This window comes from Macaca fascicularis, chromosome 11 (genome assembly GCF_037993035.2).
Source record: "Macaca fascicularis isolate 582-1 chromosome 11, T2T-MFA8v1.1".
In the NCBI taxonomy this organism is placed as follows: Eukaryota; Metazoa; Chordata; class Mammalia; order Primates; family Cercopithecidae; genus Macaca; species Macaca fascicularis.
In genome coordinates, this window is record NC_088385.1 from 74,300,604 (window position 1) to 74,372,692 (window position 72,089).

General features: G+C 39.5%; 1 long non-coding RNA gene across 4 annotated transcripts; it reads left to right on the plus strand.

Annotated features, from left to right (window-relative positions):
- The first annotated feature begins 4,498 nt into the window (after window positions 1–4,498).
- On the plus strand, window positions 4,499–54,838 carry LOC102125344 (uncharacterized). 4 transcript variants are annotated; one of them, XR_010579491.1, is made up of 6 exons: window positions 4,499–5,732; window positions 48,160–48,271; window positions 50,885–51,053; window positions 51,179–51,334; window positions 52,467–52,584; window positions 54,392–54,838. It is a non-coding gene; the product is annotated as an uncharacterized lncRNA (long non-coding RNA). The 4 variants fall into 4 exon arrangements; XR_010579493.1 differs by lacking the exon at window positions 48,160–48,271 and having other exon boundaries at window positions 5,606–5,732; XR_010579490.1 differs by lacking the exons at window positions 4,499–5,732; window positions 48,160–48,271 and adding an exon at window positions 36,848–37,163.
- Window positions 54,839–72,089: the final 17,251 nt, after the last annotated feature.

Here is a 72,089-nt window from a genome sequence, read left to right on the forward strand (position 1 = left end):
AACTGGAAGCAGCTGAAAGATGTTGGAAAATAGAGGGTGACGGCCACAGTGTCAGCAGGTCTGGAGAATGAGGGTGCATATTGCAGAGTAAGCAAAAGGGTTGGAACTCTATGCTGGAAACTGCCTGGCTCTGTTTCACACATCTGAAGGGGGTGTTCTCAACTTCTTTCTTAGTGGGAATTCCCCAGAATATTACTAGTATGCTGTTGTTTGCCAACACATGCCATCCATTTTGAGTTACACCATTGTTTTTTTCCCCTATTTCTAAGTCTCTGAGATGGGGGCACATCTTCCAGTTGATGCTGGTACAATTCCTGCCCACCTGGACTGAAGGTGAGGTCTTCCAGGGAGGGTTTGCCTTTGCTTTGGCCAGTCATCAAGGACACTATCTTAAGTTCTCTGGGTAGGGGTTTTGGAGTTACACTGGCAGTGTCAATTCCAACAACAAAGCCGCATGAACAGCTTGTAGTTCAAATTCTCCAGGGAGATTTGCTCCTTCCCCCATCAGCAACGTTCAGACATACAAACAAGTTTTCTTGCTGTCTCTTTTTTGTAAGTTGTGTTCATTTCTCATTTAAACTTACACTGAAGAATAGCTGCTTCGTATCCCAGCTTTATATAGGGCTTCCTATTAGACTACCCATTTGGAGCATATTTTTTCTTTCTTATTAGTTACTTTTGTGTCTTAATCAATAGCACCTCGGGTTCAGTGGAAAACAGTACTTAATTTCATGAATGGATGGTCTCCTTAATACCTATTGATTTCCAAAAGGAAAGTCAATGCTGAGGTGATGTTTATTTAGTGTGTGCGAATCTATCCTTTACCCATGCGATACAGGATGTTGTCCTAAACACAGAAGTCACTCTATGTATTCCAGACATAAAGCATTTAGCACAGAATTGAGAGTTTTCATGGAAGAGCTGGGGATGCAGAGGTAAGGGCAGCTGCTTGCTGGAGACCAGGGTTGATGATGGTGGTGATCTCAGCCAGGACACCGGAGCAGGATGCTCTCAAATGCTCGTGGAAATGGCTGCAATTCTCAAGAATCTTAGAGACACTTCATAAACTACCTCAATCTGCTGAGGCAAAGCAGGTGGTTCTTAGAGTTCTTTGGGAACCACTGGGAATCTCCCTTCTGCTTCCACATCTGTCTGCAACCACCTCTGGAAAATAATAACGGTTTCTGCCTCATTTCTGCATTCCAAATCTCCAGTGAGTTTCTTTCAGTGGCAAATTCTAACCTGGATCCATGCTGGGAAGAAAATTCACAAAACCTGGTTGCCAGACTTAGAGTGGCAGCAGTGCTGAGTTGATAACGGATCAACCAACACACAGGGGAACCAATGCCTTTTTGCAAGAGCAGTTTATTACTATATATATATATATATATATATTTTTTTTTAAGACCACTGGTGAAGAGGAACAGTGGGCATGTGACATTTAAAGACTCCACCAACCACATTTCTCCCATTTCAATTTTTGGCTCTTCTACCATCAATGATAGTTAATAGGGACCCACTGGTTCTGAATTAATGCTAATGAATTATAAAATCATCTGCATATGTCCAAAAAGCAAAATTCTGAGATTCTCCAAGATATATTAAAGTCTGTGATCTTTGGGCTTAGTCCCCGGCTGGCATGTGAGGGGTTGCGTGAGGAGGTGGGAGAGGGGACAGAGAAGGGTGCTGATACTGGGACCTCACATGGCCCCTGAGTGACCAACAGGCAAATGCCAGCAGTGTCTCAGCATCTCTCTTCAATCAGCATTCATAAAGCAACCTCTATGTCGACAGGTTCGTGTTAGTCTCTTAAAAGATAGAGGAAAGACATGACCACATGACCTTGATTTTCTGGGAATTCATAATTGACTTGGGCAGATATATGAAGCAGCCCTGTCTCCATCTCCTGTCTCTCTTTCGAGGAGGATGCTCCTGGAAATCTGGGCCAGCCACAGAACCCTGTTTGTGCTGCGGATGCTGTGTGGAGAGGTTTTGCAATGCCCGAGGGAGGCTGGCACACCAGGGATGGAGAGACAGTCAGCCGGAGCCCAGTGAGAGCTGGCAAGTTTCTCCTGCCCCAGGCAGGAAACTCTGCACTATTTAGAAGTGTCACAGCAACTCCTGAAAATGTTAATCAGATTGCACACACAACAAAGAAGGAGGGAAGGGGAATATGACTGATCAGAAACACCTTGTTTTTTTTTTTTTTTTTGGACATGTATAATAGTTTACTGTTGTAATTCCTTTATACCATGTGTTAGACAACTTAGCTAATATGTTAATTGATTTATACAATTCCTTTCCATTTTCAAATGGAATCTTATGTAAGAAACACCTCTTAATAAGACAGCTGTAAATGTCCTATTCGAAAAGCAGCTGGTCCCTGCCATGTTCAGGCATCAATATATTTCACATCATATTAAGACCATACAGGTAATCTGTACTAAGCCACTCTTATTATTTCTATTTGGTATTTATTTTAGTCAGCTGGGGGTTTTTTGACAATTACATTTAATTTGGATATTTATGAATAGGAGTTCAAAGAAACAAACTCTGCTGCTTTTCTGCCTCCCTACCTGTTTTCTTAAGCACTTGTAGAAATAAATAACCAAATTACTCCTATAGGAGGAGTTCGGCAAGCTACATCGTTTGGGTCAAATCTGGTTTGCTACCTGTTCTGTAAATAAAGTTTTATTTACAAATAAGACTTCATTTGTAAATAAAGTCTTATTTACAAGCCATGCTTATTCATAAGCCATGCTTATTCATAAGCCATGCTTGTTCATTTGCATATTGTCGATAACTACTTGTATGCCGAGTTGTGCAGTTAGGAGAGAGACTTGTATGGCCTATGAAGCTTAAATATATTCACTATGTAACTGTTTCAAGGAAAAAAAAAAGCTCTCCAGACACTGCTGTTTAAGAATATAATTTTTAGCATAATAACTCAACTCCAGTTCAAAACAAATTTCCCTTTTAAAGGTTACCTTCCTAATCCCTCACTCTTTCTTGGCAAAAAGCATGTTTCGACATTGATTTTGACCAGACTTGGATTCTAATCCCAAACTTTCACAGACATCTAACAACAGCTAAACAGAATTAAAAGTAAATTTTATGCATAGATTCCACAATGCTGCTTCCTCCAATGCATGCAAGGTATTGAGAATTAAGCATGTTGAATTTTAGCAGAAATTCACAAGGAGGGGAATCAGAGCAGTTCTAAACCAAAATCATGGCAACAACACCACATGTGAATCTCATGCACATCATCTAGCCAGGGCAGTGAGAATGCATTTCACGATAGGGAACAAAGCTCCAAGTTATAATTAAGCTAATTGATCATTTCAAATGTTTAGTCTTCTCTGCTTGATAAAAGCAATAATGGGAGAGCTTATCAAGCAGATGTGTAAGTTAATCATAAACTTCTTCCGGCTTCCCATTTCCCAAGGACCAAGTGTATCTTTGTCTTTGAGTACAGCAGGCCTGTGTGATTCCAGTCTGCAGTCCTATTGTGCAGCTCTGTACTGAGAACACAAGAGCATATAATGCCCTTCTGTTCAAAGGTCTGCTCAGTGCTGTCTCGTAGACAATGGCACCAAAATGTATTTTGTTCACGCGTGGTAGATGGATGATTTCCCCACATGTACTGGGCTCTCCTGTTTCTCTGACCCCATTTTCCACCTCTCTGACTCTGGCCCCCTGCTTGCTACTTTCTTCCTAAATATCAACTTGGCTCCCTAACCTGCCTCAGGTATCTACTTAAATGTCCCCTTAACACAGAAGCCTTCCTTGATTGCAGTTTCTAACAGAGAACCCTGGCCCTTTACAGGCAAAAGGCTTTTCCAACCCCTGCTGTTTAGGAACATAACCTCTCCAACACTCTCTATTCTCTTTAAAGGCCTTTTTATATTTTTCAGAGCATGTATTGCCATCTGACATGTCATATGCTTATTCATTGGTTTTGTGCTGCTTGTTTCCTCCATTGAAGGCAGACACTTTGACACTTAGATTTATTGACTGATGAATAACCGGCTTCCAGATCATCTACCTGGCAAGTAGTAGGTATTTGGTAAAAGTTTTTGAATGGATAAATGTGCGTTTCTGTAGGTAGCGAAGTTTGCTTTTCATTTAGAAAGGGGGGGAAAAAAGAGGTATCTTGTCTTATGCTTATTAAGCCTTCCATTTTATTAATGGCAGTGCAATGAGGTCATTGAGAAAACATATTTTATTCACAAACAAACCCAAGTTCAAGTCTTTACTCTGCCATTTAACAACTACGTCTGTAACTTAACCTCTCCAACCCTCAATTTCTTAAACTGTAAAATAAGTACACTAGTAGTTATTTCACAGATTTGTTGGGATTCCATGAGATGATAAAGTATTTACTGTGACATATAATTTGTATTTTAAAACATCTGCTGGGTGTGGTGGCTCACGCCTGTAATCCCAGCACTTTGGGAGGCCAAGGTGGGAGGATTGCTTGACTTCAGGAGTTTGAGACCAGCCTGGGCAACATGGTGAGACCCCATCTCTACAAAAAATTTTAAAAATTAGCCAGGCATGGGCAGGGCGCAGTGGCGCACGTCTGTAATCCCAGCACTTTAGGAGGCCGAGGTGGGAGGATTACAAGGTCAGGAGTTTGAGACCAGCCAGCCCAATATGGTGAAACCCCATCTCTACTAATAATACAAAAAATTAGCCGAGTGTGGTGGCAGGTGCCTGTAGTCCCAGCTACTCGGGAGGCTGAGGCAGGAGGATGGCATGTACCCAGGAGGTGGAGCTTGCAGTGAGCCGAGATGGTGCCACTGCACTCCAGCCTGGGCGACAGAGCCAGACTCTGTATCAAACAAAACAAAACAAAAAAACGCAAAAAAATAAAACAGAAAAAAGTAAAATAAAATAAAATAAATTAGCCAGGCATGGTGGTCTGTGCCTGTAGTGTCAGCTACTCAGGTGGCTGAGGTGGGAGGATCACTTGAGCTTGGCAGATAGAGGATGCGGTGAGCTGTGTTTGCACCACTGCACTCCATCCTGGGCATCAGAGTGAGACCCTGTCTCAAAGAACAAACAAAAACAGAACAAAAACACATTGTGACTAATGCCTGTAATCCCAGCACTTTGGTAGTCTGAGGAAGGTGGATTGCTTGAACTCTGGAGTTCTGTAGCGGGGCAGCATGGTAAAACCCCGTCTCTACAAAAAATACAAAAATTATCCAGGTGTGGTGGTGCTTGCCTGTGGTTCCAGGTACTTGGGGGACTGAGGTGGGAGAATTACCTGAGCCTGGGAGACGGAGGTTGCAGTGAGCTGAGATCATGCCGCTGCATTCCAGCCTGGGTGACTGAGGGAGACCCCCCTCTCAAAAAACAAAAACAAAAACAAAACCAAACCCATTATCTTTGTTATTTCACAGAATTCAATAATGCACACATTTCAGTTTAAGCTGACTGTCACCTGATTCCTGAATCTGGACTGATATTGGATAACGAACTGCTAAAACAGAACCCTTACTGTGATTTCAGGAAAAATGTTTAACATGATTATATGACAGATTGAAAGTGAAGTTATTAAAGCATAGAAGAAAACTGAAAATGAATTCAGTTGAGGGGTCATGTGTTTGGTATTTTTGCTTTATATAAACCTTTTAAAATGTATTTAGTCAAATTGATCTGTCTTTTCCTTTATGATTTTTGGTTTTGTACCATAGAAAAAAGGCTTTCCCTACTCAAAGGTCGTAAGTACATTAATACAATATTCTCTTCTAAAATTGTTCTGGCTATTTTTTTACATTTAAATTTTAGATATGTCTAGAATTTATTTTCATATATGATTTTTTTGAAATAGCTCTCCATGTATCCATAATGAACTAAATCACTGTCCCAGTACTGCAGTATTGATAATTTATACTATCATTAATACTCTTAAATAGCTAGTAGAGTTCATCTTTTTCATTTAGGGTTTTTCAGAAATTTCATGATTTTTCTCAGATGTTAATTTCAGTTGTAAACTAGCCTTTTGATAGTTTATTCACTATCATACAAAGTTTATTAAAAATTTTCTTATCATTACAATATTGAATCTTTCTACAAGATAACTGCTACTTTTTATTTGGCTACTTTTATGCCCTTTGGTCAAATTTTAAAGTTCTAAAAATATATATGTTAAGTTTGTTCTTAGATATTTTATAATGTTTTCAGATATTATTATAAATGAGCTGTTGTCTTCCATTACATTTTTATAACTCACTATTATTTGACACAGAAAAACTTTAAAAAAATTTTTTTAATGTTTTTCTTTTCTATTATTATACTTTGAGTTCTGGGGTACATGTGCAGAACGTACAGGTTTGTTACACAGGTATACATGTGCCATGGTGGTTTGCTGCACCCATCAACCTGTCATCTACATTAGGTATTTCTCCTAATGCTATCTCTCGCCTAGCCCCCCACCCCTAGTAGGCCCCGGTGTGTGGTGTTCCCCTCCCTCTGTCCATGTGTTCTCATTGTTCACCTTCCACCTATGAGTGAGAACATACAGTGTTTGGTTTTCTGTTCTTGTTTTAGTTTGCTGAGAATGATGGTTTCCAACTTCATCCATGTCCCTGCAAAGGACATGAACTCATCGTTTTTATGGCTGCATAGTATTCCATGGTGTATATGTGCCACATTTTCTTTATCCAGTCTATCATTGATGGACATTTGGGTTGGTTCCAAGTCTTTGCTATGGTGAACAGTGCTACAATAAACATACGTGTGCATGTGTCTTTATAGTAGAATGATTTATAATCCTTTGGGTATATACTCAGTAATGGGATTGCTGGGTCAAATGGTATTTCTGGTTCTAGATACTTGAGGAATCACCACACTGTCTTCCACAATGGTTGAACTAATTTACACTCCCACCAACAGTGTAATAGCATTCCTATTTCTCCACATCCTCTCCAGCATCTGTTGTTTCCTGACTTTTTAATGATAGCCATTCTAACTGGCATGAGATGGTATCTCATTGCGGTTTTGATTTGCATTTCTCTAATGACCAGTGATGATGAGCTTTTTTTCATATGGTTGTTAGCTGCATAAATATCTTCTTTTGAGAAGTGTCTGTTCATATCCTTTGCCCACTTTTTGATGAGGTTTTTTTTTTTTTTTTTTTTTGTAAATTTAAGTTCTTTGTAGATTCTGGATATTAGCCTTTTGTCAGATGGATAGATTGCAAAAATTTTCTCCCATTCTGTAGGTTGCCTGTTCACTCTGATGATAGTTTCTTTTGCTGTGCAGAAGCTCTTTAGTTTAATTAGATCCCATTTGCCAATTTTGGCTTTTGTTGCCATTGCTTTTGGTGTTTTAGTCATGAAGTCTTTGACCATGCCTATGTCCTGAATGGTATTGCCTAGGTTTTCTTCTAGGATTTTTATAGTTATAGTTCTTACATTTAAGTCTTTAATCCATCTTGAGTTATTTTTTGTATAAGGTGTAAGGAAGGGGTCCAGTTTCAGTTTTCTGCATATGGCTAGTCAGTTTTCCCAGCACCGTTCATTCAATAGAGAATCCTTTCCCCGTTGCTTGTTTTTGTCAGGTTTGTCAAAGATCAGATGGTTGTAGATGTGTGGTGTTATTTCCGAGGCCTCTGTTCTGTCCCATTGGTCTATATATTTGTTTTGGTAACAGTACCGTGCTGTTTTGGTTACTGTAGCCTTGTAGTATAGTTTGAAGTCAGGTAGCATGATGCCTCCAGCTTTGTTCTTTTTGTTTAGGATTGTCTTGGCTATGTGGGCTCTTTTTTGGTTCCATATGAAATTTAAAGTAGTTTTTTCCAATTCAGTGAAGAAAGTCAATGGTAGCTTGATGGGGAGAGCATTGAATCTGTAAATTACTTTGGGCAGTATGGCCATTTTCATGATATTGATTATTGCTATCCATGAACATGGAATGTTTTTCCATTTATTTGTGTCCTCTCTTATTTCCTTGAGCAGTGGTTTTGTAGTTCTCCTTGAAGAGGTCCTTCACATCCCTTGTAAGTTGTATTCCTAGGTATTTTATTCTTTTTGTGGCAATTGTGAATGGGAGTTCTCTCATGATTTGGCTCTCTGTTTGTCTGTTATTAGTGTATAGGAATGCTTGTGATTTTTCACATTGATTTTGTATCCTGAGACTTTGCTGAAGTTGCTAATCAGCTTGAGGAGATTTGGGGCTGAGACAATAGGGTTTTCTAAGTATACAATCATGTCATCTACAAACGAAGAAAACTTGACTTCCTCTTTTCCTATTTGAATACCTTTATTTCTTTCTCTTGCCTGATTGCCCTGGCCACAACTTCCAACACTGTGTTGAATAGGAGTGGTGAGAGAGGGTATCGTTGTCTTGTGCTGGTTTTCAAAGGAAATGCTTCCAGTTTTTGCCCATTCAGAATGATATTAGCTGTGGGTTTGTCATAAATAGCTCTTATTATTTTGAGATACATTTCATCAATACCTAGTTTATTGAGAGTTTTTAGCATGAAGGGCTGTTGAGTTTTGTCAAAGGCTTTTTCTGCATCTATTGAGATAATCATGTGGTTTTTGTCAGTGGTTCTGTTTATGTGATGGATTACATTTATTGATTCGCATATGTTGAACCAGCCTTGCATCCCAGGGATGAAGCTGACTTGATCATGGTGGATAAGCTTTTTGATGTGCTGCTGGATTCAGTTTGCCAGTATTTTATTGAGGATTTTCACATCGATGTCCATCAGGGATACTGGCCTGAAATTTTCTTTTTTGTTGTTGTCGTGTCTCTGCCAGGTTTTGGTATCAGGATGATGCTGGCCTCATAAAATAAGTTAGGAAGGATTCCCCTTTTTTCTATTGTTTGAAATAGTTTCAGAAGGAATGGTACCAGTTCCTCTTTGTACCTCTGGTAGAATTTGGCTGTGAATCTGTCTGGTCCTGGACTTTTTTCTGTTGGTAAGCTATTAATTACTGCCTCAATTTCACAACTTGTTATTGGTCCATTCAGAGATTTGACTTCTCCCTGGTTTAGATTTGGGAGGCTGTATATGTCCATTAATTTATCCATTTCTTCTAGATTTTCTAGTTTATTTGCATAGAGGTGTTTCTCTGATGATAGTTTGTATTTCTGTGGGATCAATACTGATGTCCCCTTTATCATTTTTTACTCTATTTGATTCTTCTCTCTTTTGTTCTTTATTAGTCTGGCTAGTGGTCTATCTATTTTGTTGATCTTTTCAAAAAACAAGCTCCTGGATTCACTGATTTTTTGAAGGGTTTTTCATATCTCTGTCTCCTTCAGTTCTGCTCTGATCTTAATTATTTCTTGTCTTCTGCTAGCTTTTGAATTTGTTTGCTTTTGCTTCTCTAGTTCTTTTCATTGTGATGTTAGGGTGTCGATTTTAGATCTTTCCTGATTTCTCTTGTGGGCATTTAGTGTTATAAATTTCTCTCTAAACACTGCTTTAAATGTGTCTCAGAGATTCTGGTACATTGTGTCTTTGTTCTCATTGGTTTCAAAGAACATCTTTATTTCTGTCTTCATTTTATTTACCCAGTAAGTCATTCAGGAGCAGATTGTTCAGTTTCCATGTAGTTGTGTGATTTTGAGTGAGTTTCTTAATCCTGAGGTCTAACTTGATTGCACTATGTTCTGAGAGGCTGTTTGTTATGATTTGCGTTCTTTTGAATTTGCTCAGGAGTGTTTTACTTCCAATTATGTGGTCAATTTTAGAGTAGGTGCGATGTGGTGCTGAGAAGAAGGTATATTCTATTGATTTGGGGTGGGGAGCTCTGTAGATGTCTGTTAGGTCCACTTGATCCAGAGCTGAGTTCAAGTCCTGGATATCCTTGTTAATGTTCTGTCTCATTGATCTGTCTAATATTGACACTGGAGTGTTAAAGTCTCCCACTACTATCGTGTGGGAATCTAAGTTTCTTTGTAGGTCTCTAAGAACTTGTTTTATGAATCTGGGTGCTCCTGTATTGGGTGCATATGTATTCAGGATAGTTAGCTCTTCTTGTTGCATTGATCCCTTTACCATTAAGTAATGCCCTTCTTTGTCTCTTTTGATCTTTGTTGGTATAAAGTCTGTTTTATCAGAGGCTAGGATTGCAATCCCTGCTTTTTTTGTTTTGTTTTGTTTCCCATTTGCTTGGTAAATATTCCTCTATCCCTTTATTTTGAGCCTATGTGTGTCTTTGCGAGTGAGATGGGTCTCCTGAATACAGTACACTGATGGGTCTTGATTCTTTATCCAATTTGCCAGTCTGTGTCTTTTAACTGGGGCATTTAGCCTGTTTACATTTAAGGTTAATATTGTTATGTGTGAATTTGATCCTGTCATTATGATGCTAGCTGGTTGTTTTGCCCATTAGTTGATGTAGTTTCTTCATAGTGTCGACGGTCTTTACAATTTGGTATGTTTTTGCAGCGGCTGGTACCAGTTGTTCCCTTCCATGTTTAGTGCTTCCTTCAGGAGCTCTTGTAAGGCAGGGCAGGTGGTGACAAAATCTCTCAGCATTTGCTTGTCTCTAAAGGATTTTATTTTTCCTTTGCTTATGTAGCTTAGTTTAGCTGAATATGAAATTCTGGGTTGAAAATTCTTTTCTTTATGAATGTTGAATATTGGCCCCCACTCTCTTCTGGCTTGTAGGGTTTCTGCCGAGAGATCTGCTGTTGGTCTGATGGGCTTCCTTTTGTGGGTAACCTGTCCTTTCTTTCTGGTTGCCCTTAACCTTTTTTCCTTCATTACAACCTAGGTGAATCTGATGATTATGTGTCTTGGGGTTGTTCTTCTCGAGGAATATCTTTGTGGTGTTCTCTGTATTTCCTGAATTTGAATGTTGGCCTGCCTTGCTAGGTTGGGGAAGTTCTCCTGGATAATATCCTGAAGAGTGTTTTCCAACTCGGTTCCATTCTTCCCATCACTTTCCAGGTATACCAATCAAATGTAGATTTGGTCTTTTCACATAGTCCTATATTTCTTGGAGGCTTTGTTTGTTTCTTTTAATTTTTTTTCTCTAATCTTATCTTCTCACTTTATTTCATTAAGTTCATCTTCAATCTCTGTTATCCTTTCTTCTGCTTAATCAATTCGGCTATTGATACTTGTGGATGCTTCACGAAGTTCTTGTGCTGTGTTTTTCAGCTCCATCAGGTCATTTATGTTCTTCTCTGAACTGGTCATTCTAGTCAGCAATTCCTCTAACCTTTTTTCAAGGTTCTTAGCTTCCTTTGGGTTAGAAAATGCTCCTTTAGCTCAGAGGAGTTTGTTATTACCCACCTTCTGAAGCCTACTTCTGTCAGTTCATCAAACTCATTTTCTATCCAGTTTTGTTCCCTTGCTCGCAAGGAGTTGTGATCCTTTGGAGGAGAAGAGGCATTCTGGTTTTTGGAATTTTCAGCCATTTTGCGCTGGTTTCTCCCCATCTTCATGGATTTATTTACCTTTGGTCTTTGATGCTGGTGACCTTTGGATGGGGTCTCTGAATGGATGTCCCTTTTGTTGATGTTGATGCTATTCCTTCCTGTTTGTTAGTTTTCCTTCTAACAGTCAGGCCCCTCTGCTGCAGGTCTGCTGGAGTTTGCTGGAGGTCCACTCCAGACCCTGTTTGCCTGGGTATCACCAGCAGAGACTGCAGAACAGCAAAGATTGCTGCCAGTTCCTTCCTCTGGAAGCTTCGTCCCAGAGGGGTGCCTACCAGATGCTAGCGAGAGCTCTCCTGTATGAGGTGTCTGTTGGCCCCTACTGCGAGGTGTCCCCCAGTTATGATACACAGGGGCCAGGGACCCACTTGAGGAGGCAGTCTCACCCTTAGCAGAGCTTGAATGCTGTGCTGGGAGATCTGCTCTCTTCTTAGCCATCAGGCAGGGAAGTTTAAGTCTGCTGAAGCTGCACCAACAGCCACCCCTTCCCCCAGGTACTCTGTCGCAGGGAGATGGGGGTTTTATCTATAAGTCCCTGACTGGGGCTGCTGCCTTTTTTTCAGAGATGCCCTGCCCACAGAGGAGGAATCTAGAGAGGTAGTCTGGCCACAGCGGCCTTGCTGAGCTGTGGTGGGCTCCACCCAGTTTGAACTTCCGGGCGGCTTTGTTTACACTGTGAGGGTAAAACCACCTACTCAAGCCTCAGCAATGGCAGACTCCCCTCCCCTCAGCAAGCTCTAGCATCCTAGGTTGACCTCAGACTGCTGTGCTGGCAGCCAGAATTTCAAGCCAGTGGATCTTAGCTTCTGGTCTCCATGGGGGTGGGACCCAGTGAGCCAGACTACTTGGCTCCACAGCTTCAGCCCCCTTTCCAGGGAAGTGAACAGTTCTGTCTTGCTGGCATTCCAGGTGGCACTGGGGTATGAAAAAAACCTCCTGCAGCTAGCTCAGTGTCTGCCCATATGGCTGCCCAGTTTTGTGCTTGAAACCCAGGGCCCTGGTGGCATAGGCACCAGAGGGAATATCCTGTTCTGCGGGTTGCGAAGACCATGGGAAAAGTGCAGTATCTGGGCCAGAGTGCACAGTTCCTCATGGCATAGTCCCTCGGGGCTTCCCTTGGCTGGGGGTGGGGGGAATCCCCTGACCCCTTGTGCTTCCCAGGTGAGGCGACACCCCATCCTGCTTTGGCTCGCTCTCCATGGGCTGCACCCACTGTCCAAACAGTCCCAGTGAGATGAACCAGGTACCTCAGTTGGAAATGCAGAAATCACCTGCCTTCTGTATCGATCTCGCTGGGAGCTGGAGACCCGAGCTGTTCCTATTCAGCCATGTTGCCAGCAAATATAGAAAAACTTTTGATAAACTTACTAAGTTCTCTTTTTGCCAATAATATACTTCTTTTCATTTATTTTTATTTTTTTTAATTTGTTTGTTTTTAGAGATTGGGACCCCCTGTGTTACTCAGGCTGGTCTCAAATTCCTGGCCTTAAACGATCCTCCCACCTTGGCCTCCCAAAGTGCTGGAATTGCAGGTGTGAGCCAATCATTTATTCTTTTGAGTTCTCTAGGTATGGGAAAAATAATTTTTCTACTTCTTTCCCATTTCTATACTGGATAGTATTGTCTGAAAAGCTGAATAATACTGGAATTACTGGATATCCTTATCACATTCCCAATGGTAATGAGAATTTTTCTACCATCTCATCATTAGGCTCTTTATGTACTTTACTAAGAATTTTTCTACCATCTCATCATTAGGTTCTTTATGTCTACTTTACTAGGATTTTGTATCGTAAAAGTCAGGTATGGCCGGGTGTGGTGGCTCACGCCTGTAATCCTAGCACTTTGGGAGGCCGTGGCAGGTGGATCATGAGGTCAGGAGTTCAAGACCAGCGTGGCCATGATGGTGAAACCCTGTCTCTACTAAAAATACAAAAATTAGCTAGGCATGGTGGTGGGTGCCTGTAATCCCAGTGAATAGTTTCTACTCAGGAGGCTGAGGCAGAGAATTGCCCGAACCTGGGAGGTAGAGGTTGCAGTGAGCTGAGATTGCGCCACTGTACTCCAGCCTGGGCGACAGAGTGAGACTCCATCTCAAAAAACAAAAAAGTCAAATATATATGTATTTTTTGTATACAATTAATTTATTTATTTTTAAGAGACAAGGCCTTGCTCTGTCATCCAGGCTGGAGTGCAGTGGTGTAATCACAGCTTATTACAATCTGGAGCTCCCAGGCTCAAGGGATTCTCCCACCTCAGCTTCCTGAGTAACTAGAACTACAGGCATGGGTCATCAGGCCTGGCTAATTTTTTCCATTTTTTGTGAAGACAGGGTCTCACTATGTTGCTCAGGCTGGTCTCAAACTCCTGACCTCAAGTGATCCTCGTGCCTTGGCCCCCGCAAAGTGCTGGGATTATAGGTGTGAGCCACCACACTCAGCCAGGGGTAGATTTTTTATCTTGTCAAAAAATAAGAGATACATATTTACATAATTTATCATTTATATTTATTTAATATAAATATAATAAATTTTATATTTTTATAGCATGTAGGGCCTTGAACTTTTTATTATTTTCTTACTTGACTCATAAATATGGTAAATTATATAAACATATTTGTTAACTTTGAACCATTTTTGCATTCTAGAATCTCTTGACTTGGTTATGGTGTAATACTCTTTAATACACTATCCAATTATAGTTGCTAAAATCACACTTAAGATTTTAATGTCAACATTCATAAGTGAGCTTGGTCTTTTCTTTTTAGACTCTATTTAGGTCAGATTTTTGTATAAGTGTTATGCTGACTTTGCAGAACAAGCCTTTCTTTTCACAGCCCTTTTTTCCCCATGCACTCTTGGAAAGTTTAAATAGTATTGAAATTAATTTTTCCTCAAAAGTTTTGAGGATTTCCCTTATGAAACATGGTACTTTTAGACAATTTAGGATTTTGGTAAGTTTCTCAATTTATTCCATAGTTATCAGTCTGTGTTTTCTGTCTCTTCAGGGTTCAGCTTTGATGATTTTTTTTCCGAAAAAATTATTTGTTTTCAGATTTATTTGCTTTCAATGTTGCAAAGACTTTGTTAGGAGCCTTCCTATTTCCCATTCCTCAGATTTCTATTGATGGAAGAGAATGTATGAGTATGATATTTCTGACTGCTTTGTCACCCTTGCTGCCTCTCCCCAAGCGAGGGGGAGTGACTTCTCTGGCTGTGAAACTGGGAGCTTAGCTGAACATGAGTGGCTTGGCTTTATCTCTTCCAAAGGAGCTGCTCCTCAGAATTCACATGCTCACTTTGGTTCCAGGAGAGTGGCCTGGCCCTGCGGGACCTGACAGTGGGTTGGATGGTTTTTTATCTCTGGAGTGTTGGGTTGCGATTCTAAGCCTTGTATTCTAATCAGCTTAACAACAACAGGTCTGACTTTTGATCTTTATTGATTTAATGCCTCTCTGTTAGTTCTCCATATTTTCTCACTTGGAAGGAGGAAAGAGTGGTTTTATTTGTTAGGACCTTCAAACCCTTAATATTGACTTTAATAGATGACTACGGACTAGAATTTAGGGGATAAAATAAAACATAGAAATGGAGACTTCTTAAAGGCCAGCTTGGGTAGTTTGGGACTATGTCAAGACACCTAGGTATTTGAGAAGTAGTTTATAACCATTATTGTCCTGTACCTGGTCTTCACCTGGCATGGGCCTTAGTGTGGAGAGAAAGAGAGGGCAGCTCTATAGCTCATTGACACCAAATGCTGCACCTTTGCTTTCACCAAAGCAAACAGCTAGGACAAGGATTAAATGATCAGAAAAGAATCTTTTAGTTTCAGTTAAAGCAGATTAAGATTCAGTGTGCAGATTTTGTAAGTATTGTGGGTGCAATGAATTTCTCTCTGTAACTTTTTATTCTCAGCAAGGACTGCCGAGAGCTAAGTTATATAAGAGCTCTCAAACTTAAATGTGCAAACAAATCTCTCAGGGGGTCTTGTTAAAATGCAGATTTGGATTCTGTAATTCTGGGGGAGAACCCAAGATTTTGCATTTCTAGCAAGTTTCAGGTGATGCTGCTGCTGCTGATCTGAGAGATGCACATTAGTGAGGTGTTAGACTTTGCTTAGCAGACATTAGATTAGCAGACCCCAGTTTGATTTCTTGTTACCTTGTTTTGAACAGCATTCAGGGTGAAAGAGGCCATTTTGGACTCATGCAGCTTGTCATAGGCTTTGGTTTCAGATTAAGCTCCGCCATGTGGCCTCCAGTTGGCGCTGCATGTGCTAATCACGTAAATTCTGATCTGGCTCCAAATGTCAGTGACCCAGACTATCTCTTTACTATGCAGAAGTGGTAGATTTCATTAACAATAAAAAAAATTAAAAGTAAACAACTTTTCTTGTATAGCAAATATGTCATCTTCTTGGTGTGAAATGGAGAAACAATTCAGTGAACTTATTTCAAATTTGCAGTCTAAAGCAGGCAATTTTAGAAGACTTGTGCCTGGAATACTCGGAGAATCATGTTTCCTGGGGAAATCAAGGAGGAACTAGCTTGGTATTTAAAAATATGCTTTCCACTACCGTTGCTATTTAAAAATATGCATGCCCACTACCATTAAAACAGGGATTATGAGCAAATGAAAGAAAAATTAAGGAAGACAGACTGATAAAGACTGCAAGAAGAGAGAGAGTTTCCCTCTGAGAGAAAGCTAGACCTTACAGGATAGACTAGCTACATATATGGAAAAAATATATACTCATATCCAACTGCTTTTAAATATAGGCTTGCAAAAGGAAAGATATTTTGGTATTTATCTGAATAGAGAGGGGTTGCTAGAGAATAGAGAAATCTAGACAAGTTAGAAGAAGCAATGTTCAGACAGTAAGAGCAAAGAAGGCCCAAGAGTGCTAGCATTATACAAGATTGAGAAAGGAAGCCCCTTAAGAAGGGGGTTAAGCAGTTAAAAACCTTAGCTAGGCCATCCTGAAAGGAGAGAACCCCAGCAGGGAAGAACACAGTCCACTGCAGGAAAAGCTGCAGCAGAATGATCATGACTGTAAGCCCAGAATATTCAGAAGCCGAGGAAAGAAAGGGCCTTCAGGAGATCAGGACAGTTATTAGCCCTTATGAAAGCCCTCAGGGCACAGGCTTCAGAAAGCCTCATAGGCACTCCTGCTCGGAAATTGGCTGAGAGATCCCTTAGCAGAGACACATATGAAGACAAGAAGAAAACGGTCCCTTGGAGCCAGGTGTCATGGGCTTCAGCAGTCACATTGCAAGAGACAGCAGTAGCTGCCACAGTGTTGCTGACAGGTGCTGCTGAGTCTCTGGGATGTGATAGACCCCAGTGGCACGTATCAGGTTCTACTAAGAACTAGTTCTGACTATGTTATTTTGTTACATTAACTGCTCTAGGGGCTGTGGATTTACTTGAATTATTTTAAACTCTGGCACATGTGAGGCTGGTGGGTCATATTTGAGATTTTTTAGTCCTTTGAACTTTCCACTTTTAATCAAAGGGAAAACAAAATCCTATAAAAGAAAACTGGCACACAGGGAAAATGTTTTCTAACAAATGTGACAAAGGCTAATTTTCTTAATGCAAAAAAACCTAAAATGCAGTATAAAAAAATGGGCAACAAATATGAACAAGCAATTTACAGAAGAGATAATTGAAAGCTTTTTAAGCAAATGAAAATACTCAACCTCATCTGTAATTTTAAAAATGCAAATTAAAACAAAGTCCTTTCTTACCTACTAGATTGGCAACAAAGTTTTAAATGAGAAAATGTACTATGCTGAAGATGTGAGAACACAGGCATCTCTGCATTTCTGGCAGAGTGTAAATTGAAAAACCTTCTTTGAGGCTGGGCGCAGTGGCTCACGCCTGTAATCCCAGCACTTTAGGAGGCCGAGGAGGGCGAATCACAAGGTCAGGAGTTTGAGACAAGCCTGACCAACACAGTGAAACCCCATCTGTACTAAAACTACAAAAATTAACCAGGTATGGTGGGGTGTGCCTGTAGTCCTAGCTACTCGGGAGGCTGAGGCAGAAGAATTGTTTGAACCTGGGAGGTAGAGGTTGCAGTGAGCTGAGATCGTGCCACTGCACTCCAGCCTGGGTGACACAGCGAGACTCCATCTCAAAAAAAAAAAAAAAAAAGAAAGAAAGGAAAAAGAAAAAAGAAAAACCTTCTTTGGAAAGTAACTTACCAATATTAATAAAAATGTTTTAAGCCCATAGTCTTTGACCTAGCAATCCAACTTGTAGAAAATATTTCTACAGAAAAAAGTTACATGTAGGCACAAAGATATGATGACTATGTGATTATGAGAGTATATATCCCAAAGCATTGTTTGTAGCCTGACAGCAATTTCAATATTCATCAACTGGGAAGTGGTTCAATATATTATGGTGCATTTATATAATGAAATGCTATGTGGTCATTAAATGAGTAAGATTTATGCTGATGTGGCTATAGTCTGCAAGATAAATTACTAATCAGTTAGAACAATGTACAGAATATTGTGAATAGGATGCCATGGTTTATAGGGAAAATGTGAGGTAGTAAATTTATATGCATAAATGCATTGGATATGTTTTATTTTCTATTTCAATGCAATCAGCACTTACCCCTAACTGCAGCCACTGCTGTAATGACCAGTTCTTTGCAGGGTTCAGCAAGCTTCACACTGGTGCACCGTGACAGTGTCTCTTCTCAGGCCTGCACTATGTACTATTTGCTCCTACCTGTCTTAGTCAGCCCAGGCTACCATAACAAGTGCCATAGACTAGGTGGCTTAGAAAATCCAAGATCATAGTGCCAGTCCATTCAGCTCCTGGTAAGGGCTTTCTTCCCGGTTTTCAAAAGGCTGTCTTCTGTCTGTGTCCTCACATGGCAGAGACACTGAACTTCAGTCTCTTCCTTTTCTTATAAGGACACTAACTCCATCATGGGGCCTCCAGCCTCACGACCTCATTAAAACCTAATTACCAACAAAGGCTCCACTTCCAAATAATATCACATTGAGAGGTTAGGGCTTCAACATAGGAATTATGGAGGGACACAAACCTTCAGTCTATGACACTGTCCCAAGGCTTCTCTGAAGCTGCAGAGAGAGAGAGAGACTCTCACACAAACCCATTCAACATTCATGCACTTGCAGTGTAGAAGTGCGAGGAATTAACTGGTTGGATACCCTCCACCAATAAAGGACAGGAACCACTAGATAAGTGCTTCTCATTTCACACTCAGGTGGACAGTTGAGAGTCACAGCTTATGAAGCTTTCCAGAAGCCCCATCAGAATCCAGCTCTTGTTACTTACGGTAGTGGCCAATTCAATGCTCCATTTCCTTATTGCCTTTTTCTCTTAACTCTTTTAACTCCCACTGATTGCTACTCCTTCTCCTTGGGATCATGTTGTCAGACTACCTACAAAAAAGCTTTGTATCAGCTCTAATTTCAGGAGAACCCAAGCTAAGAAAATATATATGCTTGCATATGTATAAAATAGTTCTAAAAATAAAATATGTAACCAATAACCATTGTTGACCTCTTTGATGGAGACAGAGCTATGAGAAGAAAGTCCTTATTTTTAGTATATGTCTTTCTGTACCTTTGAATTTTTAAAAATGTGTACATGAATTATATATTAAAGAGTTTTTTTTAAGTGTGACATTTTGGGTCACGCCTTCATTCAAAACTTTCAGACTTTGCTGCATTATTTTGACATTGATAATTGCTGCAGTAAGATTTGAGGTCAGTCTCAGATACTTTTTTCCTTATCAGTGACTTACTATTTCTGCCTTAATTGATGAAAACTTTATTCTTGAGTTTATATTTGATATTCAGCAACTTTACCAGGATATACTTTGTGTCAATGTTCTGTATCAACATTTTCCTAAACCTATGTACTTTTAGTTTGCACATTTTCCCTTCCATTTTAGAAAATGTTTATTCTATTTTATTTTCAGGTTAGTTTTTTCTCTGTTCCATGAATTGAGTTGTCACCTTCAAAGACTCCAATTATACTTGTGTTGAAATGTCATTGTCTTTCCATTCTGTTGTCTTTTTATTTACTTTATAGATTTCCTTTGCATTTAGTTTGCTTATTTTAAGTAAGTTTTTTCTTTGATCTATGTTATCAATGTTCTTAGCCATATATATATATATATATATATATTTTTTGTTTTTTCAATGCCCTTATGTTTCCAGTGCCGTGTTAAGCATGGAGTAATTGGAACCAGACAACCAGATTTGAATTTTAGCTCCAAAGCTTTCCAGTTGTGTGACTTGAAGCAAATTATATAGCTTCTCTGTGAGGAAGTTTCTATTTTTAAGTCTTCTTCTCTTACATAATTATCTACATCTCTGAGTAAGAGAACCTTTCAAGGTTTGTATTTCATAATAGGCAGTTGTACAAAGTCCACTTGGCCTCTTGAATTGCTGACAAAATGGTTTCTGGTGATTTCCAATTCTTTGAAAGAGGCAACTCTTTCTCTAAGTTTGTTATTTTGGCTCTTCATTCAAGTCCTGCTGAGAGGCGGTATATTATAATGGCTGAAGAGTATGAGCTCTGAAATCAATCTGCCAGGTTCAAATCCTGGCTTTACCCCTTCAGAGCTCTGTGTTCTTTGCAAAGCTACTTAACCATTTGTACTTCAAATTTCTCATCTGTAAAATGAGAAAACAATAACCCTTACCTTACAGTGTTCTTGTGAGGATTGTATGTGTAATGTACTCAAAATATTTTAACAGTGTCTGGCTCAGTGGGCTCTTTATAATTATTCAGTCTTATAACTACTATTACATACTCATCTTTTTTTTATAATAGTGTTTTTGAGCTTTAATTTGTTTATGTAGTCTCCAATTATATTTTTCATCTTATATTGTTTTATCATCTTTTTTTGGCTTTTTCATTGTTTTCCTATTCCTCTTAAGATTAGAGCACTCATAATGGGAAATTTTCTTCTGATCTGTTCAGTTATGTTTTCTCCCAGAACGGATGGTTTATCTACCATATATATCCTTTTTTTGCCTTTTAAAAAATGATAACAGCTTTTGCACAGTTGCCATGCTCTCCCTTTCTCCTTTCCATTTTTCTTGCAGTCAGCTTTATTAAGACCTTGTGTTTCTGTCTTGTAAGTTTAGCTTGCTGGTAGAGTACATTTTGTTTTCTGTATCCTATGGCCCAGAGAATGGATAATTCAGCAGTAATTTTGTTTAGATTCACCGGCTAGAGCCCTTTCTACCACTGTGGGGCTTTATCCTATGTTAGTGGGTACCGTCTTTAGACTTCGGATCATTTCCCCAATTCAAGATGGGGCCTTGGAAGCTCTACTTCTGACAGAAATGATTTGTCTTGGGTGTTCATTATCTGGCATCGCTGTCCTCCCTCCAGCTGCCATTGCCATACTTAACTCAGCAAGTAAAGAAAAAAAGAAATGCGGAACCATGAGTTTGGCAAACACACATATTTTCAAGTTAAGTGGCTTCAGACAGGATGACTGTCAGTTGGTAAGTGATACTCTTCCTCCTGGGTCTCTTATTCCTTGGAAGTTTTCCCCTCACTTACCTGTGGTCTTCTATTCTGCTTCTATTCTATTCTTCTATTCTGTTTATAACTACATGCACTTACCATGTTCCTACTTTGCTTTTGAGTTTCTTTCTTGCCAAAAGAAAAGAAAAAAAAAATTACAGTGTTAAGCTCCTGGAAGTTTTCCTGCTCCGAGGAGGTGTTGTGTGTACGTGGTGGGGCACAGAGGTGTGCTACTCCTTCCACGTGGTTTCCTTCAGGATAATTATACGAGGCTTTCTCTTTAGTTTTCTTCAAATTAGTGGCAGGGGTAGGAAGCGAAGTTTAGGACCTTTGCTGATTCCTAAAATATCGCCTCCCTTCTTTCTTTGATTATTTCTGGTGGTGTTTTTTTGTTTGTTTGTTTTTGCTAAATGCCATACTTTTTGTCTTATTTGAGAGAGGCAGAGAGTAATGATAGAAGCTATCTTGAGAATGTAAGTTTTAAATAACCATGGTGCCCAGTTTTCCACTTCCTATATCTGTAAGGTAGATATCCGATTTCTGCTTGAATATTCTCTATTATGATCATTTATATTTCAGTTACAGTCAGACCATTTTACTGGGGAAGGGGAAGTAATTCTAATTAGTAATATTTTGTTTCTCTAAAATTTTACCTGAATACTGCCTTATTTTATCTTCTATGTATTGCACCTAAGTCTGTCATGTGGAGTTATACAGAGTCAATTGAATAATTAAAGAGTTTATACATCTATATTTTCAGTTTTCTCTCCTCTGGGCCAGTGGTTCCTACCTCCTTCAATCCCCCTCATGTGATATGATTTCACAATTGCTAATTGCTCTCCTAGATATATTGGTAAATATCCAGATATTACATATTGATAAACATCTAAATATCTAGATAATTGGTAAATATATTTTAAGATGTGGTGACTATAATGGAATATACCAATCCAAATGACTAGAAGAGGCAAATGACTCTCCTGGTGCTGAACCATGCATATTAGCAGTCAGTAGCAAGGAGGATAGGACTCTCTGATTGTAGGTGGTGTTGCCTGAAGAAACAGGATGAAGAACATGTTTCATTAGTGTTTTGCAGTTGTATGCCTGAGAATCTAACTCTAGCTAACTGAATCAGAAAGGGAATGTATCAGAAGGGTATTGTGGATTTCACATAGTTGAATGAAAAACCAGAGAATCAGACTGGGAAATAAGACAGAAACCAGGACAAAAATTACCTGTTTGTTAAGGTATTACTGCTGAAAAAAATGAACTTCAGCAGTTCCTTCTATCTTCCCAGCACTGTTTTCAGCAGACAGAGTCCTAAGTGGATGCCTGATTGGCTGATCTTGGGACACATGCCTGCTCCCTGCATGTACTGAGGCCATGAGAAGAAGGATCTGGCAAAACAAACCTCAGGGACCTCATCAAGAAGGCAGAGGACCTGGACTACCCACGGCATCCAAACTGAGCACAGTTTTAGAGATAATTCCCACAGAAGAGACAGGATTTCTAGAAAATGGAAATAGCCCACTATTGGAAAAGAATGGTCATTTACTGAGGTGCAACTATAATTTGGTAAAATATTATTTTGTTTAAAATCATTTAATTTTGTTCCACATCATTTCCCTTTGAAGATATTTGAATTGCCAGGGATGTTAATATTATCAAGGAGATTTGCTGTTTCACCCAAATATGGATGTCCACTTTGGGATTAGATCCCAGGCCTGCCTCGTTCAAATTTCCTTTTCCCTCAGACTTTTCTTGCAGGAAAGGTAACTATCAAAGGCTTTACAGTGGAAATCAATATCTATGACAGGCAGAGCAGGCTCAACAAGGAAGCTTGGCATCCAGTAGTGAGATCATCCATCCAGCTAATAAAAGGAAGTTCAGGGGTTGATCTCTGACAGAGTTTGTGGGTATCAGTTCAATAATGATTCATTTGTCTAATAAATGCCTACTGAATCTTTAATATGTGGCACCATAGGGCTGGACAAACAGGTCTAGTTATAGACATTTGTTCATTTTTTTTCAACTTATTCAAGTATTTATTGAACAACTATTATGTGCCATATACTGTTTTTGGTTTGTTATGGAAAGCCTGTAGGAATCTCTGTTGTAATTTTGGGAATTTGCCCAACCTGCCCTTTAGATGGTGTTAAGCACTGACTTGTGTGCTCCCAAAATTTATCTGTTGAAGCTCTAAGCTCCAATGTGATGATATTTGGAGATGGGAGATAATTAAGGTTAGATGAGGTCATGAGGATGGGGCCCTTATGATGGGATTAGTGCCCTTATAAGAAAACACACCAGAATGCCTGCTTGCTCTCTCTCTCTCTGCCATGTGAAGACACAGTATGAAGGCAGCTTATTGCAAGCCTAAGAGAGAACCCTTGCCACAATTGGACTTCCAGTCTCCAGAACCATGAAAATGTAAACTTCTGTTGTTTAAGCCACCCAGTCTATGGTATTTTGTTCTGGAAGCCCAATCTGACTAATATGGTTGGAGTCCAGTGCTTTGCCTGAAGAAGGTACATCTCTAAAACTAAACATTTTGCTCATTCAAGCGTAGTCTGAAATAATTAAGACTTTAGTCATGAAAATCTTAGACAGAATCCATTCAGTGACTACCTTTATTCTGAATTGGCAGGCAGTTGTTCTGATAGATCTGCAAAGATTCTTTTGACAACAATTTCTCCAACTTCAGATATGTTGAAAAACAAAATAAATATGTTAATAATTAGCATGATGTAATGAACTTCAGTAGTAAATTGAGACTAGAACAGATTGGGGTACCAGGAACCTTGGTTGTAAGTGGCATATACAAACGTAGTTGCATCAAAACTTGCTAAAGTGGCCAAGTGCGGTGGATCATGCCTGTAGTCCCAGCACTTTGGGAAGCCGAGGCAGGTGGATCACCTGAGGTCAGGAGTTCGAGATCAGTCTGGCTAACATGCTGAAACCCTGTCTCTACTAATAATACAAAAATTAGCCAGACATGGTGGCGCATGACTGTAATCCCAGCTACTTAGGAGGCTGAGGCAGGAGAATTGCTTGAACCCGGGAGGCAGAAATTACAGTGAGCTGGGATCACACCATTGCACTCCAGCCTGGGCAATAAGAGCAAAACTCTGTCTCAAAAACAAACAAACAAACACACACACACAAACAAGAAAGCAAAACAACAACAACAAAAAAACTTGCTAAAGCATTGGAAGTATTGAGGCTATTTATTAAAGAAATGCTGTATAAAATAATAGCAGAAGAAATGAGAATGGAAAGAGATTTCTGAAAAAGAATTACAAGTGACTGTAGGGAAGTATTAGTTTTGTTATGGGGTAGTCGGGAGTGCAGAATACATAAAAGACTTGATTTTGCCTATAAAGCAGTAGTTTTTATTAAAGAATATAGCAAGAGGAATAGATTGTTGGAAGGATAGTTTGGTTTATCGTCAGAAACTCACTGCCTTATAGCCTATCCCTCCCTCCTTAAGAGGCATGCCCTACTGGACTTTAAATTTCTTTGGTTCAACGCACAGGAACAGCTTAAGTTGTACATCTTTTCAGCTGGTTTCATACCTTTGCAGAACATCCAAGGGCAACATACATATCACTATTACATTGGGATAGTGGAAGTACTGACTCCACTTTGCTCATTTTAATCAATTCTAGTCTTTTTTTCACATTATAAAATCAATGTAATTTTGATAATATAAACAAAAATATTTACAGTTCCTCTATTAGTATATTTATTGGAGGTACTTCATACATCATTTCTATGAGTAACTTTATTGAATTATGCATGTGGACCCAGATCTTAATGACAACCTCCTCTCTCTAACCTGTAACAAATACGCTGTAATGGGCAGGATAATGCACCCTGCCACACACATACACACACACAAAGGTGCTTACATCCTAATCTCTGGAATCTGGGAATATTTTATGTTACATGACAAAGGGGAATTGAGATTGTAGATAAAGTTAAGGTTGCTAATCAGCTGTTGTTAAAATAGGGAGATCATCCTGGATTATCTGCATGAGTCCGGTGTACTCACAAGGATCCTTGCATGTGAAAGATGGAGGCAAACGAGTTTGTGTCAAAATGTGTGAGAAGGATGTAATCTGTCGTGGCTGGCTTTGAAGATGAAGGGAGCCATGGGCCAAGGAATGCAGGCAACCTCTAGAAGCTTGAAAAGTCAAGGAAACAGATTTGCACCTAGACCTCCAGAAAGGAACACACCCCTCCTGACGCTTTGAAATCGCTCGGTGACACCCATGTTGGACTTCTGATCCCTAGGGCTATAAGATAATAAAAGTTGATTGTTTTAAGCCACTACATTTGTGGTAATTTGTGACAGCAGCCATAGGAAACATATACTTGCTGTACAGTAATCCCTTGGTATCCATGGGGAATTGATTCCAGGACAACCCCCTCTCCCATGGATACCAAAATCTGCGATGCTCCAGTTTCTTATATAAAATGGTGTAGTATTTGCACATAACCTATGCACATCCTCTTGTATACTTTAAATCACCTCTAGATTACTTATAATACCTATAATACAACATAAATGTTATGTAAATACTTGCTATACTGTATTTTTAAAATTTGTATTGTTTTTTATTGTTGTATCATTATTTTTTATTTTTCAAATATTTTTGATGCTTGGTTGAGTAAACGAGTGCAGAATCTGCTGATACAGAGAGCTAGTGTATGTATTTTGTCTTACACCTCAAAGGCAAAGTAGGTATTTAGAGAGATCAGACAATTCAAGAACATGGCTATCTACCTTCTAGAATTCTGGTTAAAGATATTCAGGAATACAATATAAAAAGATGGATCTCTCCAAATACTGATATTTGCATCAGAAGAGATTTTGGTTATTCATATAATGATTGAAATGAAAACCACAAAGACTAGTGAAGAAAATACCTTTTTCTTCAGATGTAGAACAGCTTTATGGAAGGTTTAAAATTAATTCTAAATTTCAGTTTCTTCTGAATAAATGGATCCTTGGAACCCTTTTGTTGTTTATCAGATTGGAGGACATCTAAAATGAAGCATGATGAAAATTCCACCCATGAAAATAGATCTTTGCAAAATGTCATAAGAATTATTCCCAGTCTCAAGTCCATATGCAAAAGTCCAATATAGATTTTTTTTTTTTTTTTGGCAACTGTAAAAATAGTATTTCCCGTGTACCCAAATTGTGAGTCCTGCTTATTGGAAATAATTAAGATAATAATAATGCATTGCTCCTCACTCTGTCTGGTGTCTTTAAATGGACTTGGCTGTCCACACACCAGTGTACCTGGAATATGCAAAAATCTGCTACAGGAATTAATGTCTTATCTCTGACTATTCTGATCCGACCTGTTGCTGTTACTTCTCTATTTCCCCAGTTCCTTCTTAGGCTCTCAGACTCAGGTTTGATAATTTGCCCTTGTTCCCCACACCTTTGTTCCCCAATCTATTTGGGACACACTTTCCTGTTTTCCCTTGGGACTTTAGGGCCCCGTTTTGGTATTTGCCTTTATCTGAGTCTGCTTGAGCTGCCATAACAAAATACCATAGACTTGGTGGTTTAAAAAACAGATTTATTTTCTCACACTTCTGGAAGCTAGAAGTCCATGATCAGGTTGCCAACTATGTACAGTTCTGGTAAGGGTTCTCTTCCTGGCTTACAGATGGCCGCCATCTCCCTGTGTGCTCACATGATTTCTTCTTTGCATGAGCATGCACAGAAAGAGACAGCAAACAAGCAAGCTCTCTGGTGTATCTTCTTATAAAGGCACAAATCCCACCAAGAGGACCCTCATCTTCATGAATTCATCTAAACCAAATTTTCTGCAAAAGACCACGTCTCCAAATACCATCTCATTGGGGGTTAGGTCTTCAACACATGAATGGGAGGTTGGGGACAATTCAGTTCATTGCAGCCTTTTTCGTCTCATGAAGCTTGATTCGAGGTAAAAGACAACCAGAAGATGACTTTCAAATGGTAAAAACTTAATCTCATTGATTCTATCTTTAAGGAATATGCTGCCTTTATTGTTGTCTTCAAATCGATAGCAATGTATATTTTAAAATTCTTATTTAATTGCAATATCCCTTAATATGAGATCTATCCTCTTAACAAATTTTAAGTATATGGTGCATTATTGTTGACTATATGTACAATGTACAATAAACCTCAGAAGCTTATTCATCTTACTAAACTGAAACTCTACGCCTGTTGATTAATAACTCCCATCTCCTCCTACTTCCAGCTCCTGGTAACCACCATTCCAGTCTTTGTTTTCTAAGTTTGACTATTTTAGATATATCATCTAAGTTGGATCCTGCAGTACTTTCCTTTCTGTGTCTGGCTTTATTTCACCCAACATAATGTCCCCAAGGTCAATCCATGGTGTTGCCTATTACAGAATTTCCTTCTTTTTTAAGGCCAAGCAGTTTTCCCCTGTATGTATATACCACATTTTCTTTATCCATTTATCTGTTGATGGACATTTGTTTTCACAACTTAGCAATTGTGAATAGTGTTGCAGTGAACACAGTAGTGCTAATATCCCTTCAAGATGCTGATTTCAATTCTTTTGGATACATACTCAGAAGTGAGGTTGCTGGATCATATAATAGAAATACATTTTTAAGGACCTTTTAAGGTTTACTGTGAGTATTAACTCTACTAATTTTCTTTTTCTGTAAGATATTTTATTTCAAAATCTGAATTCTTCCACCAAGGGGATTTTTAGGAATCAAATTCTCATAGTTGGTGAGAAACTGGTATATTGAACATATAAATTAATTACATTGTATGATATTTGAGATTTTTCATTAGATATCATCTAAAATATCACATTAATATTCATTCATTGGCTTTGTGGTATAAATCTTACTTTTAAATCAAAGTATAGAAGAGATTTTGAGAGAAATGCTCTCAAATAGCATAGCATAGATAAGGCATAATTGATTATTTTATTATGCTTCAGTGCCAATTGTCTTTAAGATCCAGTAGGGAAACAGAGGGTGGCATTAAAAAAGTTGGAGTTGTGATTCAAATACCAGGTGTCCAAATGGAAACCTCTATATTAGAAGCACATTTTTCCTATAAAGTTTTATCTAAGATGGGCTGGAAGGGACCTGGAGACCTGCAAGAATGTGTTTAGGGATGGCAAAGATAAAAGTCTCTGAGTAATGTGGGAGGAAGACTGGGTGTTGATGGTGTTTCCTTGACTGCCTAGTCCCAGTAGCTTCCTCCTCTTGATTCTGGCTGTGTTCGTTGTTAATGCAGGAAATTAGGCAGCATTCTATGGAATGATGAAGAGGATCTCAGATAAGTGAGAATTAATGACATGGGATAGGCATTGCCTAAAAGCTGTCATTCTTCGGTTGAGTGCCTGCAGGGAACAATTGGATCCTCCTGCAGTATAATTACCACCTTACAGTGGAGTGACCTGATTTGTAAAAAGACAGCAGTAATAAAATAACATTTACATAGCAATTTATACTTTACAAAGAGATTTCATGATGATTTCTTTATTTTATCTTTGTAAAAACTCTGCAAAGTAGATAGGGCAGGGAGAGCTACCCTTTTTCTAAAAGATGAAGAAACAGAGAGAGGTTGACTTGCCCCTAGTCATACAACTAGTATGTGGGAGAATCCTGGCCTCCCAGGAGCACTCTTGCCACCACACCTTGCTCCACTGGTGAGTATGAAAACCACGCAAGTTTTCAGATCCACAGCGCAAGAGAATGTGCAGCCTGCTGTAAGAGTGTGTGTGTATGGATACGTGAAAGTTTGTGGTTATGCTACAAACAGGGAGCGTCACAGTAAAAGACACTGTTTTATATAAGAGAGGTGGCACAGGGAGAAAGAGAAAGAAGGAGAGGGAGAGAGAATGAGAGTAAAAGTGAGAATAAGAGGGTGGATCTTGAGGAAAGAAAGAGGAAGATGGAACCTGAAAACTGTACGCTAAAACTAAAAACCAAAATGTCAAAACTTTTTTTTGATTTTGTTTTTCAAGATGGGGTCTTGCTCTGTTGCCCAGGCTGGAGTGCAGTGGCGTGATCATAGCTCACTGCAACTTCCAGCTCCTGAGCTCAAGTGATGCCCCCCAACCTCAATCTCCCAAGTTGCTGGGACTACAGATACGCACAACCGTGCCTGGCTAAGATCTTTAAAATTTATGAATTAAAAAAAAAATCATTTTAAAAATGAGTTCTCACTATGTTGCCCAGGTGTCTCAAACTCCTGGCCTCAAGTGTTCCTCCCACCTCAGCCTCCTGAGTTGCTGGGTTTACAAGTACAAGTCACTGCACCTGGAGTAAACATTTCCTAAGGGAACAAAATAAAAGGGAGAGAACTCACAGAAATGAGACCACTCAAGTCTCAAGCCCTATGTAGCATAAGCAAAACACTATCATTATAAAGAAACGCCTGAAAAAACATACAGTCTAAACTCACAGAGCTCCTTATCTGGAAGGAGCATACTATCTAAAAGGAATGATATCCATAAAGCTCACTGGAGATAGGCTCAGGGTGGTAGGCAGTTGGATTTTCCAGGATCAATAGATTGCTGGAGGCAAGTACCAATAACGGAGCCAGTGGATGGCCACCTCTAAGAGGCTGGGTCATGTTTCAGCTTTTCTTGTAAGGGAAACTCCCTAGCCCCATGGTTTCCCAGCATTCAGGGCAGCACAAGAACCATTAATGGGAAGAGAAGGTAGGTGCTGGACTCAAAATCTGTACTGGATCTCTCTGCCACTCTGACTTGGCCACTCCATTTAGAGGTCTCTTGTTGCAGGGCTTTGGTCAGGAGCTCTTTTATAGGCCTGCCCATGCAGAGGATATAGTTATCATGTGAAGAAGTTTTCTCTAACCCCTAAGGGTACAGAAAAGAAAAGGCTTGCATGAGTACTGAGTGCCAATGAACCTATTAAAAAGATGTTCTGCTTGTTGCACCTCCTGGAACACTTGTTCAGTCAGTACATAGAGCCTGAGCATACTTTGGAACTGGGAGGGAGGACAAGTGCCTGAGGAGTGCACCTGTCAGACATTGCGTGTTAACTACTGTCTCTTTCCACTAAGCCTGGACATAGCTAGCCAAGCCACTGTCATCAATCAACCCGTCTGAATTGACATAATAAATGACATCTCTTTGCCAACTTTCTCCTGGATATCTGGGTAACGTTACACACTTGTTACACTTTTGTGATAGGCAATGTACAGTTTTGGGGGGACATGCAACATGAGAAGGTGAGACAAGCTTAGGTTCCCCAGGTGAATTTTTGCCCCTATTTTACCATGGGCCAGTCATTCAACGCGTTAGTCCTTTGAAAGATGTAGTGGCAAGAATAGAAAAGGTAAGGTGATGAGCCACCCAGGTATGGAGCCCTCCAAATGCTAGGGGCATATAAGCACTCTTGGACACATATCTGGCCACTGTGAATGAAAACAAATGGATCAGAACCAACTACTTTTAGGATAAAATATCACAATAAAAATATGGTAAAAGAAAATAAATAAGAAAAGGAGAAAACATCCACAGATCACTGGCTGCTTGGATTTTTCAAAGAAAAGTATGTAGCTGGTGCTATTTTTACACATCTCTGGTATATTTCCAAGGCCACAAAATGAGTTGACAATGATTTACTGACTTTCGAACATAATTTGCAGCTGCTTTGTATCTCAAACTGAGTCTCAATTTAATCGTGAATTGATCGCAGCTATGGGTAAAATGCAAACTTCAATTTAGCATTGGGTGAGAGAGTAAAGTCAAAACAACCACTTGTTTCTTGATTCAGCCAAGTAATTGGTTGATCTGGGGAAGAAGAAAACAATTGTTTGAGAGAATTGGTCAGAAAGATCTCAGCAGACTCTCAACACAGGCCCAGCCACTGAGCCTGCAGCCACGTCATTATTGCTCTTTCCCCAACATACTGTTCCCTCAACACACCGAGGTTCTGTGATTATCTGATGAGACCACTGGAAACCCTAAATGGCTCAGTTGTCTCTCCTGCCAGTCTCCTTTCATCTTACTAAGGCTTATTATGTGTGAAAGAAATAAATACATTAAGTGGGAAAGTGATAGAATTGAAAAGACAATGAACAGCTGCATTGAAATACATCTTTTCAATTTAGTGCTTTATTTAAGGGTTTCAGCTCAGCATAGAGACATTATGTTTTCTTGAGCCATCCAGGAAATCATATCAGTTACAAGAAGGCTGGCTCACTTGAGCCTCTGATTTGCCTGCCCATTTAATGGAGAAGATAAAAGGCTGCATTAGGGTCTCTACTTTGTCCTTCATGGGACTCCATCTCAATTCTCTTCAGTCATCCACACTCTTTTTTTCCAAAGACCTGTTGACTTCAGGGAGGTTTATTATTGCAAATGCAATTTGGTTAGATGCTCAAAAGAAAAATGCTTGACTATCAGAAACCACTATCTAAGCTAATTGCCCTTTGAGTGCAAAGTAATACAGCTAAGAATCCTTGGCAAAATTAAAAATGCATCCAACCTGACAATTTTCACGTTGGGTTAAGGTCAAATTACTTATACTTATTCATAAATGAACTTTCCTGACCTTGTTTTATGATTAAAAATTGTATAGCACATTGAATAATTACATAAATATCCTTAGTGTATGTTGGATACATTAATAGCATTATGGGGATAGGGAAGCTATGCAAGGCCCCAAACTCTACCTCTAAAAATTGTATCCTTTTATCATGTGCACCCACAGCCCCTTTTATATTTGTTTAGTACTTCCCTCATTATCTTAAAGTTCTATTTTATTTATTTACCTGTTTATTTTACTGGTATGACTTTCCATTTGGATGACTGCTCTTTAGACCTGTTGAGAATGCAGACCCCCTGGGGGCAGCTGACCAGCCTTAAAGTGAAAACTAGTGTTCACAAGTTTATCACACTGTCCATGCTGAAGTAGCTTAAAGCAGATTCTAGTTAACATACAAATCTCTTGTGAGAGCAAAGTTAGGAAATATGGTAGAAGTCAAAGGGTGTAATGGTTAATACTGAGTGTCAACTTGATTGAAGGATACAAAATATTGATCCTGGGTGTGTCTGTGAGGGTGTTGCCAAAAGAGATTAACATTTGAGCCAGTGGGCTGGGAAAGGCAGACCTACCCTTAATCTGGGTGGGCACAATCTAATCAGCTGCCAGCGTGGCTAGAATATAAGCAGGCAGAAAAATGTGAAAACAGAGACTGGCCTAGCCTCCCAGCCTACATCTTTTTCCTATCCTGGATGCTTCCTGCCCTTGAACATTGGACTCCAAGTTCAGTCTGGGGACTAGGACTGGCCCTCCTTGCTCCTCAGCCTGCAGATGGCCTATTGTGGGACCTTTTGAGCATGTGAGTTAATACTCAATAAACCCATATACATATATGGGTTTTCCCCAACAGACTGTTCTCTCCCCAACAGATTGTTTCCTGAATGGCATCGACGTTCTGTGATTATCTGATGAGACAACTAGAAACCCTGAATGACTCAGTTGTCTCTCCTGCCAGTCTCCTTTTAAGGCTTATTATGTGTGAAAAAAATAAATACACTAAGTGGGAAAGTGATAGAATTGAAAAGACAATGAACAGCTGCATTGAAATGTATCTTTTCAATTTAGTGCTTTATTTAAGGGTTTCAACTCAGCATAGAGACATTATGTTTTCTTGAGCAATACGGGAAATCGTATCAGTTACAAGAAGGTTGTAATAAACTCATATATATGGGTTTATTAAGAAGGTGGGTATAGATAACTCTGCATTTTTGCTAAAAGGGAAATGGATCAGTGGGTTACCAGAAAGTATTTTGTTTAGATGCAAAGAAATGTAGCATGTTTTTAAAGCAATGATATAGCAGAAGGGTGAATAGGTGATTCAAGAGAAGGAATAATTGCAGAGTCAAGTCATATATACCCATAATAAATCCATATATATATATATGTATGTGTGTGTGTATATATATATATTCCACTAGTTCTGTCCCTCTAGAGAACCCTAACTAATACAAAGGGACTTCAGAAAACTCTGTTAGTCCCATCTTTATCTCTCTCTTTTAAATTTCTTCTTCCTTTTTAGCTTCTTTCAACCTTCCTTCAACATTTCCATTTATAATAAACAATCTTAAACACAACTCATTCCTCTGCAAAGATGTGGAATGTTTTTCCTATTTTCCTTACATTAAGTGAGTCATAACTTACTGAAACTTAGTGGAAAACCTACTGACAAAAGAAGAGTATTGATAATATAAAACCACTGGGGAAACGGTGTGAAGCAAGGAGGAGGTCCCTATGCCTCTTGAACAGGGCTGATAAGAGTGAAATAGGTGCTCTTCAGAGTCAACGGAAACAGTAAGGATGGTGGGATTTATTCTAGGACCACATAATAAGAGGAATGAAAGTGCTATCTATAGTAATTACATTTTTTACATCTACCATATTGGCCAAAAAATTGATAACATGAAGATGTGTGGAAATGCATTCATAAGTTATTGGCAAACATACATTTTTACATGCTTTATAGATGTCCATTTGCGAATATCTATTAGAATTACCATTGCATATAAATTTCAACCCCAAAATTTTACTTCTAGGAATTCATTGTTCAGATCCATGTACATGTGCAAAGACATATGTAGGAAGATATTTCTTGCAGCATTGTTTATAGTAGCAACTAAAATAAACAGTAATAAGGAAATGGTAAAATAAAATATGGCACATACAGCTTAATGCTATATGTAGTCATTTATTAAAAAATGAGGCAGCTCCATATGTACCCATAGACATGGAACATTCCTTGCCTCAGTTATCTATTTCTATCATAATGTCATGTAATACATCACCAAAAATTTAGTGGCTTAACACAGTAAACATGTATTTAACTTAATCATCTCATCTGTAGGTTGATGATTTAGGCTGTGCAGTTCTTCTGGTTTCATCTGGGCTTGCTTGCATATCTGTGGATCAGCTAGATGTTGGCCAGAGTGATCAGAGGAGAATCTTTTCCCCATCCACCATCAAATGTGCCATCATACCTCCATTGGTGCCCATATATTGTGCCTTCCCTTGTGTCATAGCAGGTGTGCTGTCCTGGCTCTTATCTGAGGCTCACCCCTCTATGAGGTTATCTACTCATTGACTTCACTCTGCGATTATTCCTTCTCTTGAATCACCTATTTATCCTTCTGCTATACCATTGCTCTAAAAACATGCTACATTGCTTTGCATCTAAACAAAATACTTTCTGGTAACCCACGGATCCATTTCCTTTTAGTAAAAATGCAGAGTTATCTATACCCACCTTCTTCACTTCCTCACTTTCCATTCTTTCTTGAACCCCCTCTGTCAAGCTGTTGTCCCCACCAATCCACTGATACTGCTTTTGCTAGTGTCTTCAGTGATTTCCATGTTGCCATGTCAAATGATTCTTTCTTCATCCTCATCTTACTCAACCTCTTGGTAGCAGTTGGCATAGTTGATCACTTTATCCTTCTTGAAACTCTCTATTCTTTTGGCTGCAAGGAAACCTCTCTCCTGGTTTTCCACCTATCTCACTGGTCACTATTTCTCATTTTCTTTGGCTGAATCTTTTTTATCTTCCTAACTCTTAAATGTTGGAATACTCCAGGCTCAGTCCGCAAATCTCTTTTCTTTCACAACTCATTTCCTAGATGATTTCATCCAACCCCATAGTTTTAAATACCAACTATATGTTGATAGATCTCAAATATACTCCTCTATTTATCTTATGAGAAATATTATTCCTTTTCTGTGGAAAAATGTGATAAATAACCCTAGACATGTATCTTTCATTAGTATTGATTTTACTTCTTAGAAGCTGATAGTTGGGTGGAATGGTATATTTTTCAATTCTCTTGCTATTATTAAATTGCTCTTAAAAAAACAGCAACATGTCACATTTCTACCAGAAATAGTGGAGAGTATACTTTTTCTTGCAACTCTGGCAATAATAGGTATTCTCATTTCATTTTTATGTCTGATGGGTTCAAGGAGACGTAAACTTTTAGTAAGTGGTGGCAACAGTCTATCTAGTGTAACTGACTAGCTAGAGTAGGAGAGTGAGAAGTGGTAGGAGGGTTATTGTTGAAATAACTAATGTCCTGTGCTGTGTACTGTAAGAGAAGAAAAGAGAATAGAAGAGGATGGAGTTTTCTGTAAAGGTTCTAGTAGAAAAGCTGACCAAGCTTCCTAATGTGATGAAGATTGTGGTCCAGAGACTTTTGGAAATACAGTAAATGTCCACTTTAGGCAATTGTATTGATTAATATCAGGTGCAGCTGAAAGTAACAGAGACAATAACAATACAAAAAACAATATCTCATTTGATAGTCTGGAGGTAGCAATTCAGGAATTCAAGGCTGGCAAGGCCCTGCCCAGTGTCAGCCTTTTCTATCTGTTGAGCTGAAATTCGTGGCCTCAGTTCCCAATGTCACCTCATAATCAAGTATGGCTGCTGGAGCTCCAGCAATTACATCTACATCAAGTGTAAAAAGGAAGAAATTGAAGAAGAAGAACACATTCCATCCATTTAAGGACATTCCTAGAAACTGCACACACCAATTCTGCTTATAGCTCATTGGCAAGACCAGGAAATATCTATTCCGGATGGTCAGCTGAAAATTGAGAGTTCTTTTTCCAGGTTGACTGAGAGAAGTAGAATGTATAATGGAGGAAATTAGACATTTCTGAAACAGCTATCATTGGGTCTCAAGTAGAAATTGTCTAAGAAAAGGCTTAACTACAATGATGATGACAAGTTCCTGGGTTTGGGTTATTACACAGAGCCTTAGATAGGAACTGATTATCTTGAACTAAATAGACATGATTGTGTTCATTTCTACAAACTTCCTAACTTGTGGTTCTTAACTAGTGTTGATTTTACCCCTCAAGAGACAGTTAGCAATTTGAGACATTTTAGTTTATCCCAATTAGGGAGATGGTGGATGCCACTGGCATTAATGGGTAAAGGCTAAACATCCACAATACACAGGACATTGATACAATAAAAATTATCTAGTCCAACAGTGTCATCAGTGCTGAGGCTGATAAACCTTTCCGTAAACAAGTCATAAAGGCTTTAGTCAAATTTCAGGGTCTAAGCAGAGAGCTGTGTGCATTACCAATTTTGAGCGATTAAAATAATTAAATTTCATATTGCTCTGGCTTAATCTGGGCCATGGAATTCCTCATTTGATCCACTGGGCGAGAAATTAAGTAATTATTTCCCCAAAACACAGTGACCTCTTTTTATGTAAAATTTTTATGTTGCTATGTGGCGATGTGACCTATCGTTATAACATCAGTACGATCATTTCAGAATTATTTTCAACCCTCCAGACTTTTCTATCCTTCCTGAGATGGTTATGTTTTCCTTTCTCTTATTTCCTGTTTCTCACTGCACTTACCACATAGCACAGTAATCACATGTTGACATGTCCACATGTCCGAATCCCCCACTGGATCACAAGCTCCTTTAAATCAGGGACAATACTTTATTTATTTTTGTATTTCTAGTGCCCAGTGCAGAGTATGCAACTTAGCAGGTATCCATAAGTACACATTGAACTGAACTGAGCTCCTGTTATCCTTGGGCCTCTCTTCATTCCAGTCCTGCATGGATATCTTCTGGTTTGGCACTCACAGCAAAGATCCTATCACTACTTATGTTAGGCAAAATGCTTCCCATTCTGGCACTTCATCTAAAATCCAGAGGGTGGGAAAATTCAGAGAACAGGAACTAAGGGGTTAATAGTTTAGCTTCTCCTGTGCCCCCTCTGAGTCAGCTGCCTCTCGGTGGTTACATTTTCTCCCAACCACAGCCAGCTTTCAAATATAAATATCAACTAAAAACTCATTGAGGTGGTTTTTGATGTAGGCAACAGAAATTGAGTGTGTTCCATTTTAAATTTTTCTTAAGTGAAGGATGATACCACCTGGCCTGAAGTTGGCAGGTTGGTTCCAAGGAGGCTGAGGAACAAAGGTGGAGGAGGCAGGAAACCACAGGAGTGAAAATGTTGGCAGGCCCAGGAGTAGGATGAGAATTTACTGCAAACTGGCAGGTGGTGTCAGTTTTCTGTTTTGGTTCGTGGAAGAGGTTAGCTATCATGAGAGTCCACAGGCCTATCCACGCATCCTTCAGCAGGCTTCTATTGAAGGATTCTTCTGCCTGGCGACTAGGTAAGGTGGTTTCTCTTTCACTAAGAACATATCATATCCAACAGAATCCAGCACATTCCATTTAGAGATTTTCTTGAGACCAATTTATATAACCTAACACCTATTAGGTAGAAAAGGATCTTCTCACAGCACCATGAATAGAGACAGCTTCTTCTGACCATTCATCCATCCTCATGTTTTTTTAGGGGGGGCGGAACGGGGGTGATTTGGGGGTTATGATCTATTTAATGAGATGAATGGCCAATAATCTTTTAAAAATGTCAAAAATACAATATCTTCTATGCTGCTATGATGCCTCTATTGGGACTTACTGAATGGCCATGCATGGAACTTGAATTGACCAAGACCATTTGTTCATTCATACATTCAGTCATGCAAACATGCATTTAATTTATATTTATTGAGCTTTTACTAGGAGCTAGACGTTCATGAAGATTGTAAAACACTTTTACTAGGAGCTAGATGTTCATGAAGATTGCAAGACACAGAGCATGGTTGTGTCCTGGTACAATCCAGGCAAGATAAAGATAAAACATGGTATGGTGATAAGAACAATGGTGACTAAGAGCTTAGGAAAATGGTACAGAGTCAGAGTGTCAGTGAGTTCAGAAGAGTAAGCAGTTCTTCAACACAGACTCCAGAGGTCAGGAAAACTTGATGAGAAGTTGAAAATTGAGCTGAGCTGGCCAGGCATGGTGGCTCAAGCCTGTAATCCCAGCACTTTGGGAGGCTGAGGTGGGCAGATCACAAGGTCAGGAGATCGAGACCATCCTGGCTAACATGGTGAAACCCCATCTCTACTAAAAATACAAAAAATTAACCAGGCGTGGTGATGGGCACCTGTAGTCCCAGCTACTTGGGAGGCTGAGGCAGGAGAATGGTGTGAACCCGGGAGGCAGAGCTTGCAGTGAGCCCTGATGGCGTCACTGCACTCCAGCCTGGGTGACAGAGTGAGACTCCGTCTCGAAAAAATAAATAAATAAATAAATAATAAGAAAATTTAGCTGAGTCTTGCAGGGTGGGTAGGATCTGGACGTGCCTTAGGGCTTTACACCAGTGGTTCTTTCTTCATAGAATGCTCTAATGCTTGGCTAAATCCTCTTAATTTTTTATATCTCAGATTTAAAGTAATTCCCTCAGAGAAGGCTTCCATGACCCACTGGATTAGGTAACATGCTACCTTTGCATGTCATCAGAATGCCTTGTAGTTCTGTGTAGCACTTATCAAAACTAGAGTTTAAAGCTCCTGAAGGAGGGACTATGTTTGTCTTGTTCACCTTTGAATCCCCAGAACCTATTAAAGTTTTTGAAACTGAGTAGAGACACCATAAATATTTGTCCAATAAATAAATGAATACGTAGGCGTATAGAAACAGTGGGTGTTCCTGAGTAGTATGAGCAGGTGTAGACATGAGTCTTTGCATGACAGGCTGTGAGGGTCTGTGTATATTGCATAGTATACCTGTGTATGGAGCAGTGGAACGTGATTGTGAGGGTGGCCTGACTGTCTAATATCAGGGAAGGAGGTTAGTCTTTTTCTATTGGTCATGAGACTGTGGAAACAACATACTGAAATTGATAATTTAGAAAATTAATCTGTTTATATTACAAGAGTGAATTTGATGAGGAAGAGGATTTGTACAGCTTTGTATCCTTAATAATTAACAGAAACAGGACTGCCTTTCAAGAATCTGCAGTAGGAGCTAGTTTATTAAACAGTGACTTCATGTTTTCAAACTAGAGACAATAAGGGTCAAATCTCTACCTCATAGAGACATGGTGATAGCAATATATACATGGAAAATGGAAGCCCCTCATTCCTATGATAGGTTGTGTAACCCCCATCCAGATTTATTCTGAGGATGCTAAATATACCAATCAGACTGCTCCTTCATTTAGGAAATCGCGCAATGAAGCTTTAAGGAATAAAGCGTAGTTCCTTCCATGAGTTCATCTGAATTGAAATGTCTTTTGAAAACTCAGATAGCAATATCCTCTCCCACTACTCCCCTGACCTTTCCCTTCCTTGATTCCCTTCCTCTTTAATTTCCTGAACTCTGGCTCATGTGTGGAGAATGTATTTCATTCTACAACCTCCCAAGCATTTACTCGTAAAGGGATGTCCTAGAGGCAGAATGGATCCATGTGATCCTGAACGCTGATTATGTGGCTTCCACCATCCTGTGGGCTCTTCACTCTTCCCTTCATTAGACCTTCAGTTAGACTATAAACTACTTGAGGACAGGGTCCAATCATAATTCACCCTTGCATCCATTTATCATTACCTGCATTTTGTGCAGAATAGCTCTCTGGTATATTTGTTGAATGACTCAAGAATGGGTCAGAAGTTTAGATGCAGTTTGCCGGCTGTCATCTGGGAATGAGAGAAAGTCTCATACAGACCCTCTAGAACTAGGACTTTTCTGGAATCAGAGTAGAATCAGTCCCACTAATTCTGGTGGGTTCTGGTTTCACTTTAGACAGACTTGGCTACCTGTCGTTTTAGTCATCTGACCAATTTAGCTGTGCTACTAGGTCCAGGCTTCTTACTTGGGAGGGGCCAGGCACATGCTAATGATTCCAAGTCAGAGTTGCAGTACAGTTGAGAGGGATAAGAAATAAAAATGTCTCATTCTGTGACTGGAAAGTATTCTATTAAGATCTATTAAGATTCATGAAAATGACTGTCTAACATTATGGTATGTGCGGAGTTGCTCACACATATGTGCATTACACACATGTAATAAACACGTAAATGAAGTTTGTTGTTCATTTCACCCCATCTTGTAAATACAATTCAGACAAATGGAAGAGTTGGCAGAGCGGTGGAAACGGCATTAGAATCAGATTCTATCTTCCCAATAATTTAATAAGACTCAGTCTTCTCACCTCTAAAATAAGGAGTTGGAATACAACAGCTCTTAAGAGCACTTCTAGCTCTCAAATTCCATTATTCATCAGCCTGCCAGAAAATACATCTTCCCCTGCCAAATATGGACTCAACACCCCACCTGTTCCAGAAGCTCCCCCAGATACCCCTACCCACCTCCCTGGTTTCAGCCTCCTGCTTCTCCAGTCTTCTCCAAGGCATTCTTCTCTCCCACTGCCAGCCCACATCTAAAAACATGACTTCTTTTTATCAGCTCTTTTCTCTTTGCTTCCTCTTTCTGCATTTAAACCAGATTCGTTTTCAATATTGTCTGTTCACTGACTAATGAAGACAGTCTGCAGTATGATTTTCACGAGTCCTAGGCACTTTTGCCTTCATGAGCTTCTTACTCCGTTAAAAAATATTAAAACTGTTATTTTACAACTGTGTTAGTATAAAGTTGATTATTTTAATACTTTATATTAAAACATTTTCTGCAGTCTCAAAACTATTTTGTGTGTGTGTTGTGTGTAGGTTTACCACTATGCCTAATGGATAGGTTGGCTCTGGAGGAAATAAGTAATCAACTAAGTATAGTATGGCAATTAAACACATGTCCTATGAATAAGCAATAGACCTACACCCAAGAAAATTATCATTTTTTCTTCAGTGGAGAGAAGGAAAGGTCAAAAACAATTCAGGAAGTTCGAAATGGTAGATCAGGGTTCAGGAAAATCCTCCTTGACTTGCTGGTCTACTATGACCCTGAAAGTCCTCCATTTGGCAGGCAGCAGTCTACCTAATCTCTGTGCCATCATTTACTCATTGAACATTGTATATGCTGCAGGCACTGTTCAGGTGCTTGGGATACATCTGTAACTATCACAAACAAGGTTTCTTCTTTTCACCTCCCTGTCATGTAAATCTGAATAAGAAGACATAGCTCCTTGAAATGCATTATTTCCCACTTTATGCAGTGGGAGCAAGGGGCGGATGTATTTCCCAGTGGCTTGGGGGTAAGGAGATAGCAGCACTCAGAGCTTCCTGGCGATGCTCATTAGGGAAGGCTCTGCCTGAGGAGTCCCTTAGTGGCAGTTCATATGATTACTAAAGATTATATTTCTGAATCAAGATTGCTCTTCTGAAGCATGTTTGGGGGAAGTTCCTTGCAGGTGCTTTATTTCTCTAAGAGTTGATGTTAAATATATTTGATATTGATGTAACTATTGCAACATAAATATTTTGCCTTAAAATAACAACTGTGGTTCCTTTTAAATTTTTGTGGAAAAAAAAAAGGATGACCCGATTTTATTTTCAAGGTAACAGGTGGAGGCTTCCAAATTTTCTACTGGAAGTAAGAAAAAGAACACCAAATGTTCTGTGTTTGCAGGAAAAACTCAAAGCATAGCTAATTCAAGCAATACCATTTGTTAATTTATCACAAGTGGGAGACGCAAAGAGGACTTTTGAACTGAAATCTAATAATCCAAAATTAGGTGTGGTCCATGGTGCTAGCCATTTTTTACAGGTGAGTTTTATTCTTGTTCTTTGAAACTTCGTGGCTATTGAAAAGACTTTAGTGTTATTTTCCTATTAGTTTAGACTCTAGGCTGGCTAGTCTTATTGTTTCCAAAGTTGTAGAGGAAGTTGTTGGCTGCCACTGGGAAAGAAAGGAAGACATTAGACGCTGTCTTATAAAAGGAGCTGCATCTCTTTTGAGATTCATGCATAGAAATCAATTGGGTAGAGAGCAATTGCATGGGATGCTAACAAGGGTAGAGATGTTACCAGTCATCGTTCTAAGTCTTCACTGTCTCCAAGCTTACCATGGTCTGTACACGTTATTTTTTCTGGCTTTATTCTACATGCTGAGTGGACTGATCAAATTCAAAGAATAAACAGTCATTATTTATAAGGAGCTTTTGGCATGGACTCTTACATCACATAGGGTCATTCTTTGACCCCCCGCCCCCCCCCCCCATACACACAAAAAGCTACTTAAATCTAAGTATCTTTTGTTTATAGGAAGATTCTTATGAACAGCAAGCAGACTTTTAAAAACAGAAAAATTTCACTGTAGTCTGGATGGTTTGGGGCTTATACCATGAAATAATAAAGTCTGTATAATGTACTCTTAATTATGAGCTCATTTCTATGACTTTTTATTTCGCTCTGACTTCTTATTTTATATAAGGTGATTAATTATAGATTGATAATGAATGAAACACAGACTTACATGCCCACGGATTAAATATATCAGTCATTACATTTAATGGTGAGCCTAACAATGAGAGATGTGCTTCCCTTATGGTGTTTTGTTCGGGGTTAGTGTTAACTAGAATCCTGGGGAAATTTGGCAAGGAGAATACTACTGAAATAAAACTTTCCTGAGTCCTCTTAGTTCATTGAGCTTAGGAGCAAGAAAGAAAGCCAAATTTGTCAGTGTGGAGAGGTCTTAATAAAAGCAGCCTTTGCTGTTTATCATTTCCTGGCTGACAGTCCTCCAATTGCAGGCGCCCAGAGCCTTAACCGTGGCCCCCAGCTCACACGAGCACACTGTGAGCCAAGAGACTAGGCCGAGCAGCCTTCATCTGGCAAATGCAGTGGGGCAGAGGCAACAGCGAGCATTAAATGCATTTGCCATTGGGTAGGCAGCCTGAAGAGAGCTTTCATCAAGGTTTTAAAGGAGCTAGCAAAAAAAAAAAAAAAAAAAATCACAGCTCCTCACGGACTCCCTCTCTGAGGAGACACCATGAAAGAGACAAGGAGCCTCATTTGCAGTAATTAGAGGCGCAGTGTCATCTATACATAAATATTTTAGATTTCAGCCATGTAATGAGTTTGTCGTGAATATCAAGACTGAAGGAACAGGAGTGAATGGCTGCACTGAATCCTGACACCAAGAAGATCTCGAAAGACAGTATAAGTGGTTTTGACAAGAAGATGGATTTCCAGGCCTTTTGAAAACCACATGAAATGAAGAAGAAAAAACCCATCCAAAGCATCACATTTTACAAGCCATCATATGTGATTAGAGACATAAATGCAGCAAAATAACATAGGTACAAACGTGGACACAGAGTCCAATCTAGGTCCAGGTGACACAGGGTTTCATTAGAGAGGAACTATCTACGATACCTTCTCTTCTCCCCATGGCTTTCCCTGTGGAAGTCTAAGAATTGTGACAAAGAAGTCTTTGCTTCTTTGGCTTTTTACGGAAATACAACTGAATTTGATTCAAGAGGTCAAATTTTATCTTCAAAGCTCTGAATAGGTTAGATTTGAGCTATCTCTCTAGGAAAGAATAATAATGAAACCACCAAAATTTTAGAAATTGTAAACTCATTGGGTACAGCTTTTCAGGCCCTGGAGACCTGATATTTTGAGGATTTTGAGTCAGGACAAAGAATGCCTGTGCTTGCACATAATTAAGAGTGCTTAGAATAACCTTACCTTCTAGGCCGACAAACAAAAGCATCATCAGCATCATATTAATTACTATTATTTGCATGTCTCTCAGAGCCCTGCATGGCAGTTTGCAAACCAGCATCCTTAACTTTGCTGCCACATAGACATTAAAACTTTCTGACCAAAAGCCCTATGGTTGTCACCCTGGAGAAAAACCTGTAGTTTGGCAATATTGCTCAAGAAAAAATGTTTTACTTCTTCATTATCAGGTCAAGCAAATTTAGCATTTCAAGTGACCTTTACAGAAAACTATTTTAAATTGTGATAACTGCACTTTGGTTGTCTGGAAAAAAATCTGTAATGTGCAAGTAGAACATTTGAATGTTGCATATATCACCTTATATTGGAATTTAAATGTATTATCAATTCTAATATTAGGGGCTAATCAATTCTATGAGTGTGTTAAGTGGCATTATATGTTCATTGATTCTCTAGAATCTTCAGAAATTATTGGAAAACATGGAACAGGTTTTACCCTTGACCTAGTATGATAATAAGTTGAGGAGTTGTCCTAATACTTATAAATATTTAAAAATACAGCAACAATCCATTATCCACAATTCCAAGGTCTCAAAATTTCTGAAAACTGTAATAATTGACCTGGTGGCAAAATTTAAGCTAAGTTTCTGGCAGCACAACCTAACACAACCTAGCCTTGTTGACATAAGGATATTTACAATCTTTAATTTGTTCAATGTAAACATTAATAAATGTTTCTGTAGAAATATCAGTGTGCCCGATTACAGAGTACTGCATTGGAATTCACATGTAATAATGTAAAGAATACTTACTGTTATACCTTTAAAACCCAAAAAGTTCTGAATCCCGAAATGTGTTGGCCCCAAAGTTTTGTTGAGGAATTGTGGACTTCTTTAACCTGTGTGTTAGGCATGAATCATAGCCCAAGCTATGCTATGCAAAAACATTACTTTGGATGTTTCTTTTAAAACAGCTTAAAGTTGAATCTGAGATCCCCAAAGCACTAAGTCATGGCTGGAACACTCTCTCCCGTCTACGAAACCGAAGAAGACATACCGGGTGCCCACAGATCAGGACAAGGTCTTCTGATCTCCACTCCATCATGGTTGCCCCTTAGTTCTCCCTACGGTAACAAAGTCATCTCGATTTGCCTAGAACTTTCCTAGTTTTAACACTGAAAGTCCTGTATTCCATGAATTGCCCCAGATAACATGGGACAGTTGGTCACTCTAGCCCTTCCCCAAGCCTGCCAGGGTTTTGCTGACTCTACCTTTTTGCTTGGATCTTGCTCTTTTGAAGTACACCGTGCAGTTTGGAGGTCCGTTGCTTCCTTGAGACACAGTAAGGAGTGGTTCCAATTTGGGGTGCTCACGGGATCCACAGATCTCTCCTTTCTTTCGTCTGTCTCCCCATCTCCTGATCCGCAAAAACATGCACTTTCTCTCAGCCCTCACCAAGACATCTCCCATTGTCTTTCAGTGGGCTTATGTTTACACAAACAACAGGAAGAGCACTAAATTGAGATGGCATCTGCTTTCTTCCCAGCAAAAATACCCGAGGCATAGAAGCCAAAAAAGCCTACTTAAAGTTGAGGAAGGGGAATACAAAGAGAACAAGCCCAAATTAACACATTAATAAACTGCCCTGCCACACTTCATCTGTTTTACAGAGGCTCCCTTCTTCATTAAATCAATACGGTGAAGCCTTTAGAGGGAGCACCTTTGTTCTCATAAACCCTTTGTTTGGACAGCAAGGCACAGGTTGTACTATCATCTTACACTTCTTCAATTGTTGTATGCTTTAAAACACTCTTTCATATACATTATCTCATAGTAGGACAAATATTATTATCCTCACATGTAGACAGAGAAAGAAATAAAGACCTGAAGAAGTGTAAATGATGTCATCATCAGCACCCCTCAGTCAGTATTTTTTGGCAACTCCATGCAAACAGTTGTTAAGAGTCTCAAAAGCCAAATATTACCATCTTGATAGCTGCTTTGGTTTCCTAAATTCAGAGGTTTTTTCTTTTTTAAAGTCTTTTGAATGAGTCTCTAAGGATTGATATCCCCAAATAATATTTGCATTTGGCACTGTACAGTGGATACAAAAACAAAAACAAACAGTCAACAAAAAAGAATACTGCTCTTTTACACTTGTGAGGACAACAAAAGCTTAAATGCATCTAGACACAAAAACATTTTCAACACACAGTTCATAGGAATGTCACCCAGATACAGTAACTGAGAGACAAATGGGATTATTTGCTCTGGAAGAAAGTGTATCGGTATTGTGATGGTGAGCCAGCCTCCTCCATTGCCACTTTGTTTCTTCCCAGCAGAATCACAAATTCATTTAGGTGCCTACTCCACCCCATGAACCTCAGGAGAAGCTGAGTTCCAGGAGTGGATGTAATTGGTCTAAAGCTAGCATTATCTCTTCTTTCCAAGAATTAGCCAGAAGTTCCATGTGACCCATTCTGGTCAATAGGATGGAAGAAAAGATTTGCTGGAAGTTTCTGGAAAAACTTTTACACACATAAGAGACAGATATACAGTTTCCCTCTCCCAGCTGATGGGAGTGAAGATGCTGGGAACCTCAAGCCCTCCTGGTAGCTGTCCTAGATCCTGAGGGACCTGCCTGAGATGGTATTGATGGGAGGATAGAGAGGAAGAAGTTCCCAGGTTATTGATAAAATCACTGGACAACTGGGTCAGCCAATTCTGAATCCTGTCTTACCTCTGGACTTTCTTTTATGTAATCTAACACTTGTCCTAATTATTTGAGCCGGATAGAGTTTGGTTTTCTGTTCCTTGCTGCCAAAAGCATCCTAACTGACACAAAGAATTATTCCTCTTCCATGTTTGTCTTCCTTTCACAGATGAAGAAATAGGGACCCAGAGAAGTCACATAATGTATACCAAGGTCACACAACCATGATTAAATACGTTTTTTCTGTGTGAGATAGGGTTTCACTCTGTCACCCAGGTTGGAGTCCAGCAGTGCAATCTCAGCTCACTACAACCTCTGCCTCCCGGGCTCAAGTGATTCTTATGCCCCAGCTTCCTGAGTAGCTGGGACTGCAGGGGTGCACCACCACACCCAACTAATTTTTGTATTTTTTGTAGAGATGGATTTTGGTCATGTTGCCCTGGCTGGTCTCGAACTCCTGAGCTCAGGCAATCCACCCACTTCAGCTTCCCAAAGTGCTGGGATTACAGGTGTGAGCCACTGCACCCAGCCTGTTTAAATGCCAACTTTATAAAACTAAGATTAGTTGTAAAGGACATTTTAGAGATGGCTTTCAACATAAGTTGGGTAGCAGATTTATAACAAAGTTCTGGCTGAATTTAGAATAGTAATAAGCTGAGTAATAATACTCAACAGGGAATCTCGGATAACTTCAAGGCAACTTTTGGAGTCTTGAAGTTTCAATCTAGAAATTCCTTATCCTCTCAACATTATGTCTGCCAAGCCTACATACCAAGAAACCTGGTCCTGGGATGTTCTAGACAACAAGAAGTTCCATTTAACCCCCTTCCTTTAAAGCCAAGGACCAGACTTAGGAAGCCAGCTTCTTGCTTTCTCTCTTCAAGCCCCTACCTGGGTGCTTCTGGAGTATGAGAATCAAGGTACCCAGAAAAAAGAAACCAGAAACCCAAATTGGAGAGAATTTAGACCTTAAAATCTTCTGGGCTCAAAGATTTTCTCATTAGTATCTACCTTCTGATCATAAAGGTCCCAGAAAACTCAAAACATGTCTTGCAGATCTGAAGCCACCCCGCATCTCCAGTGTTAGAGTAGCTCAATCCCCTGTTGTTTTCTACGTTCCTCTCCTTTTCTTCTACTGTGTTTGCCCACACCTCCCACATCTCCACCATATCCAGCCTGGGAAAGGTGCAGCCATGGCTGGGTAGGGGAAGGAAAAGGAGGGGTGATGTGCTGTGCCGTCCCTGAAGCCTCAGCCCCAGAGTGGGGTATTCTTCTATCTCCTAATCCTTACATTTCTGCAGTGGTTCCTGTCTCTAAACTCTGCATGTCTCCCTCCACAGTGTTTCTTGATGACATGAGAGTTTTATCTGAGAAACATGAGAAAACTGGCCAGTAAGCCCCTCAACCCCAAACCACACCCACTTTGTGTCACAGCACAATTAGTACGAAGTCCCAGTGTTTGTGTCTGCAGGTTACAGTATTGTTTGCCACCTGCCTTTGGGAGAGGCAGACCTCCTTCAGAGTCTATCAGCGGCAACTTATTGTTTGTCTCTTCTATTTGAATTTTTAATATGGATACATTGATAATTTTAATTTAAAATAACTTTCTGCATTACTTCACAACCTGTTTCTTTTTTTCAGTTTGTGGTAATATGTTGAGAATAGTATGTGATACCCATAGTGGGAGGGAGGAGTAGATTCCTTTTAAGGCAGTTAGAGGAACTCCTTGTTGTTCAGACCAGCACCAAGGCAAGAATCAGTGACAATTTTTCACTGGTAGTGCCCCAAACTTGCCCTGCAAAGCTTAAAAGGAGACACTCCTCTATGAGGTCCACTGCTTGAATCCAATGCATATGCTATGCTTAGTGGAGTGTGTTTAGAGCTCCTTCTTCCAACATGCCAAAAAAAAAGAAAAAAAAGATGCTCATGCTACTTCTTGCTTTCTGTCTATTTCTTTCTTGCCCTCAGGCTTAAAAGTAAGCATGATGGAGAACAAGAGAGAAGGCGTGCCCTGGCAACCATTGCCAGGAAACAGATTTCACTGAAGTCATAAATTAGAAAGATAACCCACTTATCGGAGGTGGGTTCATATGCAATGCTGAAAAATCTGCCAGTGTAGAGAATATTGCTACCTTTAGCTTCAGTTTTTTTTTAATCACTCATGTTTGATAATTATAAAGATGTTTAAAGAAGAAATCATGGTGTATAATACTATCACTGTGTAAGCTCTGCTAATACTTTTTCTCATGTAAATGTTTTCTTATGTAAAAATAATAAATATACATGATAAAGCAAAAATCAGACAGAAATATATAAAACAGAAAGTAAAAGTCTACTTAACATATGCTTCCTGCTTTCTTTAGTTCTTAAGCTTAAATTTGCTAAAGGAGCTTCCTACTTTCAAAAACTTCTTTATACACACATATATAAATGTGTGTTCTTTTTTATTATTTATGTAAAAGAGATAATGCTGCTCACTTTTTTGGTCTTATATCTTTATTTTTCACTTTTTGGAACTCCACATCAATATTTTAATTCTGCTCTATGACTACATCATATTTTATTGAACCAATCTGCTTTGCAAATGTATTGGTCGATACTGTTGTCAATGAATGATTAAAGTACTTTAGCACATTAGAATTAAAATGAAGCTATGAAATCACCTCAATTACCATTTATGAATTTATTATCTCTACTTAGCAAGTGTTTATTGCACACCTAGTATATACCAGACATTTTCTTAGGTGCCAGGGATATAAGTAGGATAATCGTCTCTGAGTCAAAAGGGTCATAGCCTAGGTGGAGGGAGACAGCTCAGCAAATCAATAGTTACTGTCACTGCTGAGATATGAATAACAAAAGATGCTATAGCCACTGAGATTAGAAGCCCAGTGTAAACCTAAAGTGTTAATGACGAGAAAATTTAGAGCAAGCCACATGTGAGAAGGCTTGAAGACATGAAGTAGCACAATGTATTCATGGACGTGCAAGAATTTGGGGGTGGTCAGAGCACAAGTTTCGTAAGGGAATCCAGCCTAGGCAACAGAGCAAGAGCCCATCTCTAAGGTCCTTAAGCTAGAGACAGAGACTGGGGTCAAGGCCATACCACAAACTTTATCCCAAAAGCCATAGGGAGTCATTGAGGTTTTAAGTACTGTGGGGAGAAGGGAAATGGGAGTGACGTGATAATTTTTAAATAATTTAAGAAAAAAGCAAAAATTAAAGATGAAAACAGAGAAACATCTGGCTGCAAATTCACTCTCAGCATAAAGAAAGGAAATAAGAGCTAGATAAGAAAAATAAACAGGCTGCAGGTGCAGTGGCTTATGCCTGTAATCCCAGCATTTTGAGAGGCTGAGGTGGGAGGATCTCTGTAGTTCAAGACCAGCCTGGGCAACATGGTGACACTCTGTCTCTACAAAAATAAAAATTAAAAAAAATAACTGAGCATGGTCGCTCAAGCCGCTAGTACTAGCTACTTAAGAGGCTGAGATGGGAGAATCACTTGAGCCCAGGAATTTGAGATTATAGTGAGCCGCGATTGCACCACTGCACTCCATCCTGGGTAACAGAATAATGAAAACCCATCTCTTAAAAAAATGAAAGAAGGAAGGAAGGAAAGAAGGAAGGAAGGAAGGACGGACGGACGGACGGAAGGAAGGAAGGACGGAAGGAAGGAAGGAAGGAAGGAAGGAAAAAGAAAAAAGAAAGAGAAAGGAAGGAAGGAAGGAAGGAAGAAAAGAAAGAAAGAAAGAGAGAGAGAGAGAGAAAGAAAGAAAGAAAGAAAGAAAGAAAGAAAGAAAGAAAGAAAGAAAGAAAGAAAGAAAGAAAGAAAAAGAAAGAAGGAAGAGAAGGAAGAAAAGGAAGGAAGGAGAGAGAAAAAAAGAAAGGAAAAAAGAAAGAGAAAAGAGAGAGGAAGGAAGGAAGGAAAAACAAAGAGAAAGGAAGGGGAAAAGAGAAAAGGAAGAGAAGGAAGGAAGGAAGGGGAAAAGAGGAAAGAAAAAGGAAGGAAGGCAACAACAACAGAAACAGATTTCAAATGAAAAGTGGGTATGACAGGATACTGAGAGTATGAGCAAGATAACAAATTACTAAAGGATAAGAAAGGTAAATGAAATTTTAGATACAGTATTCTAACTTAAATCATTCTAATGAATTTAATTCTCAATAAATATATTTCATAAAATCCATCAGGTAAGATGATCTTTGGCAAACAAAAACTAGGATCCTTCTGAGTGGTGCACTGGAGCCAGCTAAATTGGTCATGGTAGGAGTATTTATACCATAGAAATTGGCCAACACACAAATCAGTTTTGGTTTTGTTTTGTTTTCCCCCAGAGTGCCTGTTGTTAAACATTTGTCAGCACACTATTGATCCCTCCTTGAGTGAAGGAACTAGGAATCATTGAAAACATCCACAATTTCATTCCTTCCAGAGACACCAAACTGTTTCTATGCCTCCTCCCAATCCCCTCAAGTCCTAAAACCTATTTCATTGTCAAGATTATCAGCACATCCAAACATGTATCGTAAGTCACATCATTACATTTGCAAAGAGATAAAGAAATTAAAAAGCATAAGCAAATAAACAAAGACAGGTCCTATGACTCTTGTTGCCCAGCCCTGGTGAAGACCAAGAAGCTGATGACATGACTAGTGGCAACTCTCCATTTTAAGAGCCTGTTTCCCACAGGTGAGAGGGACCCATCACAGGCCTGCAGTGATTCCGATGACTCACAGGAAAGCAGTCCAGCTTGTTTGGCCAGTTCTTGGGTTATTGGACAGTCATCAATAGCTTTGAAGCTACTGAAGTCTCCTCTGGTGCCCTGAAGCTTCATTACTTCCGCGAAATTCAGAGAGAGGTATTTATTTTACTGTTACCACTTTGGTATCATTTATGTTTTCTCTTTCCAGAAACTTCTGTGCCAGAGCCAAAGTAATGGGACTGGATCTTTCTTTTTCTTTTCTTTTCTTTTTTTTTTTTAAGTGTTCGTGATCATGCAACAGATACACCCACAGCCAGTGAGTTTCAAAGCCAAAGGAAAACAACAGGCCTTTGATTAGGCTGTACCTACTCCAGTGCAGAAGGGCACTGCAGCAGCTGGGGGAGCCTGGCTGCACCACCTCTTTTCATTCCCCAGAGGTGGGTGGAAAAGAGTGTGTGGGTTGGAATTAAGGAATTGGGTTGACTAGCCCAAGGCTGGTTGGGAGCCTGCAGTTCAGGGAGAGATTATTGCTTTATAGGCTCTGGTTTAAAAAAAAAAAAAAAAAAAGTGACCATCTTACATCATCTCAGCAGGACTGAAAATTTCACATGATTATCAAAGTGCATGAAATACTAGACAGATCCCTGAATGTGAGTGGAAAGGGAAAGGAGGGGTTGGTGGAGCAGAGGTAGATGCCCACTTTCTCACCAAAATAGAACATCAGGACCTACTAATGGGTGCAGGAAAGTGAGTCAGATCTGGCCTTAAGGATGTATCCTGAATACCCACCAGCGCTCAGTTCCCTTATTGATATATCACTAGATACCAGCTATCATGACTTCTCTGCTCCTTTCCTGTCAATGACCGCCAAACCGAACCCTGCTCGGAAAAACTCTCTTTGCTTCAAGAGGGATTGTGTGGGCTTAGCTCAGGTTCATGGAAACACCTTGCTTGTTTCTTTCCTGCGGAGTGGATGGTGAAAGGAGTTGTTAGCACCAGTCAGCTTTTTCTTATCAAGTAACTTCATTATTTCTAGGGCAGTCACATACCGTTGTTTGTCCCAGACAGAGGGGCTTCTGGGACACGAGACTTTTATTGCTAAAATCAGGAAAGTTCCTGGCAAACTGGGATAAGAAGTCGCCCTAATTGTCACAGTATCTGATGAGGTGCCAAATGAGTAAGGGAGACAGTCAACACTAATGAAGTTTGGAATTGGTAGCTGGGAGTTTTGTACAAAGCTGTGTATTTTACAATGCACTTTCACACACACTATCTCATTTTAATCTTATAACAAATTAAAGAAGGCAGAGGAGGTATTACTTTTGCTTCATGTTGAGGAAAAAATTGAGCCACAAAGATTAAGTAACTAGCTCAATGACACAGAGCTGGTTAATAACAAAACTCGGGTGTTGCTTCCAACTCTGTGGAGTGAGACAGGGAACGATTGATAGCTGGAGTCCAGTGTTCTTTCTGCTGTACCATGTTGTCTCTCTAGTTATAGGGAGAATAGAATTCCTTTTTCTTTCATTATTTGCCTTTGTTTTTTCTTGTTATGATGCTCTGTTGTAGAGTGACAATCTTGCAGTGAAGAATAATTCAATGGAAATTCAGAGCTGTGTCCCCAACCACCAACCATCAGGAAGTACAGATGCTCAGACATTTGCTGTGACTTCTTCCCAAAGGCAAGGTAACATGTCATTGCCAAGGATTACATTCAAATGACCTGTAATATGGTTTTCTGGTGGAGGGAAGAACTGAAGGTAATACTAGTTCATCAGAGAATGCTGAGTGGAGAATTGCAGTGGTAGGGAGATGAGAGAGCTGTGGATCTTAAGGCAAGATGACAGGCTCAGAAGTCAACAGCCTCAAGCAGAAGCATGCAGGGTTCCGGGATGAGAAACATGACTCAGCATTTATCCTTTCCTGTAAAACATAGCAACTTGTTAAGGCTGCATTTGAAATTTTACTCTAAGGCCAGTGATAATATCTAAATTACGGTCATGACATGCATAACTTGATATCAAGTAGAATAGAAATATTTCCTAAAATTAAAGAAATTACAACCAAACTCAAACCTATCATTTCTGTATTCAACGACAGTCACAAAAGTATGAATATCTATGGGGAATTATAATGAATCTACAATTTCTCTGGCCAGTTCTATTTCTTTTAGAATGTCAAGCAGCATTTGATTTATGATAATGGCTCAGATTTTCAAGATTAAATTCGTGTTGGTATACTGTCTTTTAAAGCATGAAAACCCATTTGCTACAGAATGATATAATCATGATCTGCAGTATAAATGAAAAGGCTTTATGCTGGCAAAAAAAAAAAAAAAAATCTCCGAGATGCAGTAGAGCGATATGGTATACTGGTATGTATGGGGTGAAGAAAAGAGCTAGGGTTTTGCAATCAAGCAGATTGAAGTTCAAATTCCAGTTGTGTTAGTGTGTGATGTCGGGTGTTAAGTCTCAATTTTTTTATCTGTAAAATGTACATCTTGTAGATTTGTTGTACTCTTAAAGTTGTGGCCTCATAGATTTGCCTCCTCAGCTTCCTCTGCCTTGTTGCTTCTGTGGACAGCACGCGGAACAGGGAACACAAGAAGGTTTCAAAAGATTTAAAATCATGGTTTTTAACACGGCTAAGATGTTATGTGGTAAACTTCCACCTATCATCACTATCTCTCCTATACCAGGAGTAAGCCATTATATTTGTTTTACATAGTGCTATGATTACAGGCATAAGCTACCACACTCAGCCCCTCAGAATTCTTGAATATAAAAGTGTTCTGATTTATTTGACTACATAAATGACTGGAAAATCTCAGCATTTTAAACTTTTTTTGTATATTCTGTTTCTAACTGCAGTAAGATAAACATTATAGTTATATATGTATACTTATATTTTTTTCCATGTTGGGATATTTTCTGATCTTTCTCTAAAAAGCCATATATGACAATTAGCAGTAAGATGGAAAAGATAAAAGCTATATTTGAGTTAAATTAGATAAAAAATAGATTGTTTTCTATTTAAGATTTCAAAATATTAATGACCTAAAACAAAACAAATTTTGCTATTGGTCAGTTTTACTCTGGTTGAAGTAATGCATCTTAGAAATAAAAGAAATCTTAAATAAGGAGCATCTTCTAAACGTTAGCCAGGGGAGAAAAAACAAAAAACAAAAACGATGAGGCTTATCTACCGTTAAAGACTGTTTGTATCCTCCCAAAATTAATCTGTTGAAGCCCTAACCCCCAGTGTGATGGTGTTTGCAGATGGAGCCTTTGGAAGATAATTCGGTTTAGATGAGGTCCTGAGAGTACAGCCCTAATCCCATGATATTAGTGCAGTGTGATGGTGTTTGCAGATGGAGCCTTTGGAAGATAATTCGGTTTAGATGAGGTCCTGAGAGTACAGCCCTAATCCCATGATATTAGTGCCCCTAGAAGAAGAAACACTAATGAGTTTGCTCTCTCTCTCCACCACGTAAGGACACAGCAAGAAGGCAGCCGTCTATAAGCCATGAAGAGAGCCCTCACCAGAAACAAACCATGCTGGCACCTTGATCTTGGACTTCTAGGCTCCAGAACCATGAGAAAATAAATTTCTGTTGTTTAAGCCACACAGTCTATGGTGTTTTGTTACAGTGGCTTGAGCAGATTAATCTGTTTACGAAAGGGAAGATGGACATACACGCTATGCTAGGAAGGAATGATAACTTATCGTTGAACCTAAATGTAGGGGATGTCCTGCCTAAAATTTTGACTATGCTTTTATTTGTGTGTAAGTATTTGTTTTTGTTTTGTTTTGTTTTGTTTTTGCTCCTGGGTCAGTCTTGGGAGGGTAAATCACTACTGAAAGGAACATGGCTTCGTCCCCCAAAAAAAGGGTGAACATGTAGACCCTCTGGGAGTAATCAAGGCCTAATATTAAGGAAAGACAGGGAAAGGTCAGGAGGTCTTTACTTCTGTGAGTGTCTGGGACCCAAAAATCCAATCAAAGCCTGCTGCAGATTAGGACCTCAAAGTCAGTAGCTTCCTAGCCTCACTCTTGGTATTTACATCCCCAGGAAGAAAAGAGGGATGCTGGTTGGGAGTCCTCAAATGGTAGGCTACTAGGCCACTTGTGACATGGCACTCTTGAGACAACTGGTGCATTGGAGGATAGTTTGAAAGTAAACTCCAGTGAACCTGGAGCTCCTTGCCTAAGCTTGTATTTGAGCAAAAAAAAAAAAAAAAAAAAAAAAGCCTTGTTCAAAAAATCCCAAATGGCAGAACCAGCTTCCTGAAAGACATGGTTCATCATTTCCATCCACCCCCAAGGACCTGGGCCAGAAATATTCCTCAGTGCCCTTTAGATCTTATGGAACAAGTTTTCTTCAGTGATACCACATGTTGGTGAGAAGCTATGGCAACAAATGTCTGATCTCTGCTTAGGTGTGGAAGTCACGCAAAGTCCTCTATTAACAAAACCCCACAGATTGAGTGGCTTAATCTGTGTTTGCCTTTAGGGTTCTTTGATATTGAAAGACAAAGGGTAGTCTCAAGAGTAAGAGACTGAACTTGATAATCTGGCATGTGGGTATTCAAGTTGATTTTTGAATTTAATTTAGAATAGAAAAGAAATGTGTATATCTCTGCAGCTGACAAATTTGATTAACTACAGGCATAACTGTAGCAGGGTGTGCATATTACTTGTCAGTAAGTGCCCTTGAAAGATTTAAAGGACCATGATCAGAAAGGGATCATGGTCCGTGTGTTTCTTTTCAAATGAATGAATGAATTTCTTTCCTGGCCGAGGTTGAGAGACTGCAGTGAGCTGTGAGCTATGAGCTATGATCGCACCACTGCACTCCAGCCTGAGTGACAGAGCAAGACCCTGTCTCAAAAAAGAAAAAAAAGGAGAATTTATTTCCCAAATGGTTAAGATGCTATTGAATATTAAAACTAAGTGAGACTGAAAGTGAGAAACTCATTTCTGTATTTGATCTTTTTAGCAATATTCTCTTAATTCGTCTCTCAAGCTACTTTCATGGATAAATAGGAAAAACAAGTAAGATCTAACTCTGCAAAAGAATAGAGTTATAATTTTATTCACCATTTGTTAATCTCTATGAAAATGGAATATCTGGTGAGAACAAATATAGTCAGAGTAATATCCTGGTGAACAGATCAGGTATAAAATCTGGATTCTAATGAACCATATTAATGCACCCAATTAAGTGTTTTAAGGTGAAAATCAATTATGCTTTCTGGTGTTGTCTTATTCCTTTCATGCTTCTATAACAAAATACCTTAGGTGGAGTATTAAAAACAACAGCAGTTTGTTTCTCACAGTTCTGGAACTTGGAAGGCCAAGATCAAGGTACCAACAGATTTGGTGTCTGGCGAGGGTTGCTCTGCTTCAAAGACGGCACCTTCTTGCTGCATCCTCATATGGCAGAAGGGGGCAAATAGCTCCCTTCCACCTCTTTTATAAAGTCACTAATCCTATTCATGAGAGCTCCACCGCCATGACTTAATTATCCCCTAAGGGCCCCAACTCTTAATACTATTACATTGATGATTCAGTTTTAATACATGGATTTTGAGGGGACACATTTAGACTACAGCTACTATTAAATGTTTTGAGCTAAAATTAAATTTTTTCTTACCTTTATGAACACAGCAACACTTCCAGATTCTACAATAATTTCAAATGAAAAAGAGACTGGTTTCAGCCACAAGTGCTCTTAAGCTCTCATATGGTTTGGCTCTGTGTCCCCACTCAACTCTCATCTCGAGTTGTAATCCCCACGTGTCTAGAGAGGGACCTGTAATCCCCACGTGTTGAGGTAAGGAGGTGATTGGATCAATGGGGGTGATTTCCCCTATGCTGTTCTAGTGATAGTGAGTGAGTTCTCAAGAGATCTAATGGATCTGTAAGGGGCTCTTCCCACTTGGCTTTCTCTTCTCTCTCCTGTAGCTTTGTGAAGGAGGTGTCTGCTTCCCCTTCTGCCGTGCTTGTAAGTTTCCCGGGGCCTCCCCCTAGTTATGCAGAGTTTTGAGTCAATTAAACCTCTTTTCTTTATAAATTACCTAGTCTTGGGCAGTTCTTTATAGCACTGTGAAAACGGACTAATACATTCTTTTTATCTTGGCATCTCTTCACTTTCCTTCCACTCCACACCAAAATCCCACCCCATCTCCCAAAAATTTATTTAAAAAAGCTTTCCATACTTGAGGCTAGGTGTTCCAGACTAGCCTGGGCAACAAAGTGAGACCTTATCTCTACAAACAAATAAACGTTAAAAAAACAAGTAGCTGGGCATGGTGGCATGTGCCTGTGGTACCAGGTACTTGATAGACTGAGGCAGGATTGCTTGAGCCCAGGAGGTTGAGGCTGCAGTGAGCTATGAGCTATGATTGCACCACTGCGCTCCAACCTGGGCAACAGAATGAGATCCTGTCTCTTGGGGGGAAAAAAGCTTTTCTAGTGAACTCATTAGCATTAGTATTCTGGTAATATTCTTAAAGATCTGATTAAAAGAGAGTATATAAATTGTAATAATTATAATATGAAGAATCTTGCAAGACCAAAAAGTACACATTTCTTAAACCTCCAAAATCAATCTTCTTTCCCTAGGTTTTAAACCCATCATGTATTATGTAAAACAAAACAAAACAAAAAAACCTGAATCATATTTGAATAATAGGAAAATAAAATGGTGAGTTCTTGGTTGACTTTTTGATGTATAGGAAATATACTTGCACCCTGAAGAGTTGAAGCAATTTATTCTGTTATGCAAATGTGAAGGTTATGGGTAACTTATCTTGCCATGACAGAGTATTTTTTTAAGTTGTCAAAACTATTGTGGCCTTGACTATCCACAGACATTTAATGCATCTGCAGATTAACAGGTTAATAGTTCTCAATCTGCCACCTCTGTTCAAACACAAACTCTAGCTCTTGTCTAAGATTTATTAAATTGGCCAGTTTGTCTTTTCTTGTGAATGAGTTCATATTCACACATTGAAATCTCAGATTATATCTGTAGTTGACAAGGAAAACAGCAACATTGGGCTGTGCTGTTAAAAGGTAGATGACCTGTTAAAATAAGGAATAAGCAAAGAAATTTTTAAAAAAAGAGAGAGAGAGTGAAAGAAAGTTTCTGCTCTTTTTGAAATCCATGTTTTCTTAATATGATTCAGCCTTGTTTTGTGGCTGGTGAAGTGTTTTGCATTTATAAATTTGGGCTCAGTAACTGTTTAGCTCAGAAAAGCCAACTGTATGTCATTAATTGTTGGACTGTTTATAGCAGTCTCATTTCTAACTGGAAAAGGCCCCTGGAAAATGTTTTCAGAATCCAAAAAGACAAATTGTTAATGTAGAGCATTTAAAATAAAACATCATTTTCCAATATATCAATTGTTTTAAAGTATTTTCTATGCTGGCATTGGCAACATGTATCACTGTTGATGATAGGGTACCTTAATCCTCCTCTTACATGTTGGAAATTTCTAGTGGCTTTCATTGTATCTTTATATATATATATGTTTAATAATGGTTGGCAGGTATTGCAATTTACATACATTTTACATAGAACTGATTGATTATGTTTTGTTTTGTTTTTTGAGATGGAGTCTAACTCTGTCCCTCCTACTGGAGTACAGTGATGTGATCTCGGCTCACTGCAACCTCTGCCTCCTAGATTCAAGCAATTCTCCTGCCTCAGCCTCCCAAGTAGCAGGACTACAGGTGTTCACCACCATGCCTGGCTAATTTTTTGTACTTTTTCAGTAGAGACAGGGTTTTGCCATGTTGGTTAGGCTGGTCTCGAACTCCTGACCTCAGGTGATCTGCCTGGCTCAGCCTCCCAAAGTGCTGGGATTACAGGAGTGAGCCACCACACCTGGCCAGAACTAATCAACTATGTTTTTGTTGCATCTTTGCCTGTCTCTCCCGCTGGGCTATAAGCTCCTTGAGACTGGGAATTATGGCTTTATCTTATATACTTCTGTCTAACACAATCCCCTTGTTGTTTGCATGCATTCGGTTTTCTGTAAACATTCATTGGATACTTGCTAGGTGTGAGGCAAGCTGCCAAGGTTTCTATTTGAGTTACCTCATATCCTCAGAACAACCTAATAGCTTAGGCATATTATTGCCCTCATGTTTTTAGGTGAGGAAGTGAAGGCATAGAGAACATAGACTTTGACAGGTAAGTGGCAGCCTCAGGCTTCAAACCAAGGCAGCCTGATTTTAGAGACTTTGCTTTTACTTTCATGACTAGTGCTTTACATGAATTAACTGGGGTGAGAGAACAGAGGCGAGGATGGTCCTAAAAGGACACTGAGGTAGATAATAGAGTTCATTTTCTTAAATCTTGAAGCCAGATCTTTGAAAGTGGTTGATTGCTCGGCCCCAGTCTTCATACCCCCACCCATTCTCTTATATGGCCTGTAATTTACTTGAAATACCTCTATATCCACATTTGGTACACAGTTATACTCCCTAGACACAGTAGAATAAGATCTGAAGTGCTCCAATCAGAAATCCATACTTTGAAGATGATTAGTTAAAATTGGAAGGATCTCAATAAGGAAGTGTAGTATTTTCTACACTCTAGTAGTAAATATTTTAAATACCACTATCCAAATATGCCCTCCGAGGGTTGATGATGCAACATAAGGATACTAGAAAGTGCTTTACTATGGTGAAATAAGCTGTGTTTATGATACATGATTATATGGACAGATTTGTATAGAAAACTCGCTTCCTTGTATGAATAAGAAATGGGGATCCGAGTAGCCCTGTAGCCGAACACCTTTTATAGATTACCTAGGTCTAAGACTCTAATTGGTCATGCCCCCCACTTTATGGAGGATTTTGTTGGCTAATCCGCCTAGCTGATCCTGCCAATAGAATACATGTTGTATTTGCCCAGGAGAGCTACTTTCATGCAAAGTGCTTGTCAGAACACCCAGAAAGAGAGAGCCATGATTTCACCAAGTTTACAAGAACTGGTTTTAGGACTATGTTTTGTATGTCAAAATCTGGTCTGAAATGTGCTAATAGGAAAGTTGTGGAAAAGCAGAGACATAAAATTCCCACCGTCTTTTCATTATCTGAGGCTACTAACACTGGTAAATTGTAAATGGCCAAGGTGGCTTAGGGAATTTCACAAAACCTAACTTTCTTCTTTTATTGAGATATAAACCTTGACATTATCTCCAGCATTTATGACTCTTTAGTTAATAATAATTAACCATTCAAAAAATTATCCGGCCAGGCACAGTGGCTCACGCCTGTAATCCCAGCACTTTGGGAGGCCGAGGTGGGAGGATCACAAGGTCAGGAGTTCGAGACCAGCCAGCCCAATATGGTGAAATGCCATCTCTACTAAAAATACAAAAATTGGCCAGGCGTGGTGGCACATGCCTATAGTCTCAGCTACTCGGGGGGCTGAAGTGGAAGAATTGCTTGAACCCAGGAGGCGGAGGTTGCAGTGAGCCGAGATGGTGAGTGCACCCAGGCTGCACTCCAGCATGGGTGACAGAGCGAGACTCTATCTCAAAAAAGAAAAAAAAAAATTATCCATTACATGATGCCATTTACCTATTTTTGAAATTCTCTTACTTTGCACAAGATCAAAGTTGTATAGACCATCCTTGTCTATTATAGGATATCATACCTGGTCTATTATAGGGACATTTTTATGAATGTTTTCTGGAAGTATGAACAGATGATATAAGACTTATCCAGAGGGCTTACAAAAAAAGTGTTGACACTCTGTGTCCCATCAAATTACTCTACAACAAACCAGGGACAGAAAACTGCAAATTTGAGCATCGAATGAGACAATTTCCAGGGATACCAGAAAACTCTCACGGCTTCCTTCTCCTTTCTAAACAATGTGAATTTAGTAGTGAATAACAAAAGGAGGATTTACAAAGCTAGAGTTTTGATCCTAGTTGGGGAAATCAACTTCCAAAGTATGTTAGCAGAAACATCCAATAGTTCTTCTAAATGCATCTCTGCAAATTATTACCATTAAATCTATGTTAACTGAGGAAAAAAATCTACACTCAAGGATTCACATAATAAAGAAGATGAAACTAGAATTCTCCGCTTTTCTGCCATGACTATTATATCTACCATTTGGCACAAATATTTCTTTTTTTATGTTATTTTATTTTTAATTGACACACAATAAATGTACATATTATAAGAAACAATATTTCAGTACATGTACACGTTGTGTGATTATCAAATCAGGGTAATTAGCACATCCATAATCTCATACATTTATTGTTTCTTTGTAGTGAGAACATTCAAAATTCTTTCTTCTAGCTATTTTGAAATATCCAGTACATTACTGTTAACTGTAGTCACCCTACTGGCACAAACATTTCTGTAAGGCTGTTTCTAGTTTTTTATTTAGGTACATATTCCACACATGTGGATTTTGATTGAAAAATCAGAACTGCTTATGGCTCGTGGAAAAAGTACTACAAATTTTCAGGGCAGCAAATCTCCAATCGAAAATTCCACATTGATCTAATTATTGAAGAGTTTTTTGAGAAAGTCTTTCAAATGTGGTCTTTTTTTGTGGGAAAGGATTTAAGGGATTTATCAAGTTAAAGCTATTTGAGTTCACACCTATGAACTCATGACTAGAAAAGACTCTGAAATTCCTTTTTTATTCCTTTTTTCTAAGTTAAAGTGTAAAACATTTGGGTCAGATTGTCACTGATGCTGTCATTCCTTAAGCATCTATAGACTGAGAGATCCCATATCATCCTTTTATACCTGTGTAACATGCACATTACATCTCTGTCTTGAAGCTTCACTTTATGTAATTTAGTGGAAATGTTTAATCTGTGTTGCCATAAATTTGGACTTACTCTCTGGCTTAAATTAGGTTGCATTGGGAAAAGTTTGCAAAGTATTTGAAGAGCTATAGTACTTAGCATTTACTAAGTAAACTTAAATACTGTTTGATAGTGATAAGCTATTTGATCCATCATACATGTATCAAATGCCTGCTAAATACCAGGCACTCTGCCACATAAGGAGAACTTTAATGTATCCTTGCTCTTAAGGAGAACATCCTTGTTGGTCACCAGGAGAAAAGCTATAGTCTGAAGTAAACTCATCCCACCAAGAGAAGTGGAATGACTACATTTGAGCCAAAGAAATGTCAAACACAAGGGTTACTACCTGCCACTGTACTGGTATTGCTTTGTAATTTTGTTTCTCTCTTCCTGCCTGGCTAAGAGGAGAAAGAAGACTAACCTTGTAGAGGTAAGTAATTGAAAGCCAAAACTTTAATGACTTTCTCCAACTCACTAGTAGGCTCCAGGTTAGAGCACTCTTCCAGAAGCGATGAAGCTTACAGAAATGAAAATGTTAACGTACCTTCAAAAACATGCCACAACTGGTACTAGCCACAGTTGGCATGTATATTTGATTTACAAGGAAATAAAAGCTAGAAAATAGGATTCCTAGCCCTGTCTTTCAGTCATAGTGTAATTTTTGCATGACAAAAAGTAACTCTTTATACTCAAGCTTTCTAATATGGCAGCCACTAGCCACATATGGCCATCTAAATTTAAATTTAAATTACTTAACATTAAATCAAATTAGATATTCAGTTCCTCCATCACACCATCCTCATTTCAGTGGATGGCACTCCATAGCACACAGGGTTCCTGGCTACTGTACTGGGGACACAGATCACAGCACATTTCCATGATCACAGAGAGCTCGGATGGACAATGGCTGTTTCATACCAGTCACTTCCAAATGTCTTAATTTGAAGAAAAAGATTCAAGGTGGCTCATACCTCATTGCTCCTCTGTGTTTATGAGTGTTGTAATTGAGTGACTAGAACTAATGCTTGTTTTCATGGTAGAGTCCAGGTGTTATCTATGGAAAGGTAAGCAGGTAGAGCGGGTAGAGCGTCTCTGGAAGCACCAACACTACCATTATTTCCCTTTTGCCATAGCTATTGAGTCTTACGTCACAATGACGTGAGTAGTTACCGTTGTCTCCAAATCCTCTGCTAGAAGAAACCCTAGATCCTAAGTCCACTCCTTCTGTGTCAACCTGGCTCACAGATCCAGCTCAGTGGTCACTACTAAAGGCACTACCCTCACTGCTGCTCCCAGCATTGCCCACCGCCTATTTCTACAGCTCTAGATATTGACCAAACCGTTGGTAATTCCTCTTTGATTTCAGAGATTTGGAAATTAATTACGGAACCACTGAAAGAGTGAATATTGAAGATATCCATCAATTTGGGTGACTAGGATGTATACTGAAAAAGATTTGTGGTATCCTTTGTTCTCACCAAAATTCACCCTTCATTTTAATTATCTGCTGACTCTGTCTGGCGTGTTAGCAATACTAAGTCTTGACCTATTTTGGAAACAAACATATGAACATCTTTTTAGCAATTAGTATAAGTATTCAAGTACTGATACCTAGTACAATAGATAAAGTGTGTAAGTACCCTTGTGTCCACTGGGATCAGGCTTTTCAACCATATGTGTCAAGACTAGGTCAGGTTTTATTACCAAAAACTTTCCCCAAAAACTTGGTTTTCAGAGCTTATTGGATTTTGGAATTGCAGAGGAGGGAGTACAGACCATTAGCTCCCTCTTATTTCTCTTTCAGTGTCTTCTCATCTGAGAACGTTCTCTGACCACCTACACTAGGACTGCATTTAAAGATCCTCCAAAGGCAACTTGCAATTTTCTATCATAGGTTTCCACAGTGCAAGTTCTTTAAAGGCAGGGATCTGTCCCTTTTTGTTTCCTGCTGTACCCCTACATCACCATACCAATTTCAGTGCTGGCAAAGAGTAGGCACTCAATAAATACTTATAGAATGGATGAGGGAGTGAATGGATGTTGGATGAATGACTCCTGTCACAGCCTCCTAGCAGTGGCCTCTTTCCTCCAGTATCTTTCTATTTTAAATTTCCGTGGCAAGGAATGTCCTGTGTTTACTGACATCTGTTTTCTCCTGTTCATGGACACACAGCTAGCCTACATTTCCCAGTCCTTCCTGCAGTTAAGGAGGTCATGTGACTGACTTCTTGCCAATGAACTGCGGGCAGAAAACATGCATGTCCCTTCATGCCTGCCCCATAAACCCTATATGTGCTCTCCTCCTTCATCTCCTAGCCAAACACAGAGGCTCCTGGAAAGAACTCTGAGGCTCTAGAAGATGGCAGAGCTACAGATGGAAAGATGCCCTGCAGGACTGTGTGTTGTTTGCTACGGCTGCCATAACAGAGCACCACAAGCTGGGTGTCTTCAACAACGAAAATCTATTGCCACAGTTCTAGAAACTAGAAATCTGAGGTCAAGATGTTGGTAAAGTGGGTTCCTTCTGAGGGCTGAGAGGGAAGGATCTGTTCTAAGCCTCTCTCCTGACTTGTAGATGGCCGTCTTCATGTTCACATGATGTATTCCCTGTAGGTGTGCCTATGTCCAGTTTCATAGAAAAACCAGTTGTGTTGGACTAGGGCTCAGTCTACTCCTGTATGTCCCCATCTTAACTAATTACATCTATAACAGCCCTATTTCCAAATAAGTTCATGGCCTGAGGAACTGGAGCTTAGGACTTCAACATATGAAAATTTTCAACCAGTAACAGGCCACATAGAAGGCCACTTGCCAAAGAAAGGCACATGCATTACACTTTGCAAAAGACACTTTGTGTTAAGCCATTGAGATTCTAGGGTTTTCTGTCACAGCAGCTAGTGTTTCTTACCAACACTAAGATACCATCTCGTCACACTAACCTTGGCTTTGAGAGTAATGAAAATAATAATACACTTATATATTATGCTTTTTGGAAATGCAAAAAATAAAGTATGCCCCAAATTTTTCCTCAGCCTTCAGACTTATAATTCTGTCGGGACTTGCAGCATCTGATTGCTCCAGTGGATGGGCTGTTGTCTGGAAAGGGTCACTCTCAGTTGTGTGGTAGCAAGAGAACAGGCCTTGAAATTGGTGGACCTGGGCTTCAGTTCTGTCTCTACCCCTAGAAATGCAGCGTGACCTTAAGGCAAATCATGTTTTCCACTTAGCCCTTGTTTAGTCATTGGAAAAAAGAAAACAATCTTTCCCTCTTGGTGGTGTTGGGAAGATTAATCAAATTAAATTAATCTTCCAATTAGCACAGTCTGGCACGGAGTAAGTGCTTAATATGTTTTCTTTTTAAAACAAGAAAAGGCAGATTTTTTTATTTGGGAACTGTGATCTCACCCTTCTACATTGGTATTCAGTGTCTGAGGGACATAGGACTTGGCAGCCTTAGTAAGATAAACCTAGGGGCTGATATTTGGAGGAATGGCCTGAAGAAAAGGAATTATGAGTGTTCTATAGGAGTCTGAGGGCCATGCAGGGAATTTAACTCAATAAAGCTGTCCATCGCTCAGTATTATCCAATGATGGGCAACATTTTAAGGCAATGAGTTTTCTGTCCAGCCAGCTAGACCATGGCTCAAAAGAGTAGTCCTGCCAGGTGTGGTTTCTGGGTGCCAAGAATGGCACGGGTTGACACACAGGGAGGCAGTTTCCTAAAGTTTGGGCTGTGGGTTGGTTTTGGTGGGATGACTTTGGTATGATTCAGATGAGTAATTGGAGTAGATTTACAACACAGCCATTCTATGATTAGAAGGTCAGTAAGGTGCATTCACATAGAGTTAGACATAAAACAGGTGCATTCTTATAGAGTATGAGGAAACAAAAAGTTTGCTTGAAAATGTGTGTGCTCTGGGGAGAGATTAGAGTGGCGAGCCATGGCAGCATGAGTGGCCACAATGGAGAGTAGGGAAGAAACCACCAAAAGAGAAGAGTGGGGGTAGTGTGGGCACTCAAGAGCACACTTCCCTGCCACACTTTTCATATAACTGGTCCCACTCCCCACTCAGAACGGGCAGAATATTTGTCAAAATATATTTTCACTGTCAGGAGCCTTAGATTCTCCAGTAATCACCCCATCAAAACCAACTCACAGCCCAAACTTTAGGGAATTGCCTCCCTGTGTGTCAAGCCATACCATTATCAGCACCAGAAACCAGGGCCCGGTAGGGCCACCCTTCCAGCCGTAGACCACACTGCAGGGCTTCAGACTCCCTCCAAGGCAGCATAGTTCTGAGAAACTAGAGGGCAAGCTGTTGATTCCAGACTTTAAGGACACAGAGTGGGAACTGCTGACTCCAACATTTACTAAGAGCTTGAGTGGGGATCCTTTGGAAAACCTCATAGTCAGTTAAACCCATCATGCCTCACTTTATTTTTATCCTAATGACTGGCTAGATATAAGCCTCTCTAACGTCTGTGCTCATCCCCCAAGCTGCTCTGTGCTTCCTCTCTCCTATACAACCTCCCGCTGCTGCTCCTTGTTCCCTCATCAATTTTTCCTCTGAAGCATATGGAAACTCTACACCATGGCAAATGCATTCCCTACCTCCAGCTCCATGGCCTGATTGAACCCTGGCTCTCCCTACAATACACCCAGCACTTCTCTTGCAGTTGTTCATTCTCATGCACATACACACAGCATGTACCCCTGAGGAGGTGGGTTGGGTACCAAGTATCCCCCCTACCCCCCACCAGCGCCATTTCAGGATTATCGCTTCTCTCCCATAGTATAAGAAATCCTGCTTCTGGGAAGGCTTATGCCATCTGGCTCTACTTTCAACCACATGCTTAATTGCTCCATAAATGGTAGAAAGGACTAATTTTAGCATTTCTGTCATTTAGCAAGTCACAAATTCTGCAGCATGAATTAATCCCATTTAATCTAGGTTGGTATCCTTGCTCTGTCCCTGACTAGCTATTTGACCTTTGGAAAAGTTATTTAACCTTTCTGAGCTTTAATATCTTAGAAAATGGGAGTAAAAACGCTTACTGAAGGAGATGACTATGTGAGTTGAATGGCACAACGTACATGAAATCATCATAAAAAGCACAAAATGTGAATTGAATTTGAAGAGAAATATATTTTAGGGGGTGAATATAACTCACCCTGAGGTAATCAGGAGTTAGTTATTGCTATTTTGTTAGTGAACACTATTTGATAAAACGATTCTGTAGGATATGGTAATGCTGGATACATGTCATTATATATTTGTTAAAAGCCACAGAATGTGCAACACAAAGAGGGAACCCTAGTGTGAACTGTGGATTTAGTTAATAATAATGTAACAATATCCAATCATCATTTGTGACAAACGTGCCACACTATTGCAGAATGTTAATAACAGTAGAAGCTGGGGGAAGAGGAAGGGAGTATTTGAGGACTCTGGACTTTCCACTTACTTTTTCTGTGAACCTAAAACTGCTCAAAAAAAACTATTAATTTTTCAAAAGCTATTTATACAAAGCAGGTTTGTTCATGAGTTGATAATTGTTGAAGCTGATGATAGGGACATGGGGATTCATTATACTTCTCCTCTCTAAATCTTCCATGATAATAAAGTTTTTAAAAATGTATTTGCTTCCACTGAGTCTCTGACTTAATCCACCAGAGAAGATATCTGACATCTCCAAATAACAGGTGTTTAATTCATCTAGTATTTACTGGCAGCCTGTTAATCATCAAACTCAGTGTTCAACCGAGTGTTTGGGGGAGGTTCTAGAACACTTTAAGACAAGCTTGTGCAACCCGCAGCAGGCCACATATAGCCCAGGATGACTTTGAATGCAGCCCAACACAAATTCATAAACTTTCTTAAAACATCCTGAGTTTTTGTGTGATTATGTTTTTTTAGCTCATCAGCTATCATTCGTGTAAGTGTATTTCACGTGTAGCCCAAGACAATTCTTCTTGTCCCACTGTGGTCCAGGGAAGCCACAAGATTGGATGCCCCTGCTTTAAGACATGTTGAATTCCTCCCCCAAAAGTTTAAATCTTGTTGCAGTGGCAAGAGGACTACTTGTGAAGTAAGTGAACAACACCAGAAAACTGAAGTCCATGGCACAGAAAATGTTAAGTAGAGAACTTAAGTAGAGAACTTAAGTCCATGGCACAGCAAATGTTAAGTTCTAGCAGAAGCCTGAGTAAAATGGACTAAAAATTCTATCAATAAACCTGAAAGTTTCTCAGTATCAGAATGTCAGGAGTTCTGTCAGCAAAAATATATGGATTTTTGACTGACTTTGAGGCATAGATTGTCACATTCTGTTCAGCCTGGATTTTTTTTTTAACTCCAAAACATAAGATATGATGCCAAAACCATGTAGTAAGAGTTCATTCTTGAACTGAAAGCAAGGAAAAGATGAAGCAATCTAAAAGCATGCTTTAAGAGCTACGTTGTGCCCAGAGTTGGGCTGGATGCTGTCTTTTGGGCAGAGAACAGTACTAAGCATTGAGTTGTCAATGAAATGATCAGTTAGGTGGTTACTGGTCTTAAGAATATAGTGTGGGCTCTGTAGAGAGTTTAAATAAGGAGAACAGTTTTGTTTCTGACTAGTTTAAAATAACATGTTTCTGTGCATACATGTTTGATAGATGCGTTTTGAAATTTGTAAAAAATTGTCGAGACCTTAGAGAGTACTTATGGTAAACTTTGCCTTATTAGAGAATTAAATGATGGATCTGCATGAGATTTTAATGTTAATTCTCACAGAATTTGTATGTTGTGACTTATCAAAATGTAGGAATAAAAAATTGTATATTTAGGTTTTCATAGAGAAGTGTTGAAATTACAACTCCTTGGGAACCAGGAACATTTGGGACTCTTTGTGCAGGGCTATTTGTTATTCTAAAATTAGATCTTGAAATCAAATTTCCTGAAACATAAAGTCAAGGGGGTTGTGAATTTCAAATTTTGGCAGCTCGTGAAGCACACAGGTATTTTGTGATGACTTTTAATTTAGATCTTGGAAAAGGAGAGTAGGGATTTGAATCTAATTAATTTTTTTATCTCTCTCTCTCTCTCTTTTAACTTGTGGAGTCTTTTAAATGGTAAATAAAGTTTTGAGAAGAGGAAGAAGAAAATCTCTGCTCCAAAATTGCTTTCTTCAACTTCTCAGGGGAGCTTTTAAATCTTTATTCCCTGTGTTTCTAACTGCTGCCAATTCCTAGAAATTCCCAGGTTTTAAGAAATAAATCCAAGAAACCAATCTGGAGAGGAGAAAGAAAGGTATCTGTGCTGAGCGCACTTGAAACATAATAGCATAATAGCAGTCATTTAGAGAACGCAAGTGTGGAGGTTGATGCTTTACCTGTCCTGATTCATATGACCCTGCAACCACTCTGCCAAGGAGCTGCCTCTATTTTCAGAGGAAAAAACTGGCACCCAGTTTGGAATATGCCTAAGGGCACGCAGCTAGTATGTGGCTAAGGATTTGAATCTGGATCTGTCTGATCCTAGAGCCCCAACTTCACAACATGATGCTTTCATTGTTTTTTAGTTTGACCTTCACACTCCGTGTCCACAACATAAGCAGAGGAGAATAGGTGAGGTTCTTGTTCCATTCCCTAAATAGAGACGCTCTGAACAAAGTAAAGAAGTGAGCCCCTCTTGGCATAATTTAAGGCCGGGGTCCTCAGCCCCCTGGCCGAGGACCGGTACTGGTCAGTAGCCTGTTAGGAAGTGGACCACACAGCAGAAGGTGAATGGCAGCGAGCAAGCATTACCACCTGAGTTCCACCTTCTGTCAAATCAGTGGTGGCATTATATTCTCATGGAGCAGGAACCCTATTGTGAACTGCACATGTAGGGGATCTGGTTGCATGCTCCTTATGAGAATCTAATGCCTGATGATGTGAGGTGGAACAGTTTTATCTTGAAACCATCCCCCTCCATCCATGGAAAGACTGTCTTCAATGAAACTGGTCCTCGGTGCCAAAAAGGTTGGGGAGCACTGATTTAAGGGATACCCTCTTCTGGTCTAAAATATTCATGTTTCCCTCAATCTATGAAACTGCTATACACATACACAGTATTGGACATTCTGCCATTGTATATTCAATTGTTTGAGTTAAATATTGCTTTTTCTTGGTTTCTCTTTTTAAAAGGAAAATACACCTACGAAAGGGGTGACCTATTAATGAAGACCACGGTCTTTATAATCACATACTCTTTCCCTTCTCAGAAGGGGCTGGGTGCTCTAAGATACTAAAAAACGAATGATATACTGGATGGGTTCACAGCCTGGGTGTGGATTGCTAAGGTACAGGGATAAGGCAGCTAGGAAATTTGTAAATGAGAAGAAAGTGATTACTAAGCTAGTTTCGATATTAAAACCGAAATTATATGTTCACTGGCAAAGGACTTCACACTTTTAACAAAAGCCTTTAGTTATGGTCTAGCTTTACATTGAAATAACAGTGTAATGAAATATTTTCCTAGAATCCCAGGGGATGAACACTGGGCACCCAGCTCAAGCAGGAAAGCTCAGAAAGGAAGGGGCTGCACACGCGGTGGGCACATACTGCTCAGACACCATGCTGGGGGCTTCATAGATCTCATCGAATTCCATCATCACAATGGCCCCAAAAGAGAGGTTATTAGACCCTCTATGCAGATATTATTAATAGTAGCCATTGACATCTCCGATTTTAAAAAGATGCAAAAGCCAATTTTTCCTATGTGCATATCATTTTATAGACAAAAATAAAACCGATGCTAGTTTGGGCGTCACTGGCATATGGAAAAGTACTGAATTTAAAGCAGAAAACCTGTTTTCAAGCCCCGCGCTTGCCAGTAACAAGTTGTGCAACCCTAAGCCAGGCTTAATTTAAGCCTCAGTTTCCTCATCTATAAAAAAGGGATATTCCTAACATATCTTACCTACCTTCAGATAAATTAGCTCATGCAGTTCGTTTGGGATAATGATTCATGACAGGTACCCCGGGGAAGAGGCCGGAGAATTGGGGAGCAGATTGTGGGTTGTGAAAACTGAGCCTAGAAGAAACTCTTGGCCTATTTCAGTTTTGCTCAAGGACAGCCCCCACCACCCGCCACCTCAAATTTCTTCTCTATCTCGTATACACTATTACAGTTTCTTATCCAACTCTGTCAGATTTCTATGAAATTGCCATAAATCCTAAGAGTAAAAAAAGAAATGCTTACATTCTCTCTATTAAGATCTCAGAAGTGTGTCTGCCACTTTATATCAACAATTAAAAATACAGAATCTCTGGATTAGCTGGAGGGAACATCAGGTAAACACAGGCAAAACACCTGTGAATAGAAATCAAAATGATTTCGGTAGGCTGAGTAACTTGATTACACTGAGAATCTTGATTCCTCACCAAAAGAAGAAAAAGGGACAAAAACAGGAAGTCATCAAAAGGGACATGGCAAGGAGATCAGCCAAACAGTAGACATTTTCCTGGCTCACAGCAGACACTCAATGTTTGATGAAATTTATAAGTAATTTTGAGGCTATCTCCTTCAGTCCTGAACATATAAGGCTTAAAGCTAAAATCCTCTCCTCCATGTCTTCCCTGTGGCTAAATGGGGAGATTAAGTTTTTCTTGAATATCTCTGTAATGGTTTCCCATAGCCAGCTGCTCTCTGGAAGACGTGGAGGTGGCTGCAGTGATATGAAGTTGTCCCTTGAATCCAGACCTGGCAATTCTAAAAGGCAGTTTAGAATGTAAGCATGTAACTACTCAGCTGTAATCCTGGTGTCAGTGGGGGCTGTGGTCATCTGAGGCTGAAAAATCTGCTTACGTGACAGCTGGCTCATATTCCAGGTTCATAATGGACCAATCACCTAAAAGGTATCTAGGAAGGTAAGTGATTTCCAGGCAAAGTAAGGAGTTTAATTTAACAGAAAAGTGGTGCTCCTACCTGCCCCTCCACCATCCAGTATGACACTTGTGATAATATTGTACCCTTTGATTTGGGAGTGCTCTGAAGGGTGAAGTGTCTTGCTGGAACGGGTGTGGAGTTCACACTATGGCCTTCATTGCTTGAATGAAGGAGGCTACATGTCTGTGGGACAATTGGAAGGAAACTCTAATGTCTGGCCCCATAAAAGTGCAGACCGTGAAATAAACTAGAAAATTTGTATCAAGTGTTCCAATTCCTGGGAGAAGAGGGCACTGGACAAATTACTTAAAAGTATAAAAGGGTATGGAGAATAAGAAACAATCCTTCGGGGAAAGAACTGCTCACCCGAGGGAACTAAGTGAGCACTTTTAGGAAACTACCTTTCTGGAGAACTCAGC